This window comes from Hyla sarda, chromosome 10 (genome assembly GCF_029499605.1).
Source record: "Hyla sarda isolate aHylSar1 chromosome 10, aHylSar1.hap1, whole genome shotgun sequence".
In the NCBI taxonomy this organism is placed as follows: domain Eukaryota; kingdom Metazoa; phylum Chordata; class Amphibia; order Anura; family Hylidae; genus Hyla; species Hyla sarda.
The window spans coordinates 49,737,973-49,798,920 of NC_079198.1; the positions used below are offsets into that span (position 1 = coordinate 49,737,973).

Below are 60,948 nucleotides of genomic sequence, written 5' to 3' on the forward strand. Positions count from 1 at the left end.
AATTAAAATGATACCCATGGCTAGATGCTTTTATCTTTTTGTACCGCTTAAAAAAAATCTAAAACTTTTTGTACAAAATCAGTAATATAAAATTGCCCTATTTTGACCGCCTATAACTTTTTCATTTTTCTGTATATAGGGCGGTATGGTGCTCATTTTTTGTGCCGTCATCTGTACTTTTTATCACTGCCACATTTGCATATTTAAAACTTTTATATCATTTTTTTAATCAATTTTTTAAAAATAAAATGTGACAAAAAAGCTGCATTTTTTTATTTTTTTATTTTTTACGTTTACGCCGTTCACCGCACGGGATCATTAACATTATATTTTGATAGTTGGGACATTTACGATGCCAAATATGTGTATAAAAACTATTTTTTTACGCTTTTTGTGGGTAAAATTGGAAAAACTGACAATTTTCATTTTTATTGGGGAAGGGACAGGAGATGCCGGGAGAAGGAGATGCCGGGAGAAGGACGGAGGAAGGTAAGGGGACCTCCGTCCGCCATTACAGATGATCGGATCGCCTCGGCAGCGCTGCGGATGATCTGATCATCTATTTCATCATGCGCATTGCCGCAGATTCCATGATCTGTACAGATCACGGCATCTGAGGGGTTAATGGCGGACATTCGCGCGACCGTGGATGTTGGTCATTACTGGTGGTTCCCCGGCTGCTGAAAGCAGCCGGAACCTGTCGTGTATGACGCGAGCACCACTCCGATGTTCGCGGTCATACACAGGATGTAAATGTACGTCCTGGTGCGCAAAGTACTGCCAAACCAGGACGTACATTTACGTCCGTGGTCGTTAAGGGGTTAAGCAGGCATCCTGTTCTGGTCCCTGCCCGATGCGCGGTGGGGACCAGAATTTCCATGGGCGTACAGGTACGTCCTCGGACCTTAAGTACCAGGGAGCCAGGGCATACCCGTACGCCCTAGGGTTAAGGACATTACATCGAAGTTGGATCAGCCTGTAGTGTGGTTTTCCACTTTGATTTTGAGTGTGACTCCATATCCAGACCTCCATGGGTTGATAAATTTGATTTACATTGATCATTTTTGTGTGGTTTTGTTGTCAACACATTCAACTATGTAAAGACGAAAGTATTTCATATGATTAGTTCATTCATTCAGATCTAGGATGAGTTATCTTAGTGTTCCCTTTATTTTTTTGAGCAGTGTATATCTGCTGCCTCTTTTACTGCACTACAAATAAAACAAAAACAATCACAAAAACTTGATTTTGGTGCTGATTTAATGTTTTTTTTTTATGCTGCTTATTATGCAGAATAGCACTTAAAAGTGGCATGTCACTTTACACAGTTTTTCAGTGCAGTTTTATGATAACCATATTGAACTGGAGAGTGTGCAGAGGAAAAATAATTAATGGTATGGGAGGATTACAGATATGCTTTGTCTCAGCAAGGAAAGAGTTAACAAGCGCTAGTTAAGTCCTTGGGAGGTGGTATACAGTATATACAACCATCAATTTAGATGGCAGTATATACTGTATACTATAGGCAGAGACATCAACTTAGCTAGGAGGCTCCTGCTCCAGCCTTGTCCAGTGTCTATGTGATGATCCTGGCAGAGCAACAGCCAGGATCCAGAGTGATAAGTGAGGCTCTGTTCGCATAGTATTTTTTTTGTAAAAAAAATGTATTATGTGAACAGACCCTTTCTGGCAGTGTCTTCCCAAACAGGAAGCCTCAAGCTGTTGCTAAACTACAACTCCCATTATTCCCAGACTGCAAGCTGTCTGGGAATGATGGGGGTTGTAGTTTAGTAACACTTGAAGGCTACCTGTTTGGGAACACGCTGCTTAATGGTCACTCTACGGAGGGGAGAAAAAACATAAAAAATTGTTTAGTACATTTAGGGCACTCTCCCCTGCGAAGAGCGCCCTAAATGTACTCACCCATTATTTATGTTTTTGTTTTCTTCTTGTTTCCGATATGTGAATGCTGTGGATTATGTCAGATTTGGTGGCAGGGCCAGACACACCGGCCAGTCCGATCGGACGTTGTCCAAGGGCCTGGCCGGGCTAAGGGCCCACCGCCACTACTGAGGATCCGGGACACTCGTCTCAGATCCCCAGCAGACAGCACTGCCTTCTCCGGTATGTGCGATGCATGCACATACAGGAGAAGGCGTCCCCTCCGTCTGAGCCGCATCTGCAGCTAACACAGAGGAGATGTGACCTCCACCCCCACGCAGCACGCAGTACAGGCACTGATGACGTCGCTCATGGGTGCCTGTACTGTGGAGGGGAGAAGATGCGGGCCCCTGCTGCTGAGGAGATCGCTGCGTGCGACATCAGGTGAGCATAATTTTTTTTTTAACCTTGCCTATACTACTTGGAAAGGGGGGGAGTAACTATGCCTATACTTATGGGGAAGAGGGGGGTGTAACTCTGCCTATACCTATGGGGAAAGTGGGAGGGTAACTATGCCTATACCTATGGGGAAGAGGGGGGTTACTATGCATATACCTATATGCATAAACCTATGGGGAAGAGGGGGGTGGGTAACTCTGCCTATACCTATGGGGAAGGGAGGGGGTAACTTAGCCTATACCTATGGGGAAAGGGGAGGGAAGGGGGGTAACTCTGCCTATACCTATGGGGAAAGGGGGGTACCTATGCCTATACCTATGGGGAAGGGGGGTAACTCTGCCTATACCTATGGGGAAGAGGGGGGGGGGTAACTCTGCCTATACCTATGGGGAAGAGGGGGGGGGGGTAACTCTGCCTATACCTATGGGGAAGAGGGAGGGGGGTAACTCTGCCTATAACCATGGGGAAGAGGGAGAGGGGGGGTAACTATGCCTCTACCTATGGGGAAGAGGGGAAGTGGGTAACTCTGCCCATACCTATGGGGAAAGGGGGGGGTAACTATGCCTATACCTATGGGGAAGAGGGGGGTGGTTGATTCTGCCTATACCTATGGGGAAGAGGGGGGGGTAACTCTACGGGTAACTCTGCCTATACCTATACGGAAAAGGGAGGGGGGTAACTGCCTATTCCTATGGGGAAAAGGGGGGGTAGCTATGCCTATGGGGAAGAGGGGGGGGGGGGGTAATTCTGCCTATACCTATGGAGATGAGGGGGGTGGGTATCTCTGCATATACCTAAGGGGAAGAGGGGGGTGGGTAACTCTGCCTATACTTATGGGGAAGAGGGGGGGTAACTCTGCCTATACCTATGGGGAAGGGGGGGGTTAACGCTGCGGGTAACTCTGCCTATACCTATAGGGAAGGGGGGGTAACTCTGCCTATACAAATGGGGAAGAGGGGGTAACTATGCCTATACCTATGGGGAAGAGGGAGGGGGTAACTATGCCTTTACCTATGGGGAAGAGTGAGGGGGGTAACTCTGCCTATACCTATGGGGAAGAGGGGGGTGGGTAACTCTGCCTATACTTATGGGGAAGAGGGGGGTAACTCTGCCTATACCTATAGGGAAGGGGGGGTAACTCTGCCTATACCTATGGGGAAGAGGGGGTTAACTCTGCGGGTAACTCTGCCTATACCTATAGGGAAGGGGGGGTAACTCTGCCTATACAAATGGGGAATAGGGGGGTAACTATGCCTATACCTATGGGGAAGAGGGAGGGGGTAACTATGCCTTTACCTATGGGGAAGAGGGAGGGGGGTAACTCTGCCTATACCTATGGGGAAGAGAAGGTGGGTAACTCTGCCTATATTTATGGGGAAAAGGGGGGTAACTCTGCCTATACCTATAGGGAAGGGGGATAACTCTGCCTATACCTATGGGGAAAGGGGGGGTAACTATGCTTATACCTATGGGCAAGATGGGGGGTAACTCTGCCTATACAAATGGGGAAGAGGGGGGGGGTAACTATTCCTATACCTATGGGGAAGAGGGAGGGGGTAACTCTGCCTATACCTAGGGGGAAGAGGGGGGTGGCGAACTCTGCCTATACTTATGCGGAAGAGGGGGGTAACTCTGCCTATACCTATGGGGAAGGTGGGGTAACTCTGCCTATACCTATGGGGAAAGGGGGAGTAACTATGCCTATACTTATGGGCAAGAGGGGGGGTAACTCTGCCTACACCTATGGGGAAGAGGGGGGGGGGGGTAACTGTGCGGGTAACTCTTCCTATACCTATGGGGAAGAAGGGGGGTAACTACGCCTATACCTGTGGGGAAGAGGGGGGGTAACTGCCTATACAAATGGGGAAGAGGGGGGTAACTATGCCTATCCTTATGGGAACGGGGGGGGGGTAACTCAGCCCATACCTATGGGGAAGAGGGGGGTAACTATGCCTATACCTATGGGGAAGAGGGGGGTGGGTAACTCTACCTGTACAAATGGGGAAGAGGGGGGGGGTAACTCTGCCTATCCTTATGGGAAAGGGGGGGTAACTCAGCCTATACCTATGGGGAAGAGGGGGATAACTATGCCTATAACTATGGGGAATAGGGAGGGGGGTAACTCTGCCTATACCTATGGGGAAGATGGGGGGTAACTCTCCCTATACCTATGGGGAAAGGGGGGTAACTATACCTATGGGGAAGAGGGAGAGGGGGGTAACTATGCCTATACCTATGGGGAAGAGGGGGGTGGGTAACTCTGCCTATACCTATGGGGAAGAAGGGGGCAGGTAACTCTGCCTATACCTATGGGGAAGGGGGGGGTAACTCTGCCCATACCTTTGGGGAAAAGGGGGGTAACTATGCCTATACTTATGGGGAAGAGGGGGGGGTAACTCTGCCTATACCTATAGGGAAAAGGGAGGGGGTAGGGGTAGCTATGCCTATACCTATGGGGAAGAGGGGGTGTAATTCTGCCTATACCTATGGGGAAGGGGGGTAACTCTGCCTATACCTATGGGGAAGAGGGGGTAACTCTGCGGGTAACTCTGCCTATACCTGTAGGGAAAGGGGGGGGGTAACTATGCCTATACCTATGGGGAAGAGGGAGGGGGGTAACTCTGCCTATACCTATCGGGAAGGGAGGGGTAACTCTGCCTATACCTGTGGGGAAAGGGGAGGTAACTATGCCTATACCTATGGGGAAGAGGGAGGGGGGTAGCTCTGCCTATGCCTATGGGGAAGAGGGGGTGGGTAACTATGCCTTTACCTATGGGGAAGAGGGGGGTAACTCTGCCTATACCTATGGGGAAGAGGGAGGGGGTAACTCTGCCTATACCTATGGGGAAGAGGGGGGGGGTAACTCTGCGGGTAACTCTGCCTATACCTATAGGGAAGAGGGGGGGTAACTCTGCCTATACAAATGGGGAAGAGGGGGGGGTAACTATGCCTATACCTATGGGGAAGAGGGAGGGGGGCAACTATGCCTATACCTATGGGGAGATGGAGGGGGTAACTCTTCCTATACCTATGGGGAAGAGGGGGGTGGGTAACTCTGCCTGTACAAATGGGGAAGAGGGGGGTAACTCTGCCTATCCTTATGGGAAGGGGGGGGGGTAACTCAGCCTATACCTATGGGGAAGAGGGGAGTAACTATGCCTATACCTATGGGGAATAGGGAGGGGGGGTAACTCTGCCTATACCTATGGGGAAGATGGGGGGGTAACTCTGCCTATACCTATGGGGAAAGGGGGGGTAACTATGCCTATACCTATGGGGAAGAGGGGGGGGTAACTCTGCCTATACCTATTGGGAGGAGGGGGTGGGTAACTCTGCCTATACCTATGGGGAAAATGGGGGGGTTAACTCTGCCTATACTTATGGGGAAGGGGGAGGGGAGGGGGGTAACTCTGCCTATACCTATGGGGAAAGGGGAGGAAAGGGGTGGGGTAACTCTGCCTATACCTATGGGGAAAAGGGGGTTTAACTCTGCCTATACCTATGGGGAAAGGGGGGGACTCTGCTGCCTATTCCTAAGGAGAAATGGGGGGGGGGTTAAGTCTACTGCCTATATCTATGGGGAAGGGTGGGGGGCTAACTCTGCTGCCTGTACCTTTGGGGAAGGGGGGTTAACTCTGCTGCCTATACCTACAGGGAAGGGGAGGGGTTAACTCTGCTGTCTATACCTGCAAGGAAGGGGGTTAACTCTACTGCCTATACCTACAGGGAAGGGGGTTAACTCTGCTGCCTATACTACTTACCTACATACCCAGCTACCTAACTATGTACATGCCTGGCCTTCATACATGGCTGCCCAACTACCTAGCTAGCCCTCTACCTACCAGGCTTGTCACCTACCTACATATCTGACTTCCTGATCTACTTACCTAGTTACCTATTTACCTGGCTACCTACCTACCTGCCCTTCTACTGTGCAGGACACCAAGGAGGGCATTATTACAGTTTGTGGGACTATAGATGGAAAGATTGTAGAGGAGGGGAAGGCAGAGCCTAACATGTTTGTCCTGCAGATGCTAAGAGATCCACATGACAAAAAAGAAAAGGAAAGAGGACGACGCTGATCAGAAAATACTTAATTGTGAGTCCCAAAATCACTTATATGGTATACACTTCCTGTGTACAGCGGTTATCTACCGCAATATGGTCCTGCATATATTTATTTATATTGTATACATGTGGTCTCCAGGTACGGGACCTGGTCCTGTCCCTTTGTCTAAAGTCCCTTCAGCCAGAGTCCCTCCATGTCAATAGGGCTCTTCTGTAGGACTAAACCCTAGTCGCCTCATATAAATGGTACTTAATGTGTATATATATATATATATATATATATATATATATTTAATATGTTATATAGGAATACATCTGTATAGGACCTTAGAGGTCACGTGCCTTAAATTAATTGTATTATGGTTTAAGGACCTTTGGGTCATGTGATACCCAGAGTTCACTGGGTCAGGACTGACAGGTTCTGCTGACCAATGAGTTTTGTCCCACCCCCTTAATATATAAGGGGCTGCTGCCACTAAATTCGCTCTCTTAGTTCTTGATTATCAAGCAGCACTAATAGAAACTCAAATCTCCTAAGAATAGTAGCACAGTGGCTAGCAAACAAAGCTCATTGATCCCGGAGTCCCAGCAAACCTGTGAGGAACCTGTACCACGGTTCTCTCTCTCAAAGACTGTTCTGTCACATGCCGTTGCATAAAATATACAGTAAAGTTACTTCCAAGTTTACTGCTGTGAACATTCCGTTATTTCTCCCTGCCATTTGTGGGACGGTTGGCGGTAGGACCATTGCATTGAGGAAACCTCACCCTGGCGTCACGACAATTAAGGGTTAACACCAAAATACCCTACATTATCACCAGCACCACCCTGTTACCACATACAGATCCTTTATAGTATACTGGTCTGTGTATAGTGGTTATATTCAGTACAGTATGGCGGTATTATCCAGTTATTGTGTGGTGGTATATATTTACTCCTTGTATACCAGTATTATTGGTCATGGAAATTTACCTACGTTAAAGTGTTTCTTACATATATAAATTTTAGTTTATTGCGTGTGGGATTTGGGCGGAATAGGGGTGTGGCAGAAGATTGACGAGCTGCAGAGGCTAGCAGGGGCCCTTGCCTTTTCTCCGGGGCCCCGAGTGTTGTCAGTCCGCCACTATTTGGTGGACTACGTCAATGATGAGAGTTTTTTTTTTAAATAAAATGGTTAATGAGGCTTGAGGGGGAAAGTTTTTTGTAAAATATTTTTTAAACACGTTTGGTGTTTTTTAAATGTACTTTACAGGCTTGAAATCATGTTATTGACAGAGTCCATTACTAGGCGAGGGATTATGCAGCACTGTATACTATAAGACCGGCAGAAGGAAGCAGTAATGCTATGCATCTATACCTTCCTCCGATGCTGAAACTCATTAACAGATGCCATAGTCTCAGCATGCTACAATTTTGGAAAACATTCACAGAGTGCAAAATCACTGCAAAACAGCCGAGATAAGGGTAAAAAATGCTTAAAGGACAACTGCAGTGATAACAACTTATCCCCTATCCACAGGATAGGGGATAAGTGTTTGTTCGCCGGGGGTCTGACCGCTGAGACCTCTCGCGATCTCCCAAACGGGCCCTGGCATTGCCGCTCTGTGCGAGCAGCTAATGTGCATAGCGTCACCCTCACTGAGGTGGACGGTCTGCCCTTTCCCCATTCAGCTCTTTCGGAGAGGCGGGGAGGAACAAATGCTGCATCCCCACCTCTCCCATAGAACTACATGGAGGAGGCATGTCGGCCGAGACAGCTGGGGCAGGAGATTGCAGGGGTCCCAGTGGTCAGACCTCCCGCGATCAGACACTTATCCCCTATCCTGTGGATAGGGGATAAGTTGTTATTGCTGCATATTTCCTTTAACACAAAATTGAAAAGTGGGTTTGACATTATTTATTTTATTAATGACTCCCTAAAAACATGTGGCCGTGGCGAAAAACGTTGTGCCACAGTACTGGCTTTTTGCCCCCCAAAACAGTGGAAACTTAGCTTCACAGTGAAATAGTTGGGTAGGCACTTTGGGGAACATGTATCATTATTTGTGTATGATAGAAGCAGTTTACCCCTTTTGATCGAAATTAGGCGCAGAAGTGCTAAATTTATCAATCAAGTGCAATGAGTTTCATAAATTGCGGGCAAATATAGTAAAGATTTAGAGCATCTTGCTATGTGCAGGCTTATATTTGCGTTAAAAATATGGTAATTGCACAAGATTTCTGCGGGTAAATGAAATGTATGCAGTTAATAAATTTGTGCGTACTAAATATGTCACTCCAATGTACACCAAAGCATACACATCTGGAGGAAATGCTCAACCAGAATGTAGGCAAAAAAACAGCTTGCACTAAATTTTGCACAAAAATAAAAAAAAAAACAGGGGTAAAATCTTTGATACATGTCCCCCTTTGAGTTGAGTTTTGCATTGAACTAAGTACGGTTCATATCAATATGTGCCTCTAAGGAGGTTCAAAATGATAGCTGTGGTCTTTAATGACAATTAGTAGCTTAAACATTCTATGTCGGAACTTAAAAATGGACAAATGGTGGTAAAGTTATTCTTTTTTTTTTTCTACACTCTCTCGACGACAAAAAGCAGTCGGCACCACCGTATCGACAATCCACATCTAAGACAAACCAAGATGTCACGGGCACAGGTGCATCAGTACTAGCCTCGGCAGGCGGCACTGCCCTCACAGGTAAACAGAACGTACAATATGGAACCACACAAAAGGAAAAGATACGGAGCGCTCACCGGTCCAAGTGCAGTTAAACAGGACTTCTTAATCTGGAGACTGCATAGGTCTATGCAGGGAGCTTCAGCGGCCTGATGAAGCGCCAAGAGGCGTGATATGGTCCGTGTCCTGACGTCTGAACTCCCCCTTGGATCCATCTGCTGCCTCCCTGCACAGACCTTAGCTCAGAAGTGAAGGCGCGCCATTGGGCTTTTGGAAAGAGGATTTGGCTGGAATAGTTTTTGGGGGTCGTGCTTCTTTTATACAGCCTCCATGTTGCCAGAAATGTGGAAACCCCTCTCATGTGACCCCACTTTGGAAACTACACCTCTTAAGGAATTTAACAATAGGTGCAGTGAGTATTTACACCCCACAGACATTTGACAGGTTTTTGGGACAGTGGGCTGTGAATATAAAAAAAAAATTATTTTCCATTTTAACAGACCACTGTTCCAAAAATCTGTCAGGCACCTGTGGAATGTTAATGCTCATTGTACTCCTTATTACATTCCTTGAGGGATGCAGTTCCTAAAATAGGGTCCCATATGGGATTTTTTATTTTTTTTTGCGTTTACGTCGGAACCTCAAATATACATAGTGCTCTCTCACTCCTGAGTCATGTCGCCCGCCCGCAGAGCACTTTACGTTCATACATGGGGTTTTACTGTACTCTGAAATTGTGCTACAAATTTTGGGGTTCTTTCTCTACTTTTATCTCTTATAAAAATATGGGGCAACACCAGCATGTTAGTGTAAATTTTTTTATTTGTTTTACACTAATATGTTGGTGTAGCAAGGAGCAAAAACCTCACAAAATTTTTTAACACAATTTCGGAGTACGGAAATACCCGATATGTGGCCCTAAACTGTTGCCTTGAAATACAAAAGGGCTCAGGAAGGAGAGAGCGCCATGCGCATTTGAGGTCCAAATTAGGGATTTGCACAGGGGTGGCGGACAGTTGCAGGCATTGTGACGGTCTCGCATGGAAGGGGTGTGTTGGGGGCTCACTTGCGACGTTCGGGCCGTCTTGCAACACGTAAAGTTGCAGAAATATACACCTCCTCTAAATGTGGTCAATATTTCGGTGACTAGCACAAGGGCAGCAACAAAGCCGCTGGACTTACTACTAGGCGAGTCCTTTTCATGGCCATACGGTAAAGTGGGCTGTTGTACAGAACACTGCCACTCCAGTACTGCCTAATCTATGTTTCTTTGACTAGGCATATATGCAGGACGAGGCTCCAATATGTCCTCATCTCGTCTGCATTGATGGGATCTATCTATTGGGCCTATGCCTCCTCCACCTAAAATACCCTATGGCAGTGTTTGCAAACAGTGAACCTCCAGCTGTTGCAAAACTACAACTCCCAGCTTGACTGGACAATCAAAGACTGTCCTGCCATGCTGGGAGTTGTAGTTTTGCAACAGCTCGAGGCTCGCAGTTTGGTACACACTGCCCTACGTGTCATATTTAATTTTTATTTTTTGGGGGAGGGAGGGAGTAACAGTGTAAGGGGTATGTGTATATGTAGTGTTTTACTCCTAATTTTTTGTAGGTGTAGTGTAGTACTTTTAGGGTACATTCACATGGCTGAGGGTTTGCAGTCAGTTTCCCACTGGGAGTTTGGGCGGCGGAAAATTTGCCATAGCTCAATTAATTTTTTTTCCATGCCATCAGGTCACCAGAGACCCGACTGGCACAATGCAGGCCATGCAGGTATACCCTGCGTCCTTAAAGTGCAACTGTCATGAAATCTGCTTGCAATAACCTGCACACAGCCTTTGTACTGTGTGCAGGTGGTGTGTGTATAGCAATGTTTTTACCTAATATTTGCAGGCTTTCATGACCCCAAAAAATGCTTTTGATCAAAGCCACTGACGGTCGGATAGGTGTGGCATGATGTAAGCGATGCCCCGCCGCCCCGCCCACCCCCTGTATGTCAGCGCTGGGACCGCTGTGTGATTGACACATAGGTCCCAGCACATGCGCCCTTCAGCTCACCTTTTTTGGCTGGTCATTATACTTGTGCCCATTATCGTCTTTCTTCTCTCTGGTGGAGACACACGCGCAAGCAGGACCATTCCCGATACTAGGGGCAGAGAGGAAGTTCGCTCTCTGCACCTAGCACTGACCTGTGTGTCAATCACACAGCAGTCCCAGTGCTGAAATACAGGGGGTGGACGTGGCGGTGGCAGCGGGGCATCGCGTACCTCGTGCCACGCCAATCTGACCATCAGTGGCTTTGATCAAAAGCATTTTTTGGGGTCATGAAAGCCTTCAAATATTAGGTAAAAACATTGCTATACACACCACCTGCACACAGTACAAAGGCTGTGTGCAGGTTATTGCACCCAGATTTCATGACAGCTGCACTTTAAGTCCCAGGATGCAAGGGTGTACCCATACCTTAAGGGGTTAAGCATATCACAAGTCCCATTCTTGTAGTACCAAAAACCTGAGACAGATAAGGCCCATGTGTGCAGTAATCATGAAGCTTGGGGGATTGATCCCAAAATGTCCTCTCCAGTGAATGCTGTCAAGGCATTGTGTTCAAGTTTCCAGTTCCAAGAAGGAGTTTTACAATTTTTCAATTTATTTTTACATCTTGGGGCTACTCTGTCTACACAAATCTCTTCAGTGACCTCAGGTCAGCAAAGGATAGGGGGTAAGATGAATGATCGCAGGGGTCCTGCTGCTGGGGACCCCTGCGATCTCGGTGCAGCCCCCCGGCATTCTGTGCCGGGCGCTGCCTTCAAGATGGGGAAGTGACATCACAGCCACACCCCCTACATTCATGTCTATGGGAAGGGGCGTGATGGCAGGACCCCTGTGATCATACATCTGTATAAAGCTGGAATACCCCTTTACGGTCCGTTCACACAGGTGGAATACCTGCAGAATTTCCGCAGCGTATTTGCTGCAGAAAATCCAGTGCAGATTTTGCTACCATTGACTTCAATGGGTCTGAAGGAAAATCTGCAAAACTGCCTCTATTCCAGATTTTCTGCTGACCCAATGAAGTCAATGGTAGCAAAATCCGCTGCGGAAATTCTGCAAGTAATCCGCCTATGTCAACGTACCCTTAGGGTACGTTCCCACACGGCGTATTTTGCTGCGTATTTGCTGCGTATTTGGTGCTGCGTATTTTCCTACCCATTGACTTCAACAGAGAAAATAAAATACGCAGCAGCAAATACACAGCAAATACGCCGTGTGGGAATGTACCCTTAACAGTAGAGTTTGAACTAATTAAACTGGAACATGTCTGAAACTGCATTACACTGGTAACATCACTTATACTTGTGACAAGCACACCAGTTATTCCAGTTAGTATATCTGCTGTAAAAGCAACTCTTAAAAGGACAGTGAGCAACTTCTCACTTTTCTGCTTTACCTGTATAACATAATATTTTGTGCTGAAAAGACCATTATAATTGGATTTGCACAGAGCAAGTTGTTTCCATGTTCCATGGGTGTTTGGCGCTATTATACCTGATCTCCTCACTACAGGAATAGTACCTGACAAAAAAACCCTGCCACATTAAATTACTATTTACCCCAAGGGACTCCTACATCCAGCTAGTCAGCACTACAAGCTTCCACTGTGCACTTAAAGGGGTATTCCAGGCAAAACCTTTTTTTATATATATCAACTGGCTCCGGAAAGTTAAACAGATTTGTAAATTACTTCTATTATAAAATCTTAATCCTTCCAATAGTTATTAGCTTCTGAAGTTTTCTGTCTAACTGCTCAATGATGATGTCACGTCCCGGGAGCTGTGAATGATGGTAGAATATCCCCATAGGAACTGCACTGCTCCCAGGACGTGAGTCATCAGAGAGCAGTTAGACAGAAAACAACAACTCAACTTCAGAAGCTAATAACTATTGGAAGGATTAAGATTTTTTAATAGAAGTAATTTACAAATCTGTTTAACTTTCCAGAGCCAGTTGATATATAAAAAAAAAAAGTTTTGGCCTGGAATACCCCTTTAAGGATTGGTTTACCCAGTATATTTGCAGACTATGTTACTATGACCTCTTTCTTTGGTTTTGCTTCAGTACATGTAAGCCAAACTAGCAGCCTAAGTGAGCCTTAAAGGGGTACTCCACCCCTAGACATCTTATCCACTATCCAAAGGGTAGGGGATAAGATGTCAGATCGCGGGGGTCCCGCCGCTGGGGACCACCGGGATCTCGGCTGCAGGACCCACCTGTTGTGGCTTCCGGAAACGCTGGAGGCTTCGGCTCCCGACCATGGTGACGTGAGATCGTGACGTCACGACTCTGCCCCCATGTGATGTCACGCTCCGCCCCTTAATGCATAGACTTGCATTGAGGGGGCGGGGCGTGATTTCACACACTGGCGGAGTCGTGACGTCACGATCTCACGTCACCGTGGTCGGGAGGCGTTAGGATGAGAGCCTCCAGCGCTGCCGGAAGCTGCAACAGGTGGGTCCTGCAGCCGAGATCCCGGGGGTCCCCACCGGTGGGACCCCCACTATCTGACATCTTATCCCCTATCCTTTCTAGGGGCGGAGTACCCCTTTAATACTATAGATTACAGTCCTATTTACATATAAATAGATATTTTTTTGCTATATAGGATACAAGGCCATCCTGATGAGGTCATTTTACCATGGTGGGATGTGCACACTAGTTGATCAAATATGTGCTTTTTTTTATAGCAGTAATGCAATTTTAAATGATTTATATCATTAACTTAGTGCTTGCAGTGTCCTGATGTAATTTGTGAGTATTTGCATTTGTGTTGCAGCCACTTGGAGAGTGCACTTATAAATATATATTTATAACAGTGGTTTAGAATGTGTTTTTATCATAGGCTACAGTATCAAATAGGCAGAATACACTGTGGAAAAATAAACCTGCATTTGCTGTTTACCAACCCTCAAATAAAAAGCTGAGAACACTGGGGTGTATTAAAAAAGATAGGAGGGGCTTTGCATACACGCTATTCACAATAGCTGAATGTACTGGGGGTCTGCTGCTCATTCTGATAACATTCTCCCTTGATGAGCTACATCAGACATTTCCCTTGTTTAGGTAAGTAATATACTGCTTAGAACATTAAGCACTGTACAGTATTTTAGATGTATTATATGATTGGATTTGAATATAGCAATGAGGCTATATAACAGGATGATATTTAATGCCGCTTACATAACAGGATGATATTTAATGCTAAGCTACAAAGAGTAAAGCACAAATTCTCAATGTATGGGACAGGAGAAAGGACACCTAAGCAGAAGATGTAGAGAACTTTACCCATATTTTTCTATTTTAGAACTCTTCGTAATACCTTTTCACCATTATATATATATATATATATATATATATATATATATATATATAAATCAGTGTATCTAAATGCCTACAGATATAGACAACATATTTACATTGTGTATCTTTATGTATGTCTATACATATGGAGAATGTATATTGTCCCTAAAGCTTATGTTTATATCACTATGTCCTTACACAGGATTATTAACCGTCATTACCTTTATAGATAGACAGATGGATAGATTTAGATAGAGTGGTGTATATTAAATTGTTTGTTTCTGATGTGCATATATTATTTTTAGTAATAACAATTTAGTTAATAAAGCAAAAATATGAGTATACAAGCTACTGTAAATAAAAACAGTATTACAATATAAGACTGGAACAATTTTAAATCCCAATGATTGGTATAATTGGATTGGTTTTAAAGAATGTGGTCAAGATTTGGTCACAATTAGATGAATTTCACCATTTTGGAAAAATAATGCAATGTCATAGTTCATGTTGGTGCGTGCAGTAGAATTATAACTACAATGATAACTAATTTAATAAACTGTGTTTTACTTTACAAAATCAAATAAATACATCCCAAACATGTCACTCATAATTAGTATAGAACAACAATGTATTGTATGGTGTCAGACTTTCTATACATTGAGACATTATTGAGGCATTGTTGTAAAGGACATTTATGAGGAGCTTTGAGATCTGCGGTGTGCACCTCTCTCTCTTATTATGTTCAATAAACATGTGTAAGGGTGCTTTCACACTACGATTGTAGTGTACGGTTGCTGGATCCGGTTGGGAGGGGCGAAAAACGGCTGCTCCCGTATCCCAGCCGGATCCAGCCCGAACCCCATTCATTTCAATCAGCCGACCAGAGTCAAACACTGACTCCAGTTGTCTCATTTTTCCCCGAATACGGTTTTCTGACCGGACCTAGAACCGTGGTATACCACAGTTTTAGGTCCGGTCAGAAAACTGTATACGGTGCAAAAATGAGACAACCGGAGTCAGCGTTTGACTCCGGTAGGCTCATTGAAATGAATGGGGTTCGGGCTGGATCCGGCTGGGATACGGGAGCGGCCGGTTTTCGCCCCTCCCAACTGGATCCAGCAACCGTACACTACAATCGTAGTGTGAAAGCACCCTAAGCAAAGTTATTCCTGGAAATTTATGCTGGAAAATTAATAGACAGATTGTAAATGTAAAAATTGACTTTTAATGGAAATAAAATATAAGAAATAATTATTAAACAAAACAAAAGATGGTTGTGATCTACCTTGATTAATTTTTTATCTAAAACTTTTTTTCAGACTTCTTGTCAAGCTGTAAATCATAATGCATCACAGGACTGCACAATTTGCATTTAACCTTTACCCACGTTCAGAAATTGGGTTCCATGAATGTGGTCGTGATCTCTTTACATTTGTTACAGTGGCATCAACCCATATTATGCGTACACTACAAAGACCCAAAAAGAGCAGGCCGACCAAAAGGAAAGTGAATCATCGACGTTTCCTCCAAAACCAAATTTACAGGTATTATTAGTAAATATGAAATAATAAGTATTTTAATTTATTTAACACAGCATCACAAGAGACAAATGTGTGCCATTTTCTAACAGCAGGATGCTCATACACAATACCTTTACTATGCTGTGTGTGTTATATATTAGATTGCATTACCATCTAAAAGCACTTACCATATATACTCGAGTATAAGCAGACCCGAATGTAAGCCAAGGCCTCTAATTTCACCCCAAAAACCCAGGGAAAGTTATTGACTCGACTATAAGCCTAGGGTGGGAAATACATCATCCCCCCATGTCATCATCCCCCCCTGTCATCATCCAGACCTCGTCATTAACACCCCCGTCATTATCACCCCGTCATCACCCCCCCCCTTCATCATCACTGCCTGTCAATCCCCTCAGTGGTCTTCAACCTGCGGACCTCCAGATGTTACAAAACTACAACTCCCAGCATGCCCGAACAGCCATCGGCTGTCCGGGCATGCTGGGAGTTGTAGTTTTGAAACATCTGGAGGTCCGCAGGTTGAAGACCCCTACGCGGGCCTTCGTCATCTTCCAGACCCCCCCCCCCTTTGTTTTTTTTTCACCTCCCCTTGGTGGGAAGGAAGGGTGAGCTGGTCCTGGCCATCTATGCTGCAGGGACCGTCCGGTGGGGATGGTTAGTCATTTCGGGCTGTACATTTTCACCGAGAGGGCCTCTTCTCCGCTCGCACCGAGCATATGAAAGTCCCCGTGCGTCGTCGTCAAGGCAACATCATTAGTCTGGGGCCGACCCGGAGCGAGCGGAGAAGAGGGCCTCCCGGTGAAAATGTACAGCCCAGAACGACTAACCCTCCCCACCGGACGGTCCCTGCAGCATAGATGGCCCCCGGGCCAGCTCGCCCGTCCTTCCCACCGAGGGGAGGTGAGTAGAAAACTAAAGGGGTGGGGGGTCTGGATGATGATGACGGCCCACGCAGTGGTCTTCAACCTGCGGACCTCCAGATGTTTCAAAACTACAACTCCGGGCATGTTGGAAGGTGTAGTTTTGCAACATTTGGAGGTCCACAGGTTGAAGACCACTGAGAAGGGATTGACAGGAGGAGGGTTCACTCAAGTATGAGCCGAGGGGGGGCGTTTTCAGTACAATCGTGCTGAAAAACTCGGCTTATACTAGAGTATATACAGTAAGTATTTTGAGGATAATACAGTTCAATCAATATGTGATATTTGTTGGAGCATAAAATCAACACTACAAAGTAGTTCACTTATAACACCAGGTAGGGTAACCTAGTGCTAAAAGATTATTAAAAGAAAGACAATTGGATCTCTAGGAACCCATTTATCTGATGAATTTTATCGAGTAGCTTTCAATGTTTTTTTATTTTTTTTTTTGTAATTTTCTGCATGATCATGTTAAATTGAACAGCAAGCACACTATTTTTTCTTACTTTTGTATTATACTTTTCATGCTATTTTTTTTTATGGATTATGTAGGAGGCACTTTTCATGATTCATTTGTACCAGTACACATTGGTATGGATTGTTAATTTTTATTAATAAAATATCATAGACCAAACAGCAGTCTAAAGAGGCAGTTGTCTTTCTTTAGTTTTGGTTGGCATGCTGAAAGAACATATAGAGTTATGAGCATGCAGCCACCTTAAAAATGCTTTATCACACAAATGTCCATCTGTATCATGATGATCCTGAATATAGTAAGGTGCGCTAAATTGTAACTACAGACAAGAATGACATGACATAGTCCACAAAGCAAAGATTTTCATCTGCTGAATACAGGGTCTTCACAATGTAGGGATGTGTAAGTTGTCCCTACTGCTGCAGTAAAGATAGGTGAATTCTAGTAATTGGCATGTGGCTGGCCGCTCGTGTGGCTTCCCTAAAATGCTATGTGTACATTTGGGGGGCTTTTTTAAGACATAAAATGGCCAAACTGGCAATTATGTTAAATTCAGTGGTTAATAGTCTGTTAGCTCTCAGTTTAATTTATGCCTATAATTGTTACAGAGGTACAGTATCTTACATAAGTGAGTACACACTGAAGAAATGAGACTCTGCTACAATATAAAGGAGTGATTGCACAGCCTATATAAGTCTCACTCCTTAAAGGAGAACTCCAGACTATAAAAATTGTCCCCCATAGTGCCGGCAGTAAAAAAAAATAAAGATGTACATACCTTCCTCCGCTCCCCCGGTAACCGGCTACGGTCTCTGCCGCAATCCACTTCCTGGTTGCCGGTGGTCGGATGAATCAGCCAATCACCAGCCGCAGCGCAGTCCAACTCGGCTGACGATAGGCTGAGCGGCAGTGTGAAAACGCTTAAGGACACAAAATTCTTCACTACACCGGCACCTGCGGCCGGGGCCAAAAACGTCACACTGCCGCTCAGCCTATCACCAGCCGAGTCGGACTGCACTGCGGCTGGTCATTGGTCGATTCATCTGACCACCGGCAACCAGGAAGTGGCCCCGGGGGAGCGGAGGAAGGTATGTACATCTTTATTTTTTTACTGACGGCACTATGGGGGACAATTTTTATGGTCTGGAGTTCTCCTTTAAGGACACAGGACGTCAATGTACACCATGCACCCACAGTTTGAAGTGTGCTTAGAAGCTCAGTGCACTTCATACTCGGTGAGTCTAGGATGCGATCTGCAGCCAGATCTATAGCTAATGCCGGACATTGCCAATTGGGCCGATATCTGGCATTAACCCCTTAAATGCAGTGTTAAAAGTTAATTGTGACATCTAAATGTGGGAAATTGGCTAATTTAGCGGGCTGATCAGGACCTGCACAATGATGGCTTGGGGTCCTGGTCAGCTGAGAAGATGGCAGGAGGTCCTTTACCTGCTTCCTCGCCATCTGATTAGGTCAACTTTAGTGTAGAAAGCCATGGCAGGCTAATGAAGCGCAGATAACACTGATCAATGCTGTTCAATAGAGCAGCATTGTTTAGTGTTTGCAATTTAAAGATTGCATGTAATATGGGGACTAAAAATAGTGAAAACAAATATGTAAAAAAAAAAAAAAAGTTCATAAATGTGAATAAGCCCCTGCCCTAAAAAAAAAAGTTTGAATCACTCCCTTTTTTCAAATAAAAAACATTTTCAAAAATAAACACACATATGTGGTATCGCTGTGTGCGTAAATAGAATGGTCAGAACTATTAAAATATGACATTAATAACACTTCTGGGTCAAAGGCACATAAAAATACCAAAGTCCAGAATTGCGAATATTTGGTCACTTTATATACCAAAAAAATTATAAAAAGTTATCAAAAAGTCCCATCAAAACAAAAATGGCAGCTATAAAAACTACAGATCACGGCACAAAAAATTAGCCACATACATCCCAGGTATACAGAATGATAAAAAGTTATAGAGGTCAGAAGTGAAAATTTTAAGCATTCTAATTTTCATACAAAAGTTAATGTGTCATTTTTACCTCAAAGTGCACTGCAAAGAAACAGACACCCCTAAAAAAAGTTTTTGTTTTGTTTTAGATTGTGTGGTGAAATGATTGATGTAATTACAAAGGATAATTGGTAGCACAAAAAAAGCGCTCATATGGGTCTTTAGGAAAATTAAAAGCGCTATTATTATTAGAAAAAAAAAATAAGTGCAAAAATGAAAAAATCCTGCATCTTCATAACTGGAAAACATTTTTTTTTTAAATGAACTGGTGCCAGAAAGTTAAACAGATTTGTAAATTACTTTGATTAAAAAAATCGTAATCCTTTACGTACTTATCAGCTGCTGTATGATCCAAAGGAAGTTCTTTTCTTTTTGAATTTTCTTTCTGTCTGACCACAGTGCTCTCTGCCGCAGGGATCCGATCCTCCATAATGGAGGACGGAAGCCCCCTCACCTATCTCCACTGCCTTCCACGGGTCTTCTGCTCTGGTCTATGATCGAGCAGACAAGAGCAAAAGAGGACTCATAGCACTGAACAGTATTAGCAATAAAATGATTGCCATAAATAGTCCACTATGGGACTATTTTCCCCACTTTATTGATCCCGTGCGGTAAACGGCATGAAGGTTAAAAAAAAATTTAAATCCTAAATTGCTGCTTAAAGTGTACCTGTCGTCAACAAAAACTTTTTATATAATGTAGATAATACCATTATATGTATATTTGTAATAGACATTGGTTAAAAATGGTGTATATTTTTGGGTAAAAATGACTCCAAATACAGGAAGTGTGGGTAGGACAAGCAGGGATCTGTGCAGACTCCTGGCTTGTCAATCATTCTGATGTATGAGCCAGGAACATGTTATAGCCCACATTTTGGGGGGCATTTTCTCCTATTACCCCTTGAAAAAAATTTAAATTTGGGGGAAAACCAGCATTTTAGTGAAAAACATTTTTTTTTTAATTTACACATCCGACTTAAATGAAAAGTCGTCAAACACCTGTGGGGTGTTAAGGCTCACTATACCCCTTGTTACGTTCCTTGAGGGGTGTAGTTCCAAAATAGTGTGGCATGTTTTTTTATTTTTCTATTTTTTTATTTTTGCTGTTCTGGCACCATAGGGGCTTCCTAAATGTGACATGCCCCCCCCAAAAAAAAACACATTTCTGCCAAATGTGACTCCTTCTCTTCTGAGCATTGTAGTCCGCCTGCAGTGCACTTGATGTCCACACATGTGGTATCACCATACTTAGAAGAGATGGGGTTACATATTTTGGGGGACATTTTCTCCTATTACCCATTGTAAAAATGTAAAATCTGGGGAAAAACCCGCATTTAAGTGAAAAAAAATTTTTTATTTACACATTCAACTTTAACGAAAAGTCGTCAAACACCCGTGGGGTGTTAAGGCTCAATGGACTCCTTGTCACGTTCCCTGAGGGGTGTAGTTTCCAAAATAGTTTGCTATGTGTTGTTGTTTTTTTTGCTGTTCTGGCACCATAGGGGCTTCCTAAATGTGACATGCCTCCCAAAAAACATTTCAGAGAAACTCATTCTCCAAAATCCCATTGTCCTTTGGAGCCCTCAAGTGCACCCACAGAGCACTTGACATACACATATGAGGTATTTCCTTACTCTAGAGAAATTGGGTTACCAATTTTAGGGTGACTTATCTCCTTTTACCCCTTGTAAAAATTCAAAACTGGGTCTACAAGAACATGCGAGTAAAAAATGAAGATTTTGAATTTTCTCCTTCACTTTGCTGCTATTCCTGTGAAACACCTAAAGGGTTAACACACTTACTGAATGTCATTTTGAATACTTTGATGGGTGCAGTTTTTATAATGGGGTCATTTATGGGGTATTTCTAATATGAAGGCCCCTCAAATCCACTTCAAAACTGAACTGGTCCCTGAAAAATTCAGATTCAGAAATTGCTGCTGAACTTTGAAGCCCTCTTATGTCTTCCAAAAGTAAAAACATGTCAGCTTTATGATGCAAACATAAAGTAGACATATTGGGGGATATTTATCAAAGTTGTCTATGTCCTGCATCAATATAGAGGGTTAGTCTGGTCTATTGTGCACCTAATTTATCAAATGGTGCACAGCTCTTGATAAATTGTGTGCACAGACTGCATGATCTATGCTTTAGTCTATATTTAAACCTGCTCCAACATGGTCTGACATTCCGGCGTACTTTCAGCCTATGCGACTTGTCGCTGAAAAGTCGCTTTTGATAAATTCAGCACCAATGCATTTTTCAATGCATTTCAGTCTAAAATAGACTAGCATGCATCATGTTCTAAAAATCCTCTAGAGCAAAAGTCACAGAAAAGTCGCACATATTTAGACTGCGACTTTCTGTGCAACAAATTTAGACAAGAAAAAACAGTCTAAATCCTTTGATAAATCTCCCCCATTGTATGTGTGAATCAATATATAATTTATTTGGGATGTCCATTTTCCTTGTAAGCAGAGAGTTTCAAAGTAAAAAAAAATGCAAAATTTTCAAATTTTTCATAAAATGTTCAAATTTTTCACCAAGAAATTATGCAAGTATCGATGAAATTTTACCACTAACATAAAGTAGAATATGTCACGAAAAAACAATCTCGGAATCAGAATGAAAATTAAAAGCATCCCAGAGTTATTAATGCTTAAAGTGACAGTGGTCAGATGTGCCAAAAATGGCCGGGCCCTTAAAGTGAAAATGGGCTGGGTCCTTAAGGGGTTAAACCTACTTATTTTGTAAATGTAAAAAAAAATTAACCCCTTGGAGACCGAGCCCATTTTGACCCTAAAGACCAGAGCATTTTTTGCACATCTGACCACTGTCAGTTTAAGCATTAATAACTCTGGGATGCTTTTACATATGAGTTTGATTCCGAGATTGTTTTCTTGTGACATATTCTACTTTATGTTACTGGTAAATTTCCGTTAATACTTGTATCATTTCTTGGTGAAAAATTCAAATCTTGCATTTTTATAGCTTTGAAGCTCTCTGCTTGTAAGGAAAATGGACATACCAAATAAATTATATATTGATTCACATATACAATATGTGTACTTCATGTTGGCATCATAAAGTTGACATGTTTTTACTTTTTGAAGACATCAGAGGGCTTCAAAAGTATAACAGCAATTTTCCAATTTTTCAAGTAAATTTCAAAATCTGAATTTTTCAGGGACCAGTTCAGCTTTGAAGTGAATTTGAGAGTCTTTATGTTAGAAATACCCCATAATGGACCCCATTATGAAAACTGCACCCCTCAAAGTATTCAAAATGACATTCAGAAAGTTTGTTAACCCTTTAGGTGTTTCACAGGAATAGCAGCAAAGTGGAGGCTTGAAATATTTTTCATTTTTACAAAGGGTAAAAGAAGAAAAAGCAACAACATTTTTAACACAATTTCTCTCAAGTAAGGAAATACTTCATATGTGGATGTAAAGTGCTTTGTGGGTGCGCAAGAGGGCTCAGAAGGGAAGGAGCGACAATGGGATTTTGTAGAGCGAATTTTGCTGAAATGGTTTTTGCGGGCATGTCACATTTAGGAAGCCCCCATGGTGCCAGAACAGCGAAAAACACCCCACATGGCATACTATATGGGAAATTACACCCTTCAAGGAACATAATAAGGGGTGCAGTGAGCATTTACACCCCACTTGCATTTGACAGATCTTTGTAACAGTGGGCTGTGCAAATGAAAAATTAAATTTTCCATTTTCACGGACCACTGTTCCAGAAATCTGTCAGTCACCTGTGGGGTGTTAAGGCTCACTGTATCCCTTATTACGTTCCGTGAGGGGTGTAGTTTCCAAAATGGGGTCACGTGGGTATTTTTACGTTTATGTCAGAACCGCTGTAAAATCAGCAGCTCCCCCTGTGCAAATCACCAATTTAGGCCTCAAATGTACATAGTGCGCTCTCACTCCTGAGCCATGTTGTGCCCCTCGCAGAGCATTTTACGCCCACATATGGGGTATTTCCGTACTTTTGGGGGTCTTTTTTTCCTTTTACCTCTTATGAAAATGAAAAGTATGGCGCAACACCAGCATGTTAGTGTAAAAAATAAAATATATTTACATTAAGATGCTGGTGTAGACGCCAAATTTACCTTTTCATAAGGGGTAAAAGGAGAAAAAGCCACTGACAGACCTGGCATGCTGGGAGTTGTAGTTATGCAACAGCTAGAGGCACACTTGTTGGGATTGGGAAACACTGAGTTAGGTAACAGAGTACCACAATGTTTCTGCACCACTGTCTGTTTCCTAACTCACTGTTTACCAACCCATGTGCCTCCAGCTGTTGCAGAGCTACAACTCCCAGCATGCATGGTCTGTCAGGGCATGCTGGGAGTTATAGTTTTGCAACAGCAGGAGGCACATGGGTTGGAAAACACTGAATTAGGAAACAGACAATGTTACCCAACCAGTGTGTGTAGTGGTCTCCAAACTGTAGCCCTCCAGATGTTGCAAAACTTCAACTCCAAGCATGCCCAGACTGTCAAGACATGCGGGGAGTTGTAGTTCGGCAACATCTGAAGGGCCAGATGTTGCCAAACTACAACTCCCAGCATGCCTGGACAGCCTCGGCATGCTTTGAATTGGCATCTGGAGCGCTACAATTTGGAAACCACTGTATAGTGGTCTCCAAACAGTGCCCTTCCAGATGTTGCAAAACTACAACCCCCAAGCTTGGTGGGAGTTGTAGTTCTGTAACATCTGAAGGGCCAGATATTACAAACTACAACTCCCAGCATGCCTGCACTGTCTGGGCATGCTGAGAGTTGTAGTTTTGCAACATCTGGAAGGGCACTGTTTGGAGACCACTATACAGTTTGGCAACATCTGGAAGGACAGTGGTCTCCAAACTGTGACCCTCGATATGTTTCAAAACTACAACTCCCATCATGCCCAGACAGCCAAAAGCTGTTTGGGCATGCTGGGAGTTGTAGTTTTGAAACTCCTAGATAAAGCAGTGAAGATGACTTTACGGCGATCTTCACAGCTGCATCTGACACCGCCGCAACTTGCCTGCCGCCTCCTGTCAGCCGCCGGTCCTGGTCCCTAGTCCCATGCCGTGAACGCAGGCAACTGCTGCCAGTTTCCGCTGCATCATCGCTGCCATCTTTCCCCCACTCTGCCCCGATATCCTTAGTACTTATCTGCTGCATGCTCCAGAGGAAGTTCTTTTCTTTTTGAATTTCTTTTCTGTCTGTCCACAGTGCTCTCTGCTGACACCTCTGTCCATGTCAGGAACTGTCCAGAGCAGGATAAGTTTGCTATGGGGATTTGCTCCTACTCGGGACAGTTCCTGACATGGACAGGTGTGTCAGCAGAGAGCACTGTGGACAGACAGAAAATAAATTCAAAAAGAAAAGAACTTCCTTTGGAGCATGCAGCAGATAAGTACTGAAAGGATTAAGATTTTCTCATAGATGCAATGTACTAATATGTTTAACTTGCTGGCACCAGTTGATTTAAAATAAATAGTTTTTTATCGGAGTACCCCTTTAACCCCTTAAGGACTGAGCGTTTTTCCGTTTTTGCACTTCCGTCTCTACGCAGTACAATTTTAGGTAAAAATGACACCTTTTTATTCTGTAGGTCCATACGATTAAAATGATTCCCTGCTTCTTTAGGTTTGATTTTGCCGTACTTCTGGAAAAAATCATAACTTTATTGATCTGACTTTTTGATCACTTTTTATAAATCTTTTCAGGATATAAAATGTGACAAAAATACGCTATTTTGGACTTTGGAATTTTTTTGCGAATACGCCATTGACCGTGAGGTTTAATTAACAATATATTTTCATAATTTTGACATTTCCGCACGTGGCGATACCACATGTTTATTTTATTTTTACACAGTTTTTTTTTTTATGGGAAAAGGGGGGTGATTCAAACTTATTAGGGAAGGGGTTAAATGATCTTTATTAACTTTTGTTTTTGCAATGTTATAGCCCCCGTGGGGGGCTATAACAGTGCACACACTGAACTTTTGCATTGACCAATGGTTTCTCATAGGAAACCATTGATCGATGATTCTGGGGCCTTCCTCATGTCCTACAGCTGTTTGGGATGCCACGAAGCAGTTTAGTTTCACTTTAGATGCAGTGGTCAACTTTGAAAACCGCGTCTAAAGGGTTAATAGCGTGCGGCACCGCAATCAGTGCTGCACGCTATTACCACCAGTCCCAGCCGTTGCTAGGTGCCACGCCGTGGCCCCGCGTTATAGAAAGGGAGCGGACTCATGGAGTACAGGTACGCCCTGTGTCCTTAAGGACCGTACCCAGAGTGGTGGTCTATGATTCACACTCATCCTATTGCCCCTGGTTATTAGTGATATATTCCAAGGTTCAGTACTGGGCCCACTTTTGTTTAATTTATTTATTAATGATATAGAGGATGGGATTAAACGCAATGTTTCTATCTTTGCAGATGACACCAAGCTTTGTAGCACAGTACAGTCTATGGAAGATAGGTACATAAGGTACAAGCGGACTTGGACACACTGAGTGTCTGGGCATCCATTTAGCAAATGAGGTTCAATGTGGATAAATGTAAAGTTATGCATCTGGGTAGAAAAAACTGCATGCAGCATATGTCTTTGGGGGGGGGGGAGGAGGTTAAACTGGGCGATTAGAAAAGAATCTGGGTGTACTTGTAGATCATAGACTACAGAATTGCATACAATCAAGCAGCTGCTTCTAAGGCGGGACAAGAACATATTAGTACCAATTTATAAAGCATTGGTACGGCCTCTCCTGGAATTTGCTTTTTAGTTTTTGGCACCGGTTTATAAAAGGGATGTTATAAAGCTGGAAAGGGTAGAGAGATGTGAAATTAAACTAATAAGGGGCACGGAACATCTTAGATATGAGAAAATAATAAAATAATTACATTTGTTTGGTCTTCAGAAGAAATGTTTACACCGGGTATGTGACCAACTTATCTATATATATAAAACTCAACGTGTGTGTGTGTATATATGTATGTATGTTCCAGCATCACGTCCAAACGGCTAAAGATATTAACATGAAACTTGGCACACATGTTACTTATATGTCAGCAACAAACATAGGATAGGTGATTTAACCCTTACCCACCCCGATTTGCCAGGGGTGGGGTTTATGTTTAAAGTCCCATACAAGTCAATGGGAAATATGTGTTACTGCATAACTTCCAAACGGCTGGAGATATTTCCATAATACTTGGTCACATGTTACTTATATCTAGAGAGAGGGAGGAAGGCGCCTCATGTGCGGGATCAGCAGATCTTGTTAGTGGGGGTAGGGGACGGTAATTCCCAAGCCGCTTACCAAAGTTGGTTGTGCGCCCACACACAACAAGGTAAAATGCAGAAGAAATGTAGAAGAAGGTCCACTGCAGCCCTCCTGGGTAAAAGTGAAATCAAAACCGAATGACCATGGATTCAGGAGTTTGTCTGGCGCAGAGAGGAACCATCAGACAGCCAAGTAAAATCAATGGATTTATTGAATGCAACGCTTTTCGCTGCGCATGCGCAGCTTCATCAGGCATAACAAGAGAAGGCTGGTAACAGATATATATACCTCCAGGAATTAACCATTAGAGTACTTTTTAACAGAGTTGTATAAAATTACATATCCACATGTGAATGTGACAATATATAAAAAAATATGTAGAAAAATATAAATGAATATAAATAGATAGACAACAATCACAAAAATAAAACAATAATGTAAAAGCACAATGAAATCACATAAACATATATATATAGTATAATTATCGCATGTGGTGTGAATATACCCCACATGCGACCTAAGCAAACACACCGCTTGGTCACTGGTGCGGCATTCAACAACGCAAGTTGAATACTATTTCAAAATATATAGTATAGAAAAATATGGACCTATAAGATGCTATGTGTGTTAGTTCAAAGAGCAAAAAATTTTATTGTATATCACTGCACTGCATCTAAATAGGTAATGACAGTACAAATAAAGTAAAATGAACAGTGCAGTATTACAAATCGCAACTGACCCGAGGGTGACATGTGAACACTACTTAGAAAAGAAGTGGGAAAAATGAACTAGAATAACTAGTGCGGTATTGAATACAGCACCCGGCCAAAACGCAGGGTGTGAATACTCGTAGAAGGATCAAAATTTACAAACAATAAATAAAAAATACAGAGATTTCTGTATGCAAAAAAAGAGAGAAAAGAAAGAAAAAGAAAGAAAAGAACCTGGATAATAAAGCATAAATGATAATAGATAAACAGTGGGGCGCTCCAGGATGAACAGCACAGAAGGAACAACGAAAAAAACGGGTAAAGATGTAATATTTTGGAGATTAATCCAATAGAAGAAATGAAATATTATAGACCCTAATTTATCAGATTATTTAACTGTATCGATACATTCATTAAAACCTTGAGGGTGCAAAGTATGTAATTTGTGAATCCAGAAGGATTCACGATTGTTTAATCTTTGTATTCTGTTGGGTAAATGAATGGGGATAGTTTCTAAAATAATTAATTTCAAGGTTTCAGTATTTTTTTGATGGTGAAGAGTGAAGTGTTGGGACAGACTGTGCAACAAAAAAACATGTTTTATGTTCCATCTGTGCTTGTTCATCCTGGAGCGTACAGTTTGTGTGGTGCGGCCGACATATTGGCGGTCGCAACCACAGGTTAATAGATAAATAGCAAAAGTGGTGTCGCAATTTAGTAAATCTTTTATTTTAAATGTTTGTTGTGTGAAATAAGAAGAAAAAGTGTCAGTTTGAATGATCCATTCGCAGCAAAGGCAGCGACTTTTTTTTACAGGGGAAACAATATGGTTTAAAGGAACGGATATTCTGTGGTGTCAGATGTTCGGAAAATCTACTGGGAGCTAACAAATTGCTAAGATTTTTAGAACGTCTGTAAGTGACATTAGGAACTGGGGGAATTATTTGATTTGGAATTTTATCATTTTGAATAATGGGCCAGTTCTTAGTTAGCATTTTTCTAATATTTGATGCCTCAATATTGAAATTAGTAACAAAATTATATCTAAAGGGGTCATGAGGCTGATTGGGGCTGGATTTTTTTGGGAATAGATGTAACCAAATCAGATTGTTTTTTATCCTTCACCTTCATATATGCCTTGGTTAAGAGCAATTTTGGATAGCCCTTCTGTATGAAGCATTGTTTTAAAACATCAGCTTGAGAGATAAAATCTGAATCAGAGGTACAGTTTCTGCGAATTCGTAAATACTGGCCGAATGGCATCCCTCTTAGCCAGCTGGGATAGTGTGCGCTGTCGAACTGCAGGAAACTGTTAATATCAACAGATTTAAAAAAAAGTCTTAGTGGAAATAGTGCCATCGACTGTTTTATGAATATCAAGGTCTAAAAATTGAATGGAGCTTTCTGCATAATGCATAGTAAATTTTATGCCCCATGTATTAGTATTCAGCTCATTTACAAAAAGGTCAGCTTCATGTTTGGTACCTACCCAGATCAAGAAGAGGTCGTCTATATAACGACGAAAGAAAAAAACAGACTTAAAATACAGGGACTGTGCCATAATTAGGGACTCGAATCGCCCCATGAACAAATTAGCGTAACTAGGGGCGAATCGAGTCCCCATGGCACAGCCCCTGTTCTGCCGATAAATGGTATGATTAAATTCAAAGACATTATTGAGAAGAATAAATCTAATAGATTCCAGTAAGAATTCTGACTGACTAGGGTTTAGTGAGGGGTCCTCTTGTAGAAAATGTCTAATTGCAGGAACACCTAAATCAGTGGAGATGTTAGAATAAAGAGAGCACACGTCCAGGGTAAGGAAACTATAATAAGGGGGTAGGGATAGGGCATGTAGTTCAGAAATGAGCTGAGCTGAATCTCTCAAATAGGAAGGTAAATGTAGAACGTAAGGTTGGAGAAATAAATCTATAAAATGGGAAAGGTTTGCAGTAATCGAACCGATACCAGAAATAATAGGTCTACCAGGGGGGTTAATTAAACATTTATGTAATTTGGGTAAATAATAGAAAATAGGTAAATTGCAGAGGAGGTCAAAGAAAACGCCACCCCACCTCTACAACTATCTCAAAGACAGAAAAATTAATAACAAAAAAAGAAAAAAGAAAAATTTTCAATTTATCTAGCTATATACTCTCTGAAAATGAAACCAATTCACTTGCGAAGGGGCTTTCTTTTTGTCCTGCTGTACGTTCGAATGACTTTCAGTTATTCTTAGATCTAAATGACTTTATTCGTAGATTAACACTGAGCCGTCATTTTTTATTCAGAACAAATCTGATCACCAGATCACTAATACCCCCCAAATTTTGAATTTGGGAGTTTGTAATTCTAGTATTGGTAACATTCCAACTCCCGTCACCACACCAGTTGACATGACTCCAGCTCGTCATGTGCTAGTAAAACCCAAATCTTCGTTTTACCCTTTACACAATCGTGGCAGCCATCTTGAGACTTTTTACCATATGGTCATGCAGGATTTTTCAAATTTATGTGATAAATCTGTTATTTTTAGGGAGAGTGATAATTTAACTTCTGCTGAGAGAACTGCAATTAAATCCATACAGAACAATAAATCTATTATTGTTCGCCCTGCAGACAAAGGTGGGGGGGTCGCTGTTTTGAATAGGGCTGATTATAAAAATGAAGCCCTCAGAATCCTATCAGATCTTGAATATTATACCCCACTTTCCAATGACCCGTCTCCTCATATCTTTTCACAATATTGTTTGCTCATAGGTGGAGCCGTAGAAAATCAATTGTTGGATAAAAGGGAGCACACCTTTCTCAATATTAAAAACTATAATTTACCTATTTTCTATTATTTACCCAAATTACATAAATGTTTAATTAACCCCCCTGGTAGACCTATTATTTCTGGTATCGGTTCGATTACTGCAAACCTTTCCCATTTTATAGATTTATTTCTCCAACCTTACGTTCTACATTTACCTTCCTATTTGAGAGATTCAGCTCAGCTCATTTCTGAACTACATGCCCTATCCCTACCCCCTTATTATAGTTTCCTTACCCTGGACGTGTGCTCCCTTTATTCTAACATCTCCACTGATCTAGGTGTTCCTGCAATTAGACATTTTCTACAAGAGGACCCCTCACTAAACCCTAGTCAGTCAGAATTCTTACTGGAATCTATTAGATTTATTCTTCTCAATAATGTCTTTGAATTTAATCATACCATTTATCGGCAGAACAGGGGCTGTGCCATGGGGACTCGATTCGCCCCTAGTTACGCTAATTTGTTCATGGGGCGATTCGAGTACCTAATTATGGCACAGTCCCTGTATTTTAAGTCTGTTTTTTTCTTTCGTCGTTATATAGACGACCTCTTCTTGATCTGCGTAGGTACCAAACATGAAGCTGACCTTTTTGTAAATGAGCTGAATACTAATACATGGGGCATAAAATTTACTATGCATTATGCAGAAAGCTCCATTCAATTTTTAGACCTTGATATCCATAAAACAGTCGATGGCACTATTTCCACTAAGACTTTTTTTAAATCTGTTGATATTAACAGTTTCCTGCAGTTCGACAGCGCACACTATCCCAGCTGGCTAAGAGGGATGCCATTCGGCCAGTATTTACGAATTCACAGAAACTGTACCTCTGATTCAGATTTTATCTCTCAAGCTGATGTTTTAAAACAACGCTTCATACAGAAGGGCTATCCAAAATCGCTCTTAACCAAGGCATATATGAAGGTGAAGGATAAAAAACAATCTGATTTGGTTACATCTATTTCCAAAAAATCCAGCCCTAATCAGCCTCATAACCCCTTTAGATATAATTTTGTTACTAATTTCAATATTGAGGCATCTAATATTAGAAAAATACTAACTAAGAACTGGCCCATTATTCAAAATGATAAAATTCTAAATCAAATAATTCCCCCAGTTCCTAATGTCACTTACAGACGTTCTAAAAATCTTAGCAATTTGTTAGCTCCCAGTAGATTTTCCGAACATCTGACACCACAGAATATCCGTTCCTTTAAACCATATTGTTTCCCCTGTAAAAAAAAGTCGCTGCCTTTGCTGCGAATGGATCATTCAAACTGACACTTTTTCTTCTTATTTCACACAACAAACATTTAAAATAAAAGATTTACTAAATTGCGACACCACTTTTGCTATTTATCTATTAACCTGTGGTTGCGACCGCCAATATGTCGGCCGCACCACACAAACTGTACGCTCCAGGATGAACAAGCACAGATGGAACATAAAACATGTTTTTTTGTTGCACAGTCTGTCCCAACACTTCACTCTTCACCATCAAAAAAATACTGAAACCTTGAAATTAATTATTTTAGAAACTATCCCCATTCATTTACCCAACAGAATACAAAGATTAAATAATCATGAATCCTTCTGGATTCACAAATTACATACTTTGCACCCTCAAGGTTTTAATGAATGTATCGATACAGTTAAATAATCTGATAAATTAGGGTCTATAATATTTCATTTCTTCTATTGGATTAATCTCCAAAATATTACATCTTTACCCGTTTTTTTTTCGTTGTTCCTTCTGTGCTGTTCATCCTGGAGCGCCCCACTGTTTATCTATTATCATTTATGCTTTATTATCCAGGTTCTTTTCTTTCTTTTTCTTTCTTTTCTCTCTTTTTTTGCATACAGAAATCTCTGTATTTTTTATTTATTGTTTGTAAATTTTGATCCTTCTACGAGTATTCACACCCTGCGTTTTGGCCGGGTGCTGTATTCAATACCGCACTAGTTATTCTAGTTCATTTTTCCCACTTCTTTTCTAAGTAGTGTTTACATGAAACCCTCGGGTCAGTTGCGATTTGTAATACCGCACTGTTCATTTTACTTTATTTGTACTGTCATTACCTATTTAGATGTACAATGATATACAATTCAATTTTTTGCTCTTTGAACTAACACACATAGCATCTTATAGGTCCATATTTTTCTAAACTATATATTTTGAAATAATATTCAACTTGCGTTGTTGAATGCCGCACCAGTGACCAAGCGGTGTGTTTGCTTAGGTCGCATGTGGGGTATATTCACACCACATGCGATAATTATACTATATATATATATGTTTATGTGATTTCATTGTTGTTACGCCGAGCGCTCCGGGTCCCCGCTCCTCCCCGGAGCGCTCACGGCGTTTCTCTCCCTGCAGCGCCCCGGTCAGACCCGCTGACTGGGAGCGCTGCATTGACATTGCCGGCGGGGATGCGATTCGCATAGCGGGACGCGCCCGCTCGCGAATCGCATCCCAAGTCACTTACCCGTCCCGGTCCCCGGCTGTCATGTGCTGGCGCGCGTGGCTCCGCTCTCTAGGGCGCGCGCGCGCCAGCTCTCTGAGATTTAAAGGGCCAGTGCACCAATGATTGGTGCCTGGCCCAATTAGCCTGATTAGCTTCCACCTACTCCCTGGCTATATCACATCACTTCCCCTGCACTTCCTTGCCGGATCTTGTTGCCTTGTGCCAGTGAAAGCGTTTAGTGTTGTCCAAGCCTGTGTTACCTGATCTCCTGCTATCCATATTGACTACGAATCTTGCCGCCTGCCCCGACCTTCTGCTACGTCTGACCTTGCCTCTGCCTAGTCCTTCTGTCCCACGCCTTCTCAGCAGTCAGCGAGGTTGAGCCGTTGCTAGTGGATACGACCTGGTTGCTACCGCCGCAGCAAGACCATCCCGCTTTGCGGCGGGCTCTGGTGAACACCAGTAGCCACTTAGAACCGGTCCACCAGCACGGTCCACGCCAATCCCTCGCTGACACAGTGGATCCACAACCTGTAAGCCGAATCGTGACAATTGTGCTTTTACATTATTGTTTTATTTTTGTGATTGTTGTCTATCTATTTATGTTCATTTATATTTTTCTATATATTTTTTTATATATTGTCACATTCACATGTGGATATGTAATTTTATACAACAACTCTGTTAAAAACTACTCTAATGGTTAATTCCTGGAGGTATATATATATCTATTACCAGCCTTCTCTTGTTATGCCTGATGAAGCTGCGCATGCGCAGCGAAACGCGTTGCATTCAATAAATCCATTGATTTTACTTGGCTGCCTGATGGTTCCTCTCTGCGCCAGACAAACTCCTGAATCCATGGTCATTCGGTTTTGATGTTACTTATATGTCCAATTAAAATATAGGATAGTTAATTTAACTCTTAACTACCCCCATTTGTGAGGGTCAGGGCTTTTGTTTAAAGTCCCATGCAAATCAATGGGAAATGTATGTTCCCACATAACTTCCGTACGGCTGGAGATATTTCAATAACTGGTACACATATTATGGGTTGGGATAGGAGATCAACATAGGAGGTCGACATAGGAGGATGGCATAGGAGGACGGGATAGGAGGACGTGATAGGAGGCCAGGATAGGAGGTTGGGATATGAGGACAGGATGGGAAGTCAGGATAGGGGGCCGGGATAGGAGGACGGGATAGGGGGCCGGGATAGGAGGACGGGATAGGAGTACGGGATAGGAGGTCGGGATAGTAGGTGGGGATAGAAGGTGGGGATAGGAGGTCGGGATAGGAGCAGGGGATATGAGGATGGGATAGGAGGTCAGGATAGGAGGACGGGATAGGAGGTAGGGATAGGAGGTTGGGATAGGATGTCGGGATAGGAGGTCAGGATAGGAGCAGGGGATATGAGGATGGGATAGGAGGATGGGATAGGAGGTCAGGATAGGAGGTCGAGATAAGGATAGGAGGACGGGATAGGAGGTAGGGATAGGAGGTCAGGATAGGATGTCGGGATAGGAGGTCGAGATAGGAGGACGGGATAGGAGGACGGGATAGGAGGTCGGGATAGGAGGTCGGGACATGAGGACGGGATAGTTGGTTGGGATATGACAACAATATATGAGGATGTGATATGAATTCAAAAGCTTCCTCCTTTGTTTATTTTCCTTCCCAACAAGGATTAGGAAGGAAAAACCGGGCAACGCCGGGTACTCAGCTAATATATATATATATAAAACTCAACGTGTGTGTGTATGTGTGTATGTATGTATGTATGTATTGTCCACAAAAACGTCCAAACGGCTAAAGATATTAACATGAAACTTGGCACACATGTTACTTATATTGAAACAACAAACATAGGATAGGTGATTTAACCCTTACTCACCCCCATTTGCCAGGGACGGGGTTTATCTTTAAAGTCCCATACAAGTCAATGGGAAAGATATGTTACTGCATAACTTCCAAACGGCTGGAGATATTTCGATAATACTTGGTCACATGTTACTTATATGTCCACTTAAAATATAGGATAGTTAATTTAACCTTTAACTACCCCCATTTGTGAGGGTCAGGGTTTTTGTTCAAAGTCCCATGCAAATCAATGGGAAATGTATGTTCCCACATAACTTCTGTACGGCTGGGGATATTTCAATACCTGATACACATATTACGGGTCGGGATAGGAGGACCGGGATAGCATGTCGAGATTGGAGGTCGGGATAGGAGGTTTGCAGGGTAAATTGTATATATGCCCCCCGCACAGCGCTATAATATACCCACCGCAGCGCAAGTAGATATATATATATATATATATGCCCCCCGCACAGCGCTATCATATACCCCCTGCAGTGCATGTGTATATATATATATGCCCGCAGCGCATGTGTATATATATATACCCCCGCACAGCGTAATCATATACCCCCACAGCGCATGTGTATATATATTTATATATACACCCCGCACAGCGCCATCATACCATCATATACCTGTGGATATATATATATATATATACCCCCTGCACAGCGCTATCATATACCCCCTGCAGCACATGTAGATATATATTATATATGCCCCCCGCACAGCGCATCTATATACGTATGCCTCTGAAGCGATATCAATGACTAATGCAGTGGTCTCCAACTTGCGGACCTCCAAATGTTGCAAAACTACAACTCCCAGCATGCTCGGACAGCCGTTCGCTGTCCGGGCATTCTGGGAGTTGTAGTTTTGCAACATCTGGAGGTCCGCAGGTTGGAGACCACTGGCTAATGCTTGTCAATGATAGCGCTTCAGAGGCATGTGTATAGAAGCAAAGTGGGGAGCAGACATATAGTGTTATCTGGTCCCCACTTCGCTTCTATACACAATCCTCAGCAAACACCACAGCTGCCCCATCGCCTCCCCCATCCCCGGGTCGGCGATCATTCTGGCTTCGGCGCTGTTGCTGTGTGCTGTCACTGTGCGCACTGATGGTGACGTCACGACGTGCGTTGGGGACGTCACTCGTCAGAGCGCACAGTGACAGCGCACAGTAACAGCGCCGAAGCAAGAATGATCGCGGACCTGGGCCGGGAACAGGTAACTATAACATGGGGGAGGCGATGGGGCAGCTGTGGTGTTTGCTGAGGATTGTGTATTGTAGCGAAGTGGGGATCAGCTAACGCTATATGTCTGGTCCCCACTTTGCTTCAATATACACATGCCTCTGAAGCGCTATCATTGACAAGCATAAGCCAGTGGTCTCCAACCTGCGGACTTCCAGATGTTGCAAAACTACAACTCCCAGAATGCCCAGACAGGGAAATATATGTTACTGCATAACTTCCAAACGGCTGGAGATATTTCGATAATACTTGGTCACATGTTACTTATATGTCCACTTAAAATATAGGACAGTTCATTTAACCCTTAACTACCCCCATTTGTGAGGGTCAGGGTTTTTGTTTAAAGTCCCATGCAAATCAATGGGAAATGTATGTTCCCACATAACTTCTGTAAGGTTGGAGATATTTCAATACCTGGTACACATATTACGGGTCAGGATATGAGGACGGGATGGGAGGTCGGGATAGGTGGTCGAGATAGGAGATCAGGATAGGAGGACGGGATATGAGGACGAGATATGAGGTCGGGATAGGGGGACGGGTTTGGAGGATGGGATAGGAGGTCGAGATAGGAGGTCGAGATAGGAGGTCGGGATAGGAGGTCGGGATAGGAGGTCGAGATTGGAGCTCGAGATTGGAGGATGGGATAGGAGGTCAAGATAGGAGGACTGGATAGGAGGACGGTATAGGAGGTCGGGATAGCAGATCAGGATAGGAGGTCGAGATAGGAGGTCGAGATAGGAGGATGGGATAGGAGGACGGAATAGAAGGACGGGATAGGAGGTCGGGATAGGAGGTTGGGATAGGAGGTCGAGATAGGAGATTGGGATAGGAGGTCAAGATAGGAGGTCGAGATAGGAGGTCGGGATAGAAGGTCGGGATAGGAGGACGATATAGGAGGTCAGGACAGGATGTCGGGATAGGAGATCGAGTAATATAGTAATATATATAAATAGCCTATACATAAAATATAGGGGAAACCTGCCGCAGGTAAAACCCCCTCAAAAGACAAGGAGACACTCCCTCTGTCTGAAGAAAAGAGGTTAACTCTCCAGGGGCGACAAGCGTTCTGTACCATAAGAACTGTAAATTTATCGTCTGCTTTAGTGAATGGTCACAGCAGGAAAAGTTGAAAGCTGGGTCAGATACATTCTTTAAACAAAATAACATTGATGCATATGCTGAAATATACAGGGTGAGCCATTGATATGGATACACCTTAATACAATGGGAATGGTTGGTGATATTAACTTTCTGTTTGTGGCACATTAGTATATGTGAGGGGGGAAACTTTTCAAGATGGATGGTGACCATGGTGGCCATTTTGAAGTCGGACATTTTGAATCCAACTTTTGTTTTTTTCAATAGAAAGAGGGTCATGTGACACAACAAACCTATTGGGAATTTCACAAGAAAAACAATGATGTGCTTGGTTTTAACATAACTTTAGTCTTTCATGAGTTATTTACAAGTTTCTGACCACTTATAAAATGTGTTCAATGAGCTACTCATTGTGTTGGATTGTCATCTGACCCCCTTAGACTTTTATCTTTGGGGTCATCTGAAGGCAATTGTCTATGCTGTGAAGATATGAGATGTGCAGCACCTGAAACTACGGATACTGGAAGCCTGTGCTAGCATTTCTCCTGCAGTGTTGCTATCAGTGTGTGAAGAGTGGGAGAAGAGGGTTGCATTGACAATCCAACACAATGGGCAGCCCATTGAACACATTTTATAAGTGGTCAGAAACTTGTAAATAACACATGAAAGAATAACGTTACGTTAAAACCAAGCACATCATTGTTTTTCCTGTGAAATTCCCAATAAGTTTGATGTGTCACATAACCCTCTTCCTATTGAAAAAACAAAAGTTGGCTTCAACATGGCCCCCCTCACATATACTAATGTGCCACAAACAACAAGTTAATATCACCGACCATTCCCATTTTATTAAGGTTTATCCATATAAATGGCCCACCCTGTAGAATCAAGTCCTGTCCCATTCATTCACCCATAACCCTTTCCTTTACCTCCTTGGTTGAACTTAATTAACTTTTGTCTTTTTTGTCAACCATATTAACTTTATAAGTAATAAATGGTTACTCCATAAAAATAATTTTCAAATCAACTGGTGCCAAAAAGTTAAACAGATTTGTAAATTACTTCTATTAAAAAAATGTTAATCCTTCCAGTACTTATCAGCTGCTGTATGATGTAGAGCAGAAGAGGTTTGCTATGGGGATTTGCTTCCAGCACAGTTCCTGACACAGACAGAGATGTCAGACAAAAAAAATATATATACAACTTCCTCTGTCGCATACAGAAGGATTTATAGAAGTAATTTACAAATCTGTTTTACTTTTTGGAGCCAGTTGATATAAAAAAAATGTTTCCACCGGAGTACCCCTTTAATGGCTGTGTGTTGAGTTACTTTGAGGGGACACAACATTGAACACTGTTATACAGGCTGTGCGCTCACTACTTTACATTGTAGCAGTGTGTCATTTCTTCAGTGTTGTCACATGAAAAGATATAAAATATTTAGGAAAACGTAAGGGGTGTATTTATTTGAAATACTGTAAGTACAAGGGTCTTTTTTTAGGCCATATATGGACGTATTTTAGAAATTCAAAAGTCCTGAAAAAGGTCTCATAGTCGATTTTGTGTACTATGGGTGTAAAAAGTCTGAAAATGTTCCAAAGAATAGCGTTTCAGACATTGTTTGTCTGTAAAATAGACTACTGCTTTATACAGCCCATAAAACTTAGCCTAATAGTCACTGCTTTATACACCAAGGATTCATTGCCATAGACCACCAGATATAAGACCATTGATCCCAGGGCTGGACTTAGACTGAAAATAGGCCAGGGCAATTTGGTCTGAGCAAACAATTTCAGTCATGGGCCAAATGTCAGTTATAGTTGGATATAAAAGGGGACATAATGGAAAAAAATATATATTTATTTATATATAAACATTAATATATATCATAATATTACCAGATAACACTAGTATACAAGCAGAAATATTATCACCATCATACTGTTACTAACACCAATATTACTAATACCAGTATACAAGGAGGAAATATTATCACATACATATTACCATCATATTGTTACTGACCAAATCCTGTGTTTGGAAACCAATAATAACAGTTTACAAAGAGGAAAAATTCCCCCCATCTGCAGACCATATAGGTGATTACATACAGTTACATCAGGTGACTCACAGGTGAAGTCTCTAATTGGAGACATTCACTTTCACAGAACATGTTAGACAAATATTTTAAACTCCACACTTTTCCAGCACCTATAGCCCCCAATACAGTAGTAGTAGTAGTAGTAGTAGTAGTAGTAGTAGTAGTGGAGACCTTGAGATGACGTCAGGAGGACCAAGATAAGAAGTCAAAAGACAAAATATCTGACGGACAGGGAACTCTGGAATTTCCCGGTAGAAGAACGTCTGCCAAGAAATGCTAATATATACAGATGCAATACTCAAACAACCAATTAAAATGTAACATGATGATTTTTACATAATAACTAACCCTCCTCTTTTTGTCAAATGTAAAAGCTAATGTGATTTTCTAATAAATGGACAGAACTCCTTGGGAGTCAGTGCTGCGAAGGGGATTTATACCAACATGGTTTGGTGTGAATTTGCTTATGTGGACACTCAGCAAAATAGCACAGTGGTAATCACTCACAGTTTAAGGCCTCACTTTAAGGCATCCTTGACAGTTGTAATAATAATGATGATGATAACCACCTTGGTGTCCCACACAGTAGAGTGGGTAGATAAGTGGGTTGGGGAAAAGTAGGTAGGTTCCCCCACCCTAATATATTGTTAGATCGCTCCAGTAAGTAGACAATGATACAACAGAGCATAGATGATTTTTTTGTCATGCCACATGTTTCAGCCATTAGCATCCTTGCATTGTGAGTGTATGTAGTCTACCTCTTTGCAGATGCATTGTTGTCACCTGTACTGCACAAAAGCAACTTCACCTAAGATTGACTGGGGCATATCAGAAATTTCACAAACTGACATCCTATGATACAGTCAAGTTTAAGTCAATGAGCATTTCACTACAATTCATACTATTGCCGCCTGTTTGTTTATGGAGATTAGATGGCTGTGCACTTTCTACTATGCACCTGTTTTCAATAGCCCTGGCTATAATGCATGAACTCAAGAACAATGAGGTGTATCAACATATTTTGGTTATTAAGTTCACAGACAAAATGTGCTGCATAAAAAAGTACAAAGAAGAGCCTACTTTGATTTTACCCATTGATCTCAGGCTTAGCTTCACGCTACTGCCCCTGTCATGTGCTATTTAAAGAGATATTTCCATCTACAAAAGTTATCCTTTATTCACAGGATAAGATATAACAAGCTGAGAGGTGGGGCTGTGACTGCTAGAACTTCCACCGATCATGAGAATAGAGGAATAGTACCCCCATGTGAATGAAGGGCACTGAACATGTGCGGCCCGTGCTCCATTCTCCATGGGGCTTCCGAAGTACTGGTCGCAGACTTGTGGTGTGCTCTGTTCTTTCTTTGGTACAATTTTCCCAGCAGTTGGACCCTCACCAATCAGATTGCTATTTCCTATCCTGTGGATAGGGGATAACATTTGTAGATAGTAGTACCAATTAAATAAAGTGACACCTTCATATGGTTATGGTGTTTAGGCTATCTTTGGCATAAGGGCTTGGGTACAAAAGTACATAAAGTCAGCAAGCATGTACAACACACAGACACATTCAAATAATGATTAAAAAAAGCCCAAAACAGTTTTTCATGTGTTTAATTACTAGTCCCATCCAACACCAACGGTCCCATTGGGTTATGGGTTTAATTATAAATTTTCCAATCCCCTTCTGGGAGGAGATCCTCCCTTCCGGGGAACAATACCCTACCTGTAACCCAATTAAAATGTAACTTTTATTCTTATTTCTTAAAAGGTATATCTGTGATTGTGAAACTTATATATGTTTAAAATTATCAGGAAAGACAGTGTGTCTTCTAGTATAAGCCCACTAGGTGGTGCTATAGCACTGGTGTAGGAGTTATCCTATTTCTCACTGTGCATGGTCAGTATTTCCACTCAACCATCACACAGTAACTCCACACCCTTGACACATACTGTGTTCCTGTCTAAAATCTTAATAAATTGCTCTAACGTTTCGTTAGAAAACTAACTTCTTCAGAGAGCTGCCTAATATCTTTTTTCCGTCTCATGACACGCAAGGCAGCTCTCTGAAGAAGTTAGTTTTCTAACAAAACAACATTTTTTAAGATTTTAGACAGGAACACAGTATGTGTCAAGGGTGTGGAGTTACTGTGTGATGGTAGAGTGGATATACTGACCATGCACAGTGAGAAATAGGATAACTCCTACACCAGTGCTATAGCACCACCTAGTGGGCTTATACTAGAAGACAAACTGTCTTTCCTGATAATTTTAAACATATATAAGTTTCACAATCACAGATATACCTTTTAAGAAATAAGAGTAAAAGTTACATTTTAATTGGGTTACAGGTAGGGTATTGTTCCCCAGAAGGGAGGATCTCCTCCCAGAAGGGGATTGGAAAATTTATAATTACTAGTCCCAAGCATGATTACCTGCTTCATGGTCCTCAGCATGACTCCCCTCTTACTCCTAGAAGCCAGCATAATTTCTTATTTGATTGTCTCAAGCAAGGCTACCCCTGTAATTCCTGGTCCCACGTATTGCTTCCTATCTCCTTACTAGTTCATAGTATGACTCCCCATGTCATTACTAGTCTACAACACTATTCCACTCATTTCTTAACCACAGCATCACTCCCCATTTGATTCATAGTCCCCAGCAAAGCTACCGACCTTATTACTAGCTCAACATCTAATTCCTAGCCTTCAGCATGCTTCTTCATCTCATTACTGGTGCCCAGCATGGATTCCCATCTCTGTCAAAGTCCAAAGCATCTGGCCTGGGCCATGATAACAATTTCTTCCAGCCACAACGTTTCAGCACAGAACCTGCAACACAAACATATTAGGCTTCACACTTTTGCAGAATCCTCCCCTTTTATTCACCTATAGGGTCCAAAACAGTAATTATTCTGTTGTTACACACAGTTAAGTGGGTAAGTGGGTTTGTGGGAAGGGGTAGGTCGGATGGGAAGGAGTAGATAGGTTGCTACAATATGTATTTTTTCCCATTAGGTAAGTTCTCCCCTGTAGGTAACTTGCCCCCTGTAGGTAGGACCCCCTTGTAAGAAGTTTGTGGAAGGCAGGTAGACAGACTGTCGAAGGCAGGTAGGCAGGTAGTCAGTTTGCTAGGCAGGTAGTCAGTTTGTCAAAGACAGGTAGGTAGTGAGTGTGCTAGGTAGGCAGGCAAGTAATACGTATGTCAGGCAAGTTGCCACGACCTCCAAACGCTCGCATGACCCCTGACCATCTTACCTAAGCAGTCAGCTGAATGGAGGCTCCTCTCTGGTGGGACACATCCAACGTTTTGGGCACCAGCGATGACTCTTCCCACTTGGAACCTGTAAACACTTGTTCCAGCAGTAAGCGTCAGCAGCATGGCATGGCAGACAGCGTCATGATGCTTACCGCTGGGAGGGAAATTAAAAAACATTTTTGTTTTCAAAGCACCCCTCACAGATCCTGAAGTCACCCTGTGGAGCAGCGTCAACACAGTTGGGAATCACTTATCTAGACTCAAGCAAAACATGGCATGGACTCATTACTGGCAAAAACAAACTGTTGCCAGCAAGTGAATAAACAAAAGCAAAAGATGACATGGCAAAAGAACTTCTGCTACGCATTACAGTTTAAAAGGTGAACATATAGGACCTATAGGACGCACTGGCATATAAGACGCACCCAATTTTAAAGGTGCAAAATCTAGAAAAAAAAGATTCTGAACCCAACGGTGATCTTCAACCTGAGGACCTCCAGATGTTGCAAAACTACAACTCCCAGCAGGCCCGGACAGCCGTTGGCTGGAGGTCTGCAGGTTGAAGACCACTGGTATAGGAGGTAATACACACGTGTCCCCGCCGCTCCGGACCCGTCATCGCTGCCCTGGATGTTGCTCCATCGCTGTCGCCGCGTCCCCAGGGTGTCCCCGACGCTCCGGACGTCTTCTTCCCCAGGATCCACGCTCTCCGTCGTAGTCATCACGTCGCCATGCACGCCGCTCCTATTGGATGACGGGACATCGTGCGCAACGACATGATGACGTAGAAGGAGAGCGCTGGCTATGCAGGGGATCCCGGCATGGAACAGACACCAAGGAGGCAGGTAAGGTCCCTCCCGGTGTCCTGTAAGCTGTTCGGGACACCGCAATTTCACCGCGGTGGTCCCGAACAGCCCGACTGAGCAGCCGGGTTAGTGTCACTTTCGCTTCAGACACGGCGGTCAGCTTTGATCGCCGCGTCTGAAGGGTTAATACAGGCCATCACCGCGATCGGTGATGTCCTGTATTAGCCGCGGGTCCCGGCCGTCGATGGCCGCAGGGACCGCAGCGATAGGTGTGTATTCGCCGTATAAGAAAAAGTGCATCTTATACGGCGAAAAATACGGTACATTTAAATCTGATCTGTCAGTTCTCCACTGCTCCTTTTATGGAGGGTTTAGGAATTAGTGGAGAAGGACTGATTAATGTAATTGATCATTTTCATGCAAAATGCAAGTAAAATGCCACTTCAGTTTCCACATACCCACAAAGCGATTGACAGCTTTTTCTATGTAATCGTATATCTGGTTATACAAAAGGTGAGATTGTGTGATCTTTTTTGGTTCTATGAAAAATTGATTAACTTTGTTATTTAAATTTCTCAACAGGAAATACTCTGTTATAGAAGCTGCCACACAGCAACTTGCCACTTCAATTTTCTCACAGGAACCTGTGGTAGGAAAGCAAAATCCACCCAATAATCTGAATTATTCAACAATTGAAAACAGGAGTAATTTATTTAAAGATACCAGGAAAGAAAAAATAACTCAGTTACAAAATGTACTTAAATTCTCATCCAATCTGTCTGTGCTTCCAGATGGGCATCTGGATAGCAGCACTTTTCTGGGAGTTGCAGAGGCTTATCTTGTTCCAGATACCATTTCTAAAATAGCAATAAGTATGGATACATTGGCTTGTGTCTCAGATGAGGTTGACACAGTTGAGAGTCTATTTGATAACATAACGGATGAGGACATTTTTTCTTCCCCTTATGGTTTCCTACACCCAAAGACACACCAGTTACATACAAAAACAAGGAGTGAACATGAATATGAACCAGCCCTACAGACTGGACTAATATTTTGTGACACAGATAAAGCCAATAGGTTTCCTGAGAGTTTTGACAAAGCTGGTCATCAAATACCTTTCCTCCACATGACACACGATTCAATGAAGAACAAAAGTAGTGACTTCCTCATGAGTAGTCCATGGAGTGATCATGAGATTGTGCTACATGATGTTACTACACCAGAAGCCATATATATGTCTAACAATGAAAAAAGATCTCCAAAAGTGCCATTCCCTGAAAAAGGCTACATACAAGTACAAGCTGGCTATGAATGTGATCAAGATGTTAACACAGATAATGCAGATTTCTCAGTATTTCAGTTAAACAAAGGAATACAAGATACCCTACATGATAAAATATTCATAGGCAAAGAAATGGAGCTACAACCAAGCCATGAAGATGTAGATTACAGTTTATTTTGGGCATCTTCCCCAGAACCAAATACCAAAACGTATACCAGCCACTATTTTAAACCATGAATATGAGGAAACATGATTGTGTAGCTCTTGGTGAGATAAATCTGAGTTTATTGTAATGTACTCATGAGTATATACAAGAAAAATGCCCAATTCACTATGTACTGTATCTTCATCTGATGCTCACTGGGATATTGTGTTGCTAATGCCTTACTAGAATCTTGATACATTTGGTGGCCTATATGTTCATCTGAACTTATGCTGTCAGTTTGTTGATTCATGCTCTTTTTCTGCAAGTGTTTTTATATGATCTGATTTAAAGTTTTTAGTTTTTCAGAGATTCAGATTCATTTTACCAATGACTGACTTTATAATGTGACACATTCAAGGTTGTTGTGGGTTTTTAAGAGCTGAAGAATGGAGACGCAGGCTACATTAGTATTAACCAATCAAAGGATAGGGGATAAGATGTCTGATCGCCGGGATCCCGCCGCTGGGGACCCCTGCGATCTCTCCTGCAGCACCCTCGTTTCTCAGCTGCACAGAGGAGGATTGCTCTGTGGCTGATGACTCCCCGCCCCCTCAATGCAAGTCTATGGGAGGGGCGTTGCAGCCGTCATGCCCTCTCCCATAGACTTGCATTGAGGGGGTGGGAATTGATGTCACGAGGTGGCGGAGACGTGACGTAACGATTCTCCGTCCCCTGCATCGCCCATCATCAGCAACAGAGCGATCCTCACTCTGTGCAGCTGAGAAACGGGGGTGCTGCAGCTGAGATCGCGGGGGTTCCGCTGCTGGGGACCCCCGCGATCAGATATCTTATCCCCTATTCTTTGGATAAGATGTCTAGGGGTGGAGTACTCCTTTAAGTGAAGAAAAACCCCAACAGAAGTTTGTAAACAAAAAACAACAGTTGGTGGGCAGATAGGTATTTTAAGGCTCATTTAGGTTAGGGTTTTAGGACAATACAAGTTTATTTTGTGAAACTATGGCAACTTAACATCAATATTTTCCTATGGGAGCAAAAGTGGCAAATCACACATGATTTCATCTCGTAGGGCTCCTCACATGTTGTGGTAACAGCATGTCACGAGAAACCTTAGTAACATAGTTCTTAAGGTTGAAAAAAAAAAACACTTGACATGAGTCCATCAAGGTTAACCTATATCCCTATTGTGTCTCTTTTGATCCAGAAGAAAAAAAAAACCTTTTGAGGCTGATGCCAATTGGCCCATACCAGAGGTGTGTGTGTGGGGGGGGGGGGGAGGGGGGTTGGGGGAATCCTTCCTGACCCCAAATATGGCAAATCAGAATAAATCCCTGGATCAACGTTCTGTCCCTAACATTGAAAGAGGGCAACTCACCAGTCTTGCAGTTCAGCAGCGGCTTTTATTATTCAAACATCATTAGTGCAGCTGTACAACATGCCTCTCACCTTATGGGGAGGACATCAGTGTGTTCAGCTTGGAGACTTGGTTACAATTGTTTTGAGCATGCACGCTTCAACAGACCAGCTCATATGTTCTGATCACGTCCATTAACCCCTTAACGATCAAGGATGTATATCTACGTCCTTGGCCTGCTCCCGCGGCTCCCGCCGGGACCCGGGGCTAATAGCGCGCGGCAGCTAAAAACTTCAGATCACAGCGCAAAAATGAGCCCTCATACCGCCCCATGTGCAGTAAAATAAAAAAGTTATAGGGGTTAGAAGATGACAGTTTTAAACGTATACATTTTCCTGCTTGTAGTTATGATTTTTTCCAGAAGTACAACAAAATCAAACCTGTATAAGTAGGGTATCATTTTAACCATATGGACCTACAGAATAAAGATAAGGTAATTTTTACCGAAAAATGTACTGCGTAGAAACGGAAGCCCCTAAAATTTACAAAATGGCGTTTTTTCTTCAATTTCATCGCACAATTATTTTTTTTTCCGTTTCGCCGTAGATTTTTGGGGAAAATGACTGATGTCACTGCAAATTAGAGTTGGAGGAGGAAAAAAGAAAGTGCAAAAATGGAAAAACTCTGCGTCCTTAAGGGGTTAAGTATCCAGTAATCTCCTGACGTCAGGTACAAAGGAGGGGCTCCAAGATGAGTGCATTAAAAAAAAAAATGTTTAAAAATACAACATGATCATGCAATGCTTATAAACGCAGTTATTTCTTTAGTGTGGCCACCCAACTGGATGGTTTTACCTGCAACAAAGTGCGTACACCATTTACATCAACCACATTTAAAGTTTCCTTTCAGTGTTGTCTTATTAAAGGAGATATCCAGTGGTGAAAAACTTATCCCCTTTCCTAAGGATAGGGGATAAGTTTCAGATCGCAGGGGAGGTCCGACCGCTGGGGATCCCGTGATCTCCTGTATGGGGCCCCGGCAGCACGCTGGAAGGGGGTGTGTTGACCACCGCACGAAGTGGTGGCTGACTCGCCCCCTCAATACAACTCTATGGCAGAGCCAGAGCGCTGCCTTTGGCAGTCTCCGGCTCTGCCATAGCGATGTATTGAGGGGGCGTGTCGGCCGCCGCTTCGTGCTATCTGGCCAGCAAGCCAGGACACCGTACAGGAGATCGCGGGGGGCCCCAGTGGTCGGACCCCCCGCAATCTGAAACTTATCCCCTATCCATAGGATAGGTGATGAGTTTTTCAGCACTGGACTACCCCTTTAAGTCAACTTTTGCTTTTTTCTGATGTAAATTTGCTACTATCTAGTTAGTCTTTCAGATTTTTTGTCCTCTTAAAGGCTATGACTGGTTTTTGTAATCTGGTATTACCTATCATAGGGTCCCTTTCAATTAGGCACCAGTTCGATTGAATAGAATGCTTTTTCACTTCAGCCATAGGGCTGAATTTACAAGTAAATTATGTAAATATGTAAAGTATTACAGTTTTTGTTGTACTTCACTTATTCTGGAAAAAAAATTCAGCTTTTTTCAAAGCAGCCGCTGTGTGAGATCATGAGCCTGGGAGAAAAAATTCTTATCTGAACTGTTAATCCGGTGCAGTCGCTAGTACTGCCCGTATGGAATGGCAGTCTTTGTGTGTACAGGGTGGTAGCTGGAGAAGTGTAGATGGTAATTAGAGACTGTACATTTTCTATAACCTTTTGTAACAATTATCCCTTTCTCCACTACTACCTGCACATCCAAAAACTCGAGTTCTTGCACACTCCATTTGGAGGTGAAACTCATATTTATATCATTTTGGTTGAGATGTACCATGAAAGTGTGGAAATAGTCCACTGTCCCATTCCACAACATAAATATGTCATCCATATACCTGAAGTAGCAGAGAACATACTATAGGTATGGGTTAGACACAGAAAATACATCATTTTCCTCAAAACATGCAAGAAATAGATTTGAAAGGGTACATGCAATGGGCGTATCCATTGCAGTACCCTTCCTTTTAGACATTGTTCTCTAAAATGAACAGCACGGCATCACAAACGAATTTAATGAAATCCTCACTTTTTCCACATTGAATAAGGACTTTCCGTATGCACTCAGTGCCCTCTCTCTGGGGAATCCTCGTATAGAGACTCTCAACGTCTATTGATGTTAACAGAAACCCTTCCTGCCAAGAGAAGCCACTGAGTGAAGACAAAATATTTTACCAGGAAGGGAATCTCCCTTAGCAATGGTCTCAAGAGCCGATCAATATATTTTGACAGTGACTCTGTGAGGTACCCCGCCCCGGAGACAATTGGTCTTCCCAGTGGGGACTCCCGAATTTTATGAATTTTAGGTAAAAATTACCAATTTGCCTCCTTTGGTACTAGTGGCAGGAGTCTTTGCAGTTTTTTCAGAGAGAATTCCATTTTCCACTTGGCTCCTGAGAAACATCTGCAATCTGGATTTAAGTTTTTCCATGGGATTAGTGGATAGTTTTATATTATATATTAGTGGAAAGTTTTATATTACTAATATTAGGAGAGAAGAACATTGAAGATGGAGAAGTTTTTGGTATTACAGAAGAAACTGAGTTTATAGGTGGAAACAGATCCAGGTTTTCACCTCAATCGACCGCGGGCAGAAGCCTGGATCTGTTTCAACAAAAAGTTTGGGCCGACATAAGAGCCTTGATCTATACTCAGGCAACCCCTAACCTAAGTGCAGAAGAACTAGCAGCGTTGAAGTGGTAAGAAAAAAATAAAAAAGCAAACAATGGGGGAAATTCTGTAATATTGTCAAAAGCGTAAAATGTAAACGAGGCCATGCTGCAATTGAATGACAGTGAGACTTACACAAATCTATCCACTAATCTCATGGAAAAACTTAAATCCAGATTGCAGATGTTTCTCAGGAGCCAAGTGGAAAATGGAATTCTCTCAGAAATAACTGCAAAGACACCTGCCACTAGTGATAAGGATAGTCTGAGGGGAGGCTTTCAAATGTAATTGACTGTGCTGATATATACTGCCAAGTGTCGACATAAGAAAATATACACCACACAGGATGTTGGTATAACTCTCTCTTAGCAGGAAACTCAGCTGTTCCCCCAAAAGAGTTCTGTTTAATCAAGGAAGTACATTTTGTTACATTTTGATTGGTTGTTTGATTATTTTGACCGTATATATTAGCATATCTAGTGTCCATTTCTTGGCAGAAGTTTCTCTACTGGGAAATTCCAGAGTTCCCTGTCCGTCAGATATTTTGTCTTTCTACTCCTGCATGGAGTCATCCCAATGCCTCTATTCAGAGTCACGAGCAGATAGCAAGCTGATGTATATGGATTAAGCGGTAGGTAACAGATATTTTTCCCAGCAGCAATGGCATACTAGTATATTGATCAGTCATTAGAAACATAAGGGCCATCCCTATCAATTCCCCCCTAAAAGATATCTGTTACTGTACACAACATCTCTCCCTAGAATATATTGCACCTAATAGTCTCAGGTTCAGGTCTGATAAAGAAAAAATGGGTATGGGATGCTTTACTGGTTTGAGACGAGCAGCTCATTGTGAACCACCCCCCTTTGTACCCAGACTGATCCTTCACCTGAGACTCCTATATTAGCCCTGCTCTGTTGGGTTTGCACTTGCACCATTGGCATACAGGATGGTTGTTCTCCTGGGGGGGTAATTCTTTTGGTCATGCTTGGGTCTGATGTATCAATTAGGTTCAGATAAGCTGAAATAATAGGTCCAATATCCACATACATTGTCCCTGTTTGAAATGTGGCCTCTACGGTGGAGATTATTGTTTTCTTTACACAGGGGACTATGCAACATCCAATTATTGTTCTCTGTCGTAGAGACTTGTCAGTATTGTCTTTTCTTCTATTGGCACTCTGTGATCTATAGTTCCAGTCAGTCCCTGTGTTCCATCCCACTGCTCTCCAATAGTCACAGTTGTTCCCCCAGTAGTCATCCGTCACACATATGTTCATTGAATTGTCATCCTCATACATAAGACATTGTTTTGGCATCTCAGGACAATTCACAATGTCACAGTAGTCAAATTTAAAGGTAGTCACTTGGACACTGGAAGAGTTATATCAAAACGTGGGATACAACTCTTGGGTCATTGTCAAGTCTGCCAAGTAGTGTGGTGGAGTCAGATTAGGTTGCTGGGTTTGCACTCCACTTATATGAAAAAGGATATGTATCAAGAGCATGGTGTAGGAACCCTCTTGCAGTGTTAGGCATATCCATGTTGATTTTCCTTTCAGTTTCACCGAAGTCAGAGTTGTCAGTAGAACCTGCTAAGAACCTTCAAATCTAGTTCCAGCGGTCCCCTCATGTGTCTTTTCACAAGGACAAACTCTGCAGATTGTGACTCCCTGGTTCAGCGTCTGGATCTGGAATGGAAGAGTAAAACTGCAACATGTGTTACTTTCAGCTCATTACACAGTGTAATACCAAACTTTACCAAACTATCATTTCCTGCACTGAGGGTACTGAGGGTGGTAACATCCTTGCTTAGGGACCCCCCAAGAGTGTCTCATATAGGGTTAGGCCTGTTGGCTGTCAGGGTGTGTTTCTAACAGAATACAAAGCTATGGGCAGCACTTCTGGGTTTTAGGATTTTGTTATTTAGAGTTCAGTCTTTCAACTTTCCCACTGCTCTGGGATGATATGGGGTATGGAGTCCGAGGTCTGCTCCCACCATTTTTCAAAGTTCTCTTGTAATATCTGCAATGACAGCCAGTCCTTGGTCGCTTTCAATTACTTCAGGGACTCCAAATACGCATACCAGCTCTGTAAGTAGTTTCCTTACAGTAGTCTTTGCTGTAATATTAGTGACTGGGTAGGCTTCTGGCCATCCTGAGAACATATTCACTGCTACTAGCACGTACTCAACTTTCCACTTTTGGGCAATTGCATGTGGGTGGCAAGTGTTTCTTCAGAGCAACTTCTGTTCTTCCAGGGTTGCAGGTGTTGCAAATGTCACACCCCTTGACATAATGTTCAACTGGTGTTATTCCTGGTGCAAGGTAGATTTTATTGATAGAAGTGATCATTTGGTTTTCTCCTCTGTGGGTGACTCCATGAGCCCATTGAGTTACCTCCGGGTAAAGGGCTTGGGGAAGACAAATATTGTTTGTTTTTCTCCATTCACTGAGTTCAGCTCCCATTTTCTTCCATATACGCTTTCCCTTGTCCAAGGCATGAGTCTGGAAGTGTTTCAGTGTCTTGAGTCCGGGGTTTTCCTTTTCCTCTTCTGGTTCTTCTGATCCTTTCTTCTGTCTTCTTGTCATTACGTATACCCCTGATTCCTTTTGAGCAAGGGGCAGTATTGCAGTTTCTTTAGCTGCCTGGTCTGCAAAGAATTTTCCTTTGGCTTCTTCAGAGTCCAATCTTTGACTTTGTTGATTGCACTTGTTTAGGCAATTTTAAGGCTTCAATCAGGGTCAAGTTCTTTATAGGGCTTCAGCTAAGGCAATGAGTTCCGCCTATTCTGCTCAAACATGGGGAGGGAGTAGTCTTGCCCGCATAACTTCAAATGAGCTAACCACTGAGTTTCCCGTGTGGAATTTGCCACTTTCATCAGCATATCTGGACCCGTCTGTGTAGAGAGTAAAGGTTGCATTGTCCAATGGTGTTTCTTGGACCGTTGGTAGATGTGATGTCTCCATTTCCATAACCTCTAAACAATTGTGCTTAGGGTCACCGAGGTCTTCATCATTTTGTTCAGTTTCTTTTTCTTCATCACCTGCCCCCCCCCCTCCCCCCGAGAGAGGAAACAGGGTAGCTGGATTCAAGATTGGGCATCTTTGAAGAGTGACTTCATCCGGGAGTAGCAGAGAGCATTGAAGCCTCACTTTTCTTTTTAGAGAAAGTGGATTTCTTTGGCATTGAGTCAAAATAGCTTTCAGATCATATGAAGCAAGGATAATGATAGAATGTCCAAGAATGATGTCCACAGTCTTGTCCAAAAAGTCTTTAGCAGCTATCACAGTTCGAAGGTAGGTGGGTGCAGTTCGTGCAACAGGATCTAGTCTGCATGAGTAGTATCCCAAAGGTCTCAATTTGTCTCCATGTTTTTTTGCAAGGACTCCAGAGGCACGGCCCTTTGTTTCAGAGGGAAAAAGATAAAATGGTAGTTCATAGTTAGGGATGTCAAGTGCTGGAGTGGACATGATAAGGTCTTGTAGGCGGTTCAAACACTGCATGGCTTCCCATAAAAGAGGTTGCTTCTGAGTCATAGCTGGAATGGCATCATACAGAGGTTGCATCAGTGCTGAGGCATCCGAAATCCATTGTCGGCAGTAAGTGATCATACCAAGAAAAGCCTGTAGTTGCTTAACAGTTTTAGGTATAGGAATCTCTTGTATGGCTAGCTTCCTGTCCTCTGTGAGGTGTTTAGCACTTCAAGAGATACAATGTCCTAGGAAGACTACTTTTTGGTGTGCCCATTGAACTTATTCAAGGGACATCTTGCAGTTGATTGAGGCAAGGAAAGATACTAGATCAACTGAAGTGGTGGCACACTCATCTTACGATGTGGCACAGAGTAGAAGGTCATCCACGTATTGAAGTAAAGTCACATTATGAAGGGCTCCTACGCATGGATCCAGACAGGTGGATAAGGCTTGAGGCTTGGGAACAATGGGAATATCTAGAATTGTGGCAGCATTAATGGCACGAAGATCATGTACCATGCGGAACTTCTTGGGTTGTCCTTTTGGGGTCTTCTTTACCGGAAACAAAGAGGTGTTTGCTGGTGAAACACATTTGATTAATGCTCCATTCTTGAGAAGAGTTGTAATTTGTTCAGATAGAGAAGCTTCTTGACTCTTAGAGAATATTGGGGTACTTTTGGAATCTTGGCATCATGTTTCAAAAAGACCTTAACAAATGGAACAGGCAAGAATCCAATATCATATGGCCCTTTGGACCAGACATGGTCAGGAAATTATTGCAGGTAGACATCACGTATAGTCTTTGTTGGGATGTTCATGACAATCAGTGGTGAGGCTTGCAGAACACAAAATTCTTCAGGTGCGAGTGCTTGGGCTAATTCAAGGTGCATCCCATCATCCTCATATTTATTGGTGGCTTAAAGTTTCAGGAGTAAATCTCAGATCCAGATTTTTGATCATTTATATATGAGACATGATTAGCTGGATTCTCTTGAGTTATTCTGTTGTCGGGTCTTCATTGCTGATTCATCCTGGAGTGGTTTGGGTGTCTAGAGAGAGGTCCAGATTGTTGTTGACCCATATTATAGTCATCTTCTGACATCATTGGCCTTACAGTGGCTGAATCCATTCAGTAGTTGGAAAGAAGAGGTCTGGATCTGCCGCGTCGCTAGACATGTCCGATTTTACCACATCTGTAGCAGTTGATGGTTCTGACGGGTGGTCTTCGAGGGGATAATTTGGAACACGGTACTGAGCAGGAACGGTTTGGAACTGAGGGACATAACTCTGAACCGGGTATTGTGCTGTAGCATTAAGCATCATCGGTGCATCTTGACAGATTGACACATCCGAGCTCTTCTTAGTAGGTGCCACTTCGGTTTGTTTTTCAATAGCTTTGACAATGAGTAAGAGCTGCTTTGGTTCAAGTGTCACATATTCAGGCCTAGTGTCCTTTTCCTAAGCCTTTTCTTGGTAGCCTCATGGAGGCCAGTAACAAAGGTGCTAAGAGTGTCTTATGGAATTTGCTTCCTAGGTCATAACCTTGATCCTGGAACAGATTAAGTAGTCTGGAGAAAAACGTTTCATCTGATTCTGTAGGTTCCTGAGAGGCATCAGAGAAATTGGTGCAGCTTGAAACTAGTCTGTCTCTGACCCAGGCTTGTCAGCAGAATTCCATTCCAGATGAGTATGTCTCCTCGTCCATAATGGCAGAGCTATCAAGGCTGGCGGAAATGATAGGCCAGAAGGCGTCTCCAGTTTTGATAGAGACTAGATTATTTAAATCCTTCCATACTGATGAATAGGTTTGTTGAGTTTGCTTGATTCTTCTGTAGAAAGGCATTGGCTGTTTCTCTGGGAGAGAAAAAGGGAGTTGGGCTACAAGATTATTTACTTGCACCGAGGTAAACGGAACATGTTTGTAAAGAGTTTCTGAAAGAGGTTTTTCAGACCCTTTATTTCCACCACTATAGGTAAGTAGTATTGGCATAGTTTGCGATGGACTAAATTCACCAAACCTATGCAGCAGATCTCTGGAACCATCAGGCTGTTTGGGCAAGAGTTTAGATGGCGTGGATCTGGGTAATCCATGTTTTAGGTTATCTGAATCATCATGTAGCATTGGGTGTTTACCCAAGAGGTTAGGTTTCTTGAGAAAGTTAACAGCATCCACCAGAGCTTGGACTGTTTCGTATGTTTTAGAGATAAGCCTGATTTCCTGCAATGTTGGTATTGGTTTGTGATCCTTAATACTGGACACTATTGCATTGGCACAGATATTAGGAGGAAATCTAAAGAGTCCAGAACTGATGGGTGGAATGGCCAGAGGAAATTTCCTTCTCTCCAGCTGGATCAAGAATGTGGTGTATTGTGGACTGAAGCTGCCTTATGCAGGCATCATGTTGGGCAGAGGAATATCTGGAACCAACAACATGTATTGTCATGTTGCAAGGCAGTGTCCCAGAGCCTGTAATGGCCAGTTGGGAGGTTGAAATGGGCCCTTGTAGTACCAACAGGTCAGAGTCATGCTGTATACTAGTCCCCCCCCCCCCCCATACACTAAGGCAGCAGCAAGGCCATTATTATGCTGAAGATATGAATTTGCAGGGTTAACTATAGCTTGCACTCGCTGGGTTTCCATGGAACCCATGCCAACCCGGAGTAAGGTGTTATTCCAGATCTTTGTTCCAAGTCCCGATTGAAAAGATTCAGACACCATACTTGATCTAATGGTTTGGTACATGTTACGGTTGGCGGTATTGGGAGGCACATGAAATTGCACCACAGTAGGTGTGATTGTATTAACAGGTGAAAGTGGTATCTTTCCTGGGGACTGATGATGATGATCATTGATAGGAGACAAACTGTGCATGGGGTTTTATCTTGGGCTGGAGGACTGTCTTCACTGGGTAGAGAGGTCTGACTACTTGGTGAGGCACAGCAATTATTAGCAAAATGAAATACAGAGTTTTCCGGTGAGGGCTGATCTGGGAGTGTGTGGGCTTCATTTGGGTATAGGCCAGTGATCTGGTCATTAGGTACAAAGTAACCCCCATCCGAGTCACAGCACAAACTTAAGCATAGTCCGAGGGGAGGCTTTCAAATGTGATTGACTGTGCTGATATATACTGTCAAGTATCGACAAAAGAAAATATACACCACACAGAATGTTGGTATAACTCTCTCTTAGCAGGAAACTCAGCTGTTCCCCAAAAGAGTTCTGTTTAATCCAGGAAGTACATATAATTTTTACATTTGACAAAGAAGGAGGTTAAGTTATGACGTCAGAACCAGCGTGTTACATTTTGATTGGTTGTTTGATTATTGTGTCCGTATATATTAGCATATCTAGTGTCCATTAATTTCTTGGCAGAAGTTTCTCTACTGGGAAATTCCTGAGTTCTCTGTCCGTCAGATATTTTGTCTTTCTACTCCTGCATGGAGTCATCCCAAGGCCTCTATTCGGAGTCACGAGCAGATAGAAAGCTGATGTATATGGGTTAAGGGGTAGGTAACAGATATATTTTTCCAGCAGCAATGGCGTATTAGTATGTTGATCAGTCATTAGAAACAGAAGGGTCATCCCTATCAGTAGTACCAAAGGAGGCAAATTGGTACTTTTTACCTAAAATTCATAAAACTCTGGAGTCCCCAGAGGGTCCCTCTCAGTCAGTCAAAATATATTGATTAGCTCTTGGGACCGTTGCTAAGGGAGATTCCCTCCCTGGTAAAAGATATAAAGATAACTTTGTCTGCACTTGGTGGCTTCTCTTGGCAGGAAGGGTTTCTGCTAACATCAAGAGATGTTGAGAGCCTCTATACGATGATTCCCCAGAGAGAGGGCACTGAGTGCATACGGAAAGTCCTTATGCAACGTGGAAAAAAGGAGATTTTTGTTTACTTACCGTAAAATCTCTTTCTCGGAGGATCCATTGGGGGACACAGACCGTGGGTGTATGCTGTTGTCTCTAGGAGGTGTGACACTATAGTAATAAAAAAAAGTTGGCTCCTCCCAGCAGGATATACCCGCCTTCAGGCCCTGAGCTAATCAGTTTAAGTTCCAGAGCAATAGGAGGAGATCAACAGGTCAAGAAAAAACCCAAACTGTCCGGGAACCAGAAGAAAAAAACATGACCGAACACACCCTCGGACAGAGAACCAAAGGAAACCCCACAAAGGGCGGGAGCTGTGTCCCCCAATGGATCCTCTGAGAAAGATTTTACGGTAAGTAAACAAAAATCTCCTTTTCTCTATCGGCTCCATTGGGGGGGGGACAGACCGTAGGACGTACCAAAGCCGTCCCTTGGATGGGCAGATAAGCAGTCAGGCAGACGGCCGATCCACTGCCGCCTGCAACACTTTACGACCCAGACTAGCATCAGCCGATGCGAAGGTATGAACTCTGTAGAACCTCGAGAAAGTGTGCAAAGATGACCAGGTAGCCGCCTTGCAAATCTGCGAGGCCGAGGCCCTATTCTGTAGAGCCCAGGAAGCCCCAACAGAAAGGGCAGAATGAGCCACAACCCTGAAAAGGAAGAATCTTCCCCTTACAGCGATAGGCTTCCGAAATGGCGGACCGAATCCACCGAGAAATGGTGGCCTTGGAAGCAGGTTGTCCCTTACGACGACCTTCTGTAAGGACGAAAAAGGAATCACACTGACGAAACTAAGAAGTGATAGAGAGATAAGACCGAACAGCCTGAACTACATCCAGCTTTGTGTAGTAAGCGCTTCTTAGGATGAGAAGGAGCAGGACAAAAAGACGGGAGGACGATGTCCTCATTGAGATGAAAGGCCGAAACCACCTTAGGCAAAAAGGAAGGGTCTGGCCAGAAAACAACTTTGTCATGGTGGATCACCAGAAAGGGAGAACGTCAGGAGAGAGCTGCCACTTCAGACACCCTCCGGACGGAGGTGATAGCAACAAGAAACGCCACTATTCAAGAAAGAAGGCGGAGAGACACCTCTCTAAGGGGCTCAAAGGGTTCACCCTGGAGGGCACTCAGAACCAAATTCAAGTCCCAAGGGGGAGAGGGTGACCGATAAGGAGGAACAACATGCGCCACTCCTTGAAGGAAGGTCCGGACATGAGAATTAGAAGCCAGGAGCCGCTGGAAGAGAATAGCAAGGGCAGAGACCTGACCCCAGTTCCAATCCCCACTGCAAAAAGGAGAGAAGACAGGGAACCGAGAAGGTTGCCGGGGATAAGTCCTGAGCTTCACACCAACGAAAACAAGACCGCCAAGTAGGGTGGTAAATTCTTGCGGAGGAGGGCTTACGAGCCCTGAGCATGGTGTGAATGACTTGGGAAGAGAACCCGCGGGCCCTCAAAACCGCGGTCTCAACTGCCACGCAGTCAAATGAAGCGACTGTAAATTGGGGTGGCAAAGAGGACCCTGAGAGAGCAGGCACGGACAGAGCAGAAGGCGCAGTGGAGCGTCATCCAGGAGCCTGACTACGTTGGCGTACCACAACCTTCGGGGCCAATCTGGAGCTATCAGAATGGCGGGGATGTCCTCTGTTTTGAGCTTCCTCAGCACCCTGGGAAGGAGCGGAAGGGGTGGGAACATATAGGGTAGGGCAAACCCCGCCCAAGGAATCACTAGGGCATCCATGGCCAGATCCTGAGGGTCCACGCGAAGAGGTCCACGTCCGGAATGCCCCAGAGGTCGCCGAGTTGCGCGAAGACCTCTGGATGTAGAGACCACTCGCCGGGGTCAGGTGAGGACCGACTGAGGAAGTCCGCTTCCCAGTTGAGCACTCCCGGAATGTGAATCGCCAAAATGGCCGGAACTTTGCTTTCTGCCCAGGTAAGAATCTTGGTCACCTCGGCCATGGCTGCCGAGCTGCGAGTGCCGCCCTGTCGATTTATGTACGCCAAGGCCTTGGCGTTGTCCGACTGGACGCGGACAGGACTGAAGACAGGACTCCCAATGAAGAAGACAAAGAAGAATCGCCCGTAATTCCAATATGTTTATCGGAAGAAGGGTCTCTCGGGGAGACCAAAGTCCCTGAACCATCCAATCCCTGAACACGCCGCCCCAGCCCGACAGGCTGGCATCCGTTGTAACTACCTGCCAGTGAAGGGGAAGAAATGACCGCCCTTGGAGAAGAAGGGGGGAGCGGAACCACCAGAGCAGAGACTGACTGACCCTGCGAGGGAGAGCAATCTGACGATCGAGGGACAGAGGAGACCAGTTCCATCGAGAGAGAATCGCCAGTTGAAGGGGGCGGTAATGAAACTGGGCAAAGGGTACGGCCTCCATAGTTGCCACCATCCGACCCAGGACTTCCATAAAAGTGCGGATGGGAACTGAGACCTGGGTCCGAAGGGAGCGGACCCCCGACAGAAGCGCCAGATGTTTGTCCAGCGGGAGGCAAATTCAGGCAGAGGCCGTGTCGAATTGAAGTCCCAAGAAGGTTAGAGACTGGGTAGGACGGAGGACTGACTTGTCCCGATTGACCATCCACCCAAAGTGATCCAGTGTGTGGAGAATGACGTCCAGATTCTCCAGAGTCTGGGCTCTGGTTGGAGCCTTGATGAGAAGGTCGTCCAGGTAGGGTATCACCGAGATTCCCCTTGACCGTAACAGCCCATCACTGGCGCAAGGATCTTTGTAAAGACCCGAGGAGCCGTGGCTAGACCAAAGGGGAGGGCTACAAACTGAAAATGCCCCTCCTGAACCGCAAAGCGGAGGTACCGATGATGGCCTGGAAATATTGGCACATGGAGGTAGGCATCCTTGATGTCCACCGATGAAAGGAACTCCCCTTGTTCCAGGGACGCCACCACGGAACGGAGAGATTCCATTCTGAAGTGGCGGATAAGAAGATGACGGTTGAGACGCTTGAGGTCTAGGATTGGTCGCACAGAACCGTCCTTCTTGGGAACCACAAAAAGATTGGTATAGAAACCCTGAAACCGTTCCCCTGGAGGAACGGGAACCATAACCCTCTGGAGAAGCAGAGACTGGAGAGCCACTCGAAATTGCTTCGCCAGAGAAGGAGACCGGGGGGCCCGGGATCGAAAAAAGCGACCCCTCGGAAGGGAGGCGAATTCGATTCGGTAACCGTTGGACACAACGTCCCTGACCCAAGAGTACTGAATGTGTGAGGTCCAGATGTCTCAAAAAAGTAAGAGCCGACCTCCCACCCGAGAAAAAAAAACACGGGTGGGGGCCTCACTTCATGCAGAAGTGGGTTCGCGGTTGCCTGATTTGGGCGCAAAACGTCCGGACCAGTTGGAGTCCGACTTCCAAGACGGGCGTGCCCGGAACGAGGGAGCCTTCTTGTCCCGCGAGGGCGCCTGCCCGGACCCTTTGCTGGAGCCAGAGGTCCGAAAGGAAAAGGACTGAGCACTGTTCCTCATCTCCCCTGCCTGAGTTCTGAATGTGTTTACTGTACACGGACTGGGGATTCATACACTGCAGGTACTGGGAATAAATCTCTGCCTGGGGATGATTACTATGTGAGGAGGGGGGGGTCCCTGTGTGTGTGTGCACTGGGAGTTGTAGTCCCTGTCAGGTGTGTGTGTGTGCGCGCTCTGGGAGTTGTAGTCCCTGTCAGGTGTGTGGGTGTGGGCGCGCGCTGGGAGTTGTAGTCCCTGTCAGGGGTGTGTGTGTGCGTGCTGGGAGTTGTAGTCCCTGTCGTGTGTGTGCGTACTGAGTTGTAATCCCTGTCAGGTGTGTGTGCGTACGCTGGGAGTTGTAGTCCCTGTCAGGTGTGTGTGTGTGCGCGCGCGCTGGGAGTTGTAGTCCCTGTCAGGTAGGTAGGTAGGGGTGTGTGTGTGTGTGCATGCCGGGAGTTGTAGTCCCTGTCAGGCGTGTGCGCGCCGGGAGTTGTAGTCCCTGTCAGGCGTGTGCGCGCCGGGAGTTGTAGTCCCTGTCAGGTGCGTGCGTGTGCGCGCCGGGAGTTGTAGACCCCGTCAGGTGCGTGCGTGTGCGCGCCGGGAGTTGCTGCTGGTGTTATACCACAGAGTGAAGACTCCTGAATTACATGCTGGGAGTTGTAGTCCCTTGTGTGTATGCCAGTGTATCCCAACCAGGGCTGAGTTATATTAGTGTGTTGTGTATAACGCAGGTTACGTCGGGCTGGTTTCCGCTTTTTCATGGGGTGTTCATTAGCCCCATAAAGAAGACTTACATTTAGAAAAATAAGAGCTCGATCAGAGCCAACAAAAGTAGTGCAACACTCTCCTCCCCGAAAGGAAAAGGACTGAGCACTGTTCCTCATCTCCCCTGCCTGAGCTCTGAATGTGTTTACTGTACACGGACTGGGGATTCATACACTGCAGGGACTGGGAATAAATCTCTGCCTGGGGATGATTTCTATGTGAGGAGGGGGGGGGGGGGGTCCCTGTGTGTGTGTGCACTGGGAGTTGTAGTCCCTGTCAGCTGTGTGTGTGTGTGCTCTGGGAGTTCTAGTCCCTGTCAGGTGTGTGGGGGTGTGTGTGTGTGTGTGTGTGTGTGGGGGGGGGTGTGGGTGGGTGTGTGTGTGTGTTGGGAGTTGTAATCCCTGTCAGGTGTGTGTGCGCGCGCGCTGGGAGTTGTAGTCCCTGTCAGGTGTGTGTGTGCGCGCGCTGGGAGTTGTAGTCCCTGTCAGGTAGGTAAGTAGGTAGGGGTGGGTGTGTGTGTGTGCGCACCGGGAGTTGTAGTCCCTGTCAGGTGCGTGTGCGCGCCGGGAGTTGTAGTCCCTGTCAGGTGCGTGCGCGCGCCGGGAGTTGTAGACCCTGTCAGGTGCGTGCGCGCCGGGAGTTGTAGTCCCTGTCAGGTGCGTGCGTGTGCGCGCCAGGAGTTGCTGCTGGTGTTATACCACAGAGTGAAGACTC

The 60,948-nt window shown here is 43.7% G+C and overlaps 1 protein-coding gene across 1 annotated transcript; it reads left to right on the plus strand.

Annotated features, from left to right (window-relative positions):
- The first annotated feature begins 9,005 nt into the window (after window positions 1-9,005).
- On the plus strand, window positions 9,006-44,827 carry C10H19orf85 (chromosome 10 C19orf85 homolog). The gene is made up of 3 exons (XM_056543278.1): window positions 9,006-9,108; window positions 15,767-15,991; window positions 43,653-44,827. Exons 2-3 carry the CDS (start codon window positions 15,792-15,794, stop codon window positions 44,590-44,592), a joined length of 1,140 nt encoding a protein of 379 aa, XP_056399253.1. The 5' UTR covers window positions 9,006-9,108; window positions 15,767-15,791; the 3' UTR covers window positions 44,593-44,827.
- The last annotated feature ends 16,121 nt before the right edge of the window (window positions 44,828-60,948 follow it).

Excerpts from the sequence above, each read along its gene's own strand:
- C10H19orf85 (XM_056543278.1), top strand. The coding sequence starts at position 15,792 with ATGCATCACAGGACTGCACAATTTGCATTTAACCTTTACCCACGTTCA. Across the intron at positions 15,992-43,652 it reads CTCCAAAACCAAATTTACAG|GAAATACTCTGTTATAGAAG; the intron begins GTATTATTAGTA and ends ATTTCTCAACAG.